The sequence below is a fragment of the Pteropus medius genome, unplaced genomic scaffold (assembly GCF_902729225.1).
Source record: "Pteropus medius unplaced genomic scaffold, Ma_sr-lr_union100, whole genome shotgun sequence".
Taxonomy (NCBI): domain Eukaryota; kingdom Metazoa; phylum Chordata; class Mammalia; order Chiroptera; family Pteropodidae; genus Pteropus; species Pteropus medius.
The window spans coordinates 2,609,607-2,680,842 of record NW_024351546.1 but is presented as its reverse complement, the minus strand read 5'-3'; the positions used below and the strand labels follow the sequence as shown (position 1 = coordinate 2,680,842).

Here is a 71,236-nt window from a genome sequence, read left to right as displayed (position 1 = left end):
CTCATCCCACCAGCAATGAGCACATGGAAGGTTCCTGAACTCTCTGAAGAAAAGTCCCCTCAGTCAGTCTGAGGCTGCTGTCCTTGGAAAGGTCTGCTTGCAAAGCTGGCTTTGGCTGGAGTCAGTTTCCCTACACTGATATAAAACCCCTTAAATAATAAAAGGGCTTCACTGTATCTACATTGTACAATGTGATCTGTGCTGAACATCTGCTTTCTCTGTGGGAGTCTGAAATTTGGATGCATGTTAGGCAAAGGCTTTCTATGTGACCAGTTCCAGTGAAAGCCCATGGCACTGAGTTTCTAAAGAGCTTCCCTAGTAGACAATATTTCGCATGTGTGGCCATAAGCAAGTCCTGCGTAACTACTCTGGGAGAGGATTCTGGAAGCTTGTGTCTGGTTTGCTGGGACTTTTTCTCATTTGCCTTTTCCCTTTGCTGATTTTGTTCTGTGTCCTTGCACTGTAAGGAATCATAGCTGTGAATGTGACTCTATGCTGAGTTCTGAGAGTCCTTCTAGTGAATCAATTGATCCTAGGGTTTGGTCTTGGGGATATCTAACACACACACAAGACATGTGTCAGTCACAGAGTTATATGTGCATAGGGAAGAAACAGCTCCTGCAAGCTTGGGCCAGAAGTCAGGATGTGCCCAAATAATGAAATGCCTCAGATATATGGGCTGAGATTCCTGTAAAGTGTTAACAACCTTCTGCTCAAGTCGCACCAGTGCCCTAAAGACCACTGAATATGTACATAAGTGAGTGTGAGAATATGTGTGTGAATGCATATTTGCATTTATGTGAGTGTGGATGTATGTGTGCTGTGTGTATGTGTGACTGTACTATGTGAAGGTGCAAGAGTGTGAGTTAGTTCGTGTGTGTGTGTGTGAGTGGATGTGTTTACTGTGAATGTGTGTGTGATAGTGTAAATGCGAGTGTATGTGAGTGCAAGTGGGTATGTAGCAAGACCCTCCTGAGGGCAATGAGGTCTGTCCAGAAGTCTGTAACAGAAAGTGCACAGTGCAAACATCTAAGTTTTCATCAAGAATCTTTGCACAAACTCATTTAGGCCTCCAGACAGGAGTTGTTCCAAAGCTGGTAATAGTTCATCCAGGGCACAGTGTACATCAAAAAATTGCAAATGAAACTCTGTGAAAGGAGAAAGACCACAATCAGCTTTCAGGGAAATATTTTTTGAAGACAAACAAAAAGCTCCTGCCTCTCAGGCCCTCACCGGGGAGTCTGAACCCATCATTGAGGCTGTGCACCAACCACATAAGTGGGCAGGTTCTGCTCACAGTCATGAGGTAGGGGAAGTGGGGTGCCAGGCTCAGAACAGAAATGTTGCCTGGGGCTCTCCATGCCCAGTCATGTGAGACCTGGAGCGACATGCCTCGAGATCCCTCCTCCCAACCCCAGTCCTACATCTGCACCCAGGTACAGGGAGACCCTCATATCTGTCAGTAGGTGGAGCCATCAGGAAGGACCAGAAAAAGGCGGGGCACAGGCTAGAAGACAAGGAGACAACTTGACAAACCTCAGGGACCTAGAGAGTGCGAGCTGACCCCAGAACAAGATCCCCAAGGAAAAAATATGCTGTTTCCATTGAGGGCCTAGAGTGGGCCAGGTGATCTGGAGGCCTGGGGCCAGGCCTATGCCAGCCCTGAGGTGGGGGACTGCCCAACGAGAGAGCCTTCCTCCCACCCTAAGCGGCTCTAAGCCTGTGGCCCCACTCTGCCCCAATCTGCACAGCTGAAAAAGCTGTCAATGTCCAACTCATGTTAACTTTTAAATTTTTTACTTTCTCATTCTTAATCAAGAGTCCCTTCTCAGATGACTGCCACCACACACCTTTTTTAAATTCTTCTTGCCTTGAATGGGGCACGAGTGACTTTTTGTGCTGTTCCTTTTGCACTTGGTCCGACTAATCTTCACAGTAACCAGATACTCCACTCCCGACGTCAGCTATCGAGAAACAATGTCACTGTTAGTTTTGACTCAAAGCATCCAGTTGCTGATTCTCTCCAGAAAAGGCTCAATGGAGAGTGAAGCCCCAGGAGCCACAGTCCTTGTGTGTGGCTCATCCACCAAATCATGGTTTCCTCCTCCCCTCAGGCTGGTACCATGGTCCTTCATCAGCACCCACTGTATGTGCAGCCCATTCCTTTGCTCCACACTGGCTTCACTGTTGCAGTCACAGATGGGTCTCACCTGTTTCCTTTGAGGGAGATAACACACCGAGCTTGGCTTCCTGGCAGCCCAGAGCTCCCCCAGGTCTGTGCACATGGCCCTCAGAATGCATAGAGCTGGCTACACCTTATTCTTCAACTCTCCCAGTCCCTTCAGCCATGTCCTTCCTCCCTACTCTCTTTCCCAACCAACCCAATGAGAGACAGTCCAGCAACAGAGCTGAAAACACAGGCTTAGGAATCAAGCAGATTTGGAGCATTTGTTTCCCACCCACTAACACTGTGACCTTGAGCAAGTGCCTAGAAGCATTGGTTTCCTCATTTACAGAGTACAGATAATAACTATGCCTGCTCAAGGAGTTATTACATGGGCTAAAGAGAAGCATGCATTTCACTGAATGCATAAAACATTTTAAAGTAACTTAATAATTACAAATAATTAAATGTTTTAGCAAGTGTTGGGAACATTACTCTGAAGCAGCCATGGAATTGGGAGAATGTCAGAAGAGAATTGTGCTTGAGTTCTGGATTTACCCCTGCCAAGTCTAACATCCTGGCCAAAGTCCTTCCACCTCCCTGAGTCTCAGTTTTCTCATCTAGAAAATGGGGAGAACAGTGCCAATTTCTTCCTGTGGTGTATCTGAATGGTGAATACATAGACCATGGAGAACGCACACCATGGCTACTTCCTGTTGTTGAGATATATCTTCGTGTACTCATGTTCAAGTGCGAGGTCTGAAGACATGAGGGCAAAAGACTGGGAAAGCCTTTGGGGGCAGGTAAGCCTCATGTCCAGAAGTGAAACTAACAAATGGTTTATATTGGAAACTGGGCTGGATTCCCCAATAACTGTGTGAACTAGAGTTCTACCTGGTGAGGGGAAAAGCTCCTGAAACTTTCTGCTTCCTTGTCCAAATGCAGTGGCCAAACCAAATAAGAAGGCTTGCACTTCCTGGAGTGGCCATAGAAGGAGAGAGTGATCACACTGGCCTTGGGAGGAAAGCACCCCTAGAAAACCACAAGAAGTACACTGTGGCAGGGGAGGGGGCCTGAGGGCAGTACCACCATCCTGGTCCCTGCATCCAATGAGAGGACCTCAAGATAGGGCTCCTGAGCTCTTCATCAGAGGACAGTTCCATCCAGGCATTGGTATCTTTCAGGGCTTGTACCAAGCACTATCACACTGGCCTTCAGCATCCTCTGTACATATGAAGAAACTGAAACACTGGCCATTCTAACATTCTAGTACAAAGTGTTTTCTTATTATTAGACTTGACTTTTAAATAACAATAGAAATAATCATAATGATACAAATATTTTTACAAGTGCTGCTTCAGTCTTATTCAGCCCACTTTGCAGTGAGGAAAATGAGGCCTGCAGAGTATGGGTGGCACTTGACCAAGATCCCACAATTAGGAAGATATGGTTGTTAAACCCAGAAGGTGCCCACCTCCTACATCCCTTTGTGAGATATTAGGATGAACACAATCCTGTGGTAACATATGTAGGGATACCCAGGGATCCTTGCCCCAGGTCACCCAGCTACCAAAGGGGCACACTCACTCTTGTCAATTCATCCATTTGAATGACATCAAAAGTTTGCTCACAATTCTTTCAGAATTAACTGTTAATGGCAATGGATTGATTCCACAAGACAAGACTCCTCAGATTCTCGGGTTTATCTTTGAGAGGACTGATGGGGAAAACACAAACTTCTGCAAGAACTTTGGTCGAGGGCCGCCACCTTGTGGCTAAGTTACTCAATGTTCTTGGCCCTGACTAGCACCGGCAAATGTGTGTTACTGAGATAGGAATACGCTGCCAAGTGAGACCCATTTGTGTCACATTAACACTACCTGCCCCTCTCTGCCCCATGCCCTGCCTGGTTTCTCCTGTTCCCGCTGACCCTCTCCGATCAGAGCCCTTTTCTCCTAGTCGATTATTTTTTTTAATACAGTTAATTGAAGTAAGATGTAGTATTGCCTCTGCCTTACCTTACATAGTTTACTGACAAGGAAAAAATTAAAGAGAGAAAGAGATAGTGAGAGAAAGAAAGTGAGAAAAAGAGATAGAACTGTTAGTCTGTTAATGGTTATGGGCCAACTAACAAGACTGCTCACATTCCTTCTATATCTGTTGGAATTTCGGATTAATTTCTAGGTGGCTATTTTCGCAGATTATTCTAGCCAGGCCCCATTGGACTCTAGGAGCCTCTGCTTCTTGTTTACATGAGGATTTTAGGGACTGCTGCCGACGGCCAATCCACAGGAGCAGACATTTCTTTTTGCAGACTCTGTGCCTATCCCAGAGCTGGCCTTGATTCATTTTCTACCACCCCTTTATCTATAGCTAATGTAAATTCTTTAAGACAGCTTACATCTTTCTTTTCCCTACCCGCTACTTGATACATAAAAATGCTTGTAAACTCCAAGACAATGGACATATATGTCTTTAACACCTAGCCATCTGCTAGTGATTTGCACTTCATGTCCCAAGACTGGTTTTCTGACAGGCATTTTTTGACTTGGTAAAACCTTTCTTAAAGATTTTCTGCTATGGAGGTTAAATTTTTTGTTTAATTTTACTATCTGAACTTAAGAGGAGGTTATACCAACATAAGGGGTTTTCAAAAAACTTTTCTTTCATTTATCACCCTTCAACTGATATCAGAAAACTTTATACATAAAACTATATCTGCTCGAAGCATAGTCCTCATTCTCCCTGCTCTCCTGGCAAAAAACAAACAAACAAAAAACCCTCTGTGTAATTCCAGGTTTCTGCAGAACACAGCTAGAAAGTCCAGACTTAGATTTTATAACCCTGGACATTGAAATGTTAATGTTGAGGGGAACCTGCAGAGAACATTTATATTTTGCCAAATGAGGCCATCAAAGAAAGCAAAGTTATCCTCATTTGCTTTTACTCCTGTAGGACCTCATTTCAGAATGAAAGATACTTCTTCCCAAGGGATAATAGTTGAGAACCTCAGGGGACATTTGTGCTTCAGACTAAGACTGACAGTGAGGGATTCATTCCAGTCCATTTTGGAAGTGTGGCTAATGCTAGGTTCTGAACCACTCTAGACCTTGCCCATTCCAAGTGAAGCCATTTCCAACTTGATGAAAAGATTGTTTGGTACTCTGTGGAAGCCCCACCATATATCTGCATGTCTGGATAGGCAAGAATGCCAACATCCGGAGAAACTGAGGCACAAACCTGCATATGACTTTGAAGTAGCTTGTCTACTCGAAATAAGTAGGTGTCATTGCTCACGTTATTGTAGTTTTCAATGAAGAATTCGAGTGTTGAATTCATGTTTTTCTTGCTCGTTGACTTCTCCTGGAAGCCTCCCCACCTATGAAAGTGACCCAATTTGGCCACCAAGACCAGGACAGCTAGCAGCAGCAGATGGTTTCTCCAGAATCCAACTCTCATCTCTGCAGCCTCAGAAACCTCTTATCCACTGCACCTTCCAGGGTGCCAGGCTCAGGATCACTCGCTGCCCCTCAGGAGCCTTCACCAACACAAGCTTTCCCAGGAAATGACTGCCTGTATTTAAACAGAGACTGAGATCTGAACCTTTTTCTTCCAAGGCCCTGCCCACAATTTGACCAAAGGACCAGCCAAGAAAATATCTCTGTATGGCTGCCCAATCCACTCCCAGGTCAGGTCATTTTCTACTCCCATTTAGTTCTTTGGTGATTCAGACAAGCATAATTTCTAAATACCCACCTTCACACCTAGCAAGGAAGAAATCCCCCAGAACAGATCTTTACAATACTATGCAATAAGAGCTGGTGTGTTGGACAGAGGAGTGCCGTTTGTGGGAATGGGGAAAGGCTTATGAAGAACATAATATCTGAACTGGAATATAAGGAATCAGGGGCATGGAACAGGGTGTGGTACATTCTGCTTACTTACCTTGGGTTCCAACTATCTAACCTGCCATCAACTATTCTTCGTGCTTCTCTATAGGTTCTCTTTATTCACCTGCTACCTACTCACCACAGATTTCTGCCTCCTGGATCCCACTGTGCCTGCAGGCCCTGGCACCAGTTCTTGCTATCTTGGTATGACCCTAGCAGAGCTTTGTGAGGTAATTCCAGCCACCCTGTGAGGGAGGAATACACTATGAACCTTATTCAGAAGTTAATCATGTGGTTTTGATGGTTGCCAAATGGGAAGAAGGTTAGAAAATGGGTGAAAAGGGGAAGGGATTAATTAGTACAAATTGTCAGTTATAAAAACAGTCACTGAGATGTAAGTACAGCATAGGGAATATAGTCAGTAATATTAGAATAACTATGTATAGCGTCAGATGGAAATAGACTTATTAGGGTGATCACTTTGCACATTATATAAATGTCTAACTATGTTATATATTTGAAACTAACATAATATTGTATGTCAACTGTAATTTAAAACTTTTTTTTATTATTTTAAAAGGAAGTTTATCATCCAGACCCCTGGAGGCTGCATGTTGCCTTGTGTAAAGAAGGAAATCTTCTTCTCCCTTCTTGGGGTCTCTGGCTTGGCCTAAGAATTAAACTGACATAAGGCATAGTAACAGAAGAAAAGCACATAAATTTTATGGAATTGTTACATGTACATAGGAGCCCTCACAAGAGAATGGCCACCCAAAGAAATGATCAGAGTAGAAAGCTGTTATATTTTGTAGACAAACAATAAATTTGTGAAGCATTGACAAGACAAAGGGGTTAGGGTTATGGGTAGTAAATGGTGAAGAAGTAGCAAAGTCTGTTTATACAGGCTTCTTGACCCTAAATTCCCCATCTCTGGAGATAAGAATGTCTCCCTTTCTCTTTTCACAGAGAGATTTATCTCCTATTTTCAAGGGACAAGGGTTGAGGAGGTCAGAGTGTCCTTTCTGCTTCTGCCATTTTCTCAAACTCCTTCTGCTTAAGGTGTCTTAAGGTGTCATATCTTGGGGTAGCTGATCCTGAGCCAAGGTGTCATATTTTGAGGTAGCTGATCCTAAACCCTATCATCTATACCCAGAAGCCCAAAAGAGCTCCCTATTTTTAAAACAGTCATTAAGGTAGGATCTTGAACAGGGTCCTGCTCCAGAAAAAGAACGCTAGTGAGACAATTGATGAAATGTGAATAAAGTCTGCAGATTAGTTAATTGTGTTGTACAAATTTTAATTTCCTAGTTTTCACCATTGTACTATAATTATGTAAGATGTTAACATTTGGGGAAGTAGGGTAAAGGGTATATAAAAACATTTATGCTATTTCTGTAACCTTTTTGTAGGTCTAAAATTATTTCAGGATAAAGGTAAAAAATGTTCAAAAATAAATAAGACATTGGTCTGTGAGAAATAGCATGAAACAGTGGGGGAAGAGTGGGCCTTGCAGTCTAACTGTCCCACATTAAAATCCTTTATTGGGTGACTCTGGGAGAGTTAATCTTCCTGAGAGTCTCGGTTTCTTCATCTATAATATAAGAATAGAAAAAACTACTAATCTTGGATTGTCGTGGAGACTAGATGAATGTAAGCAAAGAACCTATTCCCAGTCAGGCATCAGCAGGCACCCAAGAATATCCTCTGCATAACTCTGCTTCCACTCTGAGCCCATACACTGAAGCCTGTGGTCCTTCAGGCCCCAAATTTCCTGGGACCCGGACCACCCCCAATGTGCAAATCCTGTTAGGACCAGTCACAACATCCTTCTTGGCCCTCCAAGCCTGCCTTGAAGGACTTCTCCAGCCAATGGAAATGGCAGCTTTGGAATTCCCTGAACCTGAGTTGCAGGAGTGACACTGTAAAGTAGATATATAAAGATTCTGAGTCATACGTGAGAGTGCTCATACCTGCACAAGGTCAGCCCACCCTGGAGATCTGAGATATGCTTTCACACTGTGGACCTGAAGAAGGAAAAGTAACATTCAGTGGGCCACATTAGAAAATCCATGTACATACATAAAAGTACATTTAAAAAAATAAATCTTCTCAAGAAATATGAGCCTTGGCTATGTCCATAAAGTAAGAGAAAAATGGGTCCCTGGTAATTTTTATAAAATAAGAAGAAAATATAGATCTTTACAGTAAAACCAGAAATGGGGCCTTATCGTGTCACTCCTGGAATTCTTTGGCTTGTGGCAATATTAACTCTAATCTGCCTCTGTCTTCACATGGCCTTCCCTCCCTACACCTATGTCTATTTGTCTCAAATCTCTCTCTATCCTGTTAAGAACATGAGTCATTGGATTTAGGACCTACTCTAAAATCAGTAGGAGCTCATCCTAAGATTCTTAACCTAACTAGATCTATAAAGACTTTATATTCCAATAAATTCACATTCATAAGTACCAAGAGTTAGGACTTGAATATATATTTTTGTGAAATACAACTCAACTCACTAAATGTTCATGGAATAAGAAGAAAATAGGCAGCATGATATGTCTGTGTGTATTAGTTTCCAATGGTTACTATAACAAATTACCAAAAACTCCAGTCAAAGGACCTGGTTATGTTCACAGGATAGGATGAAAATGGGACATGGTAATAACCGTGGGTTAAGGGAAGATAGGGAAACTCATTATTGTCATGGAATAAAGAGATAACGAAGGCTCTGGCCATGTCTCTGGAAAAAGGAAAAGGGAAGTAGAAACAACCAGGAAAATGGGGGCAATAGGTGGTCCCATCATTTCTATGCTTAAGGAAAAAAAAAGGTGTCCTGGTCATATTCATGGAATAAGGCAAAAATAGGGCTCTGGTTATGTCTAGGAATAAGAATAAAATGGGAGCACGTTTGTAGGCTAAGGAGAAAATAAAAGTCCTGGTCATGTTCATGGAATAAGGGGAAATGTGGGGTCTAGTTATGTCCATAGAATAACAGAAAAATAGGGAGCAGTATATCCACGAGTCAAAGGAAAAATATAGGAGGACAGATTATTTCCGTAGACTAAGGAAAAAAGGGGGGTTTTGGTCATGTCCATATAAGTGGAAAATAGGGCGTTGGTCATGTCCATGGACTGAGGAGGAAATAGGATTCTAGTAATGTCCATGGTATAAGGAAGAACAAGGAGCTTGATTAAGATCATTGGATGAAGCGGAAATAACTGGCCTGGTTATACCCATAAAATAAACTGAGTGAAAATCCAGCAATTTAATGTCCATAAAATAAGAGGAACTAGGCAGCCCTTCATGTCCATAGAATATGGTAAAAATAAGGGGCCTGGCCAAGCCCATGAATTAAGAGAAAAATATGAAGCCTAATAAAATCCATGGAAAGGGAAAATATTAGGCCTGATTATTTTAATGCAATGAAAAGAAAAGAGTGTGCTGGCGTCTAGGTACAAGGGAAAACTAGGAGACCTGGTTATGTCCATAGAATAAAAGGAAAATAGGAGCCCTTGGTATGTCTATGAAAGAGGAGAAATACAGAGATTGTGGCTATATTCATGCAATAAGGGGAAACAGGCACCCTGGCCATGCCCATGGAACATGAGAAAAGCCCTGGCCGTGCACATGAAAGAGGGAAAATAGAAACTGGCTGTGTCCATGCACAAAGAGAAAAATACTGAGCCTAATAACGTCCATGGAAAAAGGAAAAGTATGAGGTCTGATGGATTTCATGGAATAAAAGAGAAATAGAAGCCTAGATGTCCAGGAATAAGAAGAAAATTAGAAGCATGAACATGTCCATGGAATAAAAGGAAAATATATGGCCTGGTTAAATCATATGGCCTGGTTGAAAGAAGAAAGACATAGGGGGCCTAATCACATTCATTTAATAGGAAAAACAGTGAGCCTGGTCATGTCCATGGAATTAGGGTAAATAGGGTCTCTGGACATGTCCATGGAAAAGAGGAAAATCAGACATTTGGTTATGTCCATGATATAACAGGGAACTAGAGGCCCTGGCTCTATCTATGGCCTGGTAATGTCCACACAAGAAGGGAAAATAGAAGACCTATTTATTTCCATGGAATGATAGAAAAATATGTTGCCCCGTTACAGCCATGGGCTAAGAGGAAAACAGGGAACCTAATTTTTTCCATGGAATAAGAGTAAATTAGGAATGTTGGTTATGTTCATGGGAAAAGTGAAAAATAGGAGCCCTGTTCTTGTCAGTAAAAGAATAGGGGAATAGGGGCCCTGGTTATAGCATAAAATTGTAAGAAATATGGGGCCTGCATAGACCATGGAATAAGGAGCAATGGGAGGAAAGGAATGCAAAAGGACAGAGGAAACTAGGTGATAGATGTGTTCATTATACAGATTGTAGTGATGATTTCACAATGACACATTTGTCAAAACTCATCAAATTGTTCACTTTAAACATGTGCAATTATACCTTAATAAAGCAGTTTGGGTAGGTGGGTGGGTGGGTAGGTGGATGGATGGATGGATAGATGGATGGATGGATGGTTGAGTGGGTGGGTGGACTGGTGGATGGATAGACAGGTAGACAGATGGACAGATGAAGGGTTTGCAGGAATAAGCACAGTGCTTCCTGTGGAACAAACATTTGGCCTAGTGTCCCCTTCTTGCTGCCACTGTGTATTTTCATGATTGGTTCCTGGGGCACTGAGTAAGAAAGGACTGCCTTGGCTAGAGCCCCACAGGGGTAAGTCTGAGGAGCATGAGGCCTATGCTATGGCCTGGGCCACCTTCTCACCTGCAGCAATACCACCCAGAGGAAGAATCAGTCTTGCTGGTAGTTTGTTTCTTAAGAAAGAGGAAGCATCTTTCCCAAGAGCCCACCAAACCTGGCCTGACTCATAGGTTCAACCTGGTAGCAAGGCCACTGCTGAACCAGTCATGGTGGCAAGTAGATGGGATCTGTCTTAGGCCAGCCCATGACTTTGTGGTATGTGAGTGAGGTGGTGGGTGCCCAAGAAGCTGGACACCTTCCTGGTTTTGCTCGTTGCTAACCAGCCAGACTGCTCCCAGAGGAAAATAAGCAGGAAACAAAAGGAGGATGTGTCTTATCACTGTAGACAGTAAGGTTCTGCTTGTGTGGGCTGAGGGGTCTGGAGACCAGGAATTTCTTGGCTGTGGTTTTTAATCCACTTTGTCATTGCTTCCCATTCCCCACCCCAGATAAATTTCTCAGGCTCCTCCTTGACTCCAGCTTTCTCTGGTTTGTACAGATCACCCATCAATCTGGTCAAAACCATTGTTCATCGTGTTATACTTCTGATTGGAAACCTGAAGTGGGGTGTCCTTGCTCTTCAAAGCAGAAAAAGACCCGAAAGTCACCCAGCAGGTGGGACTCCATGCCATAGGATGCCAGGCAAGTATCAGGATAGGTAGCTAGTTAGAGCATCCCCTGCCCAGACAGACTGAGCCCAGACATCTAGTCTGGTCAATCCTGGTCTTGCTGTGGAACCTAGAGCTGCCATGAGGGTGGGAGGACTAAAGAGCGGGGCCAGACGTAAAGTAGTCTCTCCACTGTTGCTTGGCAGTTGCTTCACCTTCTGAGTCTCAATTTCCTCATCTGTAAAATCAATATAATAGTAAAGACCTCAGAGGATTGTGAGGATTAAATTATAAAAAGTACAGAAGATCCCAACAGAGTATCTGGTGTACAGGGCTCAATGGTGTCAGCTATTTCAATAAGAAGGGAAACCTCCCCCAGTTGCCATGGAGGTGAAGCAGGTGCAACTGTTCTGGGGTTTGAGACTACTTCCTGTAAACTGCTCCCTCCTGCCCTCTCTCCACTCCCATTACCACTGACAGTATCACACAGGAGCTGAGATAAGAGTTAGTGTGTGACCCTCTTTTCATGAGCCTACATATGCTATTGTGCATTTCTCTTCATTCTAGGAGAAAAAATAAGTCCTTGCAAACAACAGACCTGATCTCAGTTGGGTTATTCTCTGCGCATTCTTTTTTTTTTTTTTAGTAGCACTATTTGATAAGCTCTTTTTTATCCCCTAAATAGTTCTGCTCTGAACTAGCTGCTGACCAGGCAGAAAGCAAATTTACCTGAGACCCAGCCTGCTTCCAGAAACCCTTCAAAGCTGGCCCAGCAAGGAGCAATCTGCAGTCTGGGAACCTGCCTGAGTGCTCTCCCAAGGGAGGTACAGGTGTGCATTGCCCAAGCCACTAACAGCTGCCCTCACTACAACCCTGGGCTCCCATCCCCGGGGCTGCAGCAGAAAAGTATGGCTGATCTTAGCTGGAAATGCCTGCTGGTCCCAGGCGGCAGGCCAGAAGCAGGCACAGAATGTCAACAATGACAAGGTAGTGCTACAGATGGTTTGGACTGGCTTAGCCCCAAAAGGCCAGTATACATTTTTTCTTTCCAGACTAAGGAACCTGAGAAATCATGAAGCTCAGAAAGTCAGAGATGTCAAAGAGTCCAAACATTTTCACTGTCTGTGTAAGACTCCCAGCTGGAGATTGGTGATGGATAAGGACACTGAAAGCGGAGGGGTTTTGGCAGGCCATCGCCCTCATGCAGCCTTTGGTCTCCTTTCTGCAGATGTTTTCCATAATACAATACAGGTTTCATCTGGCTATCTGAAATTAGTGTTCCCATGAAACCTTTCATAAGCTGAAATGGCCTAAAGCAAAGAAGCAATTACCATTAACTTATATGGAAAAATTTGGAAGCATTCCCAGACCACAAAATAACCTAGTCATACCAAGCAATACATAAAATCTAAAATAACACTAACATGTGATAAAAGCAGGAATGATATAATAAATACACAACATGCTTTTGCACCCACCAATCCACTCAAGCAATAGACTTTCCACTTTATCCTTTCCTAGATACCATCTAAAAGAGATCACTTTGAACTAGCATAACCAATAGTAAGCGGCAGCTTTCAAGATTCTTTCTGTGAGTAAATAGTATGAATGATGGATATAGTCAAGTTCAACGTACAAACAATGTCCTTATTTCATCCACCACAATTGAAATGTTTAATGATGTAGTTTTATACTAAGCGTAACACCCTAAAGAGCTCTTAGGCTTCTGATACTTTAGAACACATCTTGCTAACAGATGCACAAAATAAATCTAGATGAAGCACAGATGCTCACAGACAGTTCAAACGCTTGATGTTGAGATGCTGAGTGTAGTTCTTGGGGAAGGAACTTCGTGAGGCCACTCTCACTGCTCACTGTGCACATTGCCTCTATAATAATGGCTCACGCAAAACAAAAGCTAAAGCTTTTCGCTTTTTTTCATAAAAACTAAAATTCTCTTTGGATTTCTTTCTGCTAGTGAAAATGGGTATGAAAGTAGGTCTTTCTAAAAAGTAAAGTGGCTGTAATAAAACCTTTGGGAAAGCAAGGATACCTGATTGGTTTGCCAGCTCCTAAACAGGCTACTTCCTTTAAAAAACCCTCAGGTCTCATTTTGAAAGCAAATAAAAAGCAAAGGGGTTATGCAGGCTGCTGCTTTCCTACATTTATTTTACCTTGCCATCCTTCTTCTTTTTTTTTTTTTTTTTTTTCCTGTGAGTGGACACTCTCCAGAAGCATCAAGAGTAAAAGCTGAAGAGGGCCAAGACTTTGTAGTGAACTTCAAGTTCTCAAGTCTTTTGCTCTTTTTTCTATTTGGTTGTCTTCCACTGAATTGTAGGATATCTTTATCCTTAATCATAACTATTATGGGGTATATGTGCTGCAAATATATTTTTCTGGGTTGTGATTTTGTCTTTTCATTTGAGTTATGCTATGTTGGTGGAAAATTCTTAATTTTAACAGAGTTGATGTATCTTTTTAATTTTTTTCTTATAATTTACAGTTTTGGTATCTAATTTAGTAAATCAAGGTCATAAAACTAATTTCCTATGTTTTCATTTAAACCTTCTAAAAGTTTTTAAGTTTAGCATTTCACATTTATATCCATAACCATCTAAATTTTTGTTCATGGTGTATTTGCTAAAGTTTTGTTCAGAATTTTTGTACCCATGTTCATGAATGAGACAGGCCCAAAATTGTGCTTTATCATACCAGCCTTTCTGGTTTGGGTTTCAAGGTTATACCAGTCTCATACAATGAGATAGAGAACATTTCAGTCAGGGTCCTCCCAGTAAACAAAGGCACACTTGCAATAGGAGGGTTTATTTACAGGGGATATTTACAGTGCTGTAAGTGCAAAGGAACCCCTGGCACAGGACCATCCTCCGCAGCTAGAAGCCCTCATGCTAGCACACTCCGGGGCCAGAAGTTATGAGAGGAGTCATCTAGGAGTAGGGAGCCTCGGCCAGCCCCCTTGTAGAGGGTCTGGGGAACAAATACCGTGATTACAGTATTTGTCTGCCCTCCACCTCACTCTGGGAAACATGTTGGCGAAATGCAGAAAGAACTCAGAGGGCATGGGAGATCCACAGATGGAGTTCACACAGGCCCGTGTTCTGGGGCAGCACAGAGAAGGGTATGAGTGTGATGCAGTACAGGGCAAACTTCCCTGAGTTGGTGGGGGAGACCAAGCCCTGCTCCAAGAGAAGAGGGTCCTTTGGCGGAGAGTGTAGAAAGAATTCAACACCCATGCCAAAGTGAGAGTCAAAAGGAGAGTTTATTATAAAAGAGGTAACACTCCACAGACAGAGTGTCATCTTCTCTCAGAAGCAGAGAGTGAGAGGGACCAAGAGAGACATGGAAAGACAGTGAGTAGGGGGCCAAGTGTTCAGGAAATTCAGTTTATATATCATTCTTTAGTTCCTGTTAGTTATTGTTTAAAAGACTTTGTTAACCCATTTCCTTTGATATGGACATACAGTGAGGAAGGGAAGAGTAAGTAGCATGAAAAGGTAAGGATATGCAGAATGAAAGGCCTGCTGGCAGTTCCCAGGCTTTAATCCACAGGTTCTCCATGGTTTTAGCCATAGGGAATGACTCTTGGTTCCTGTTTTCCCTTCACAGGTATAGAGAATGGGTTGTTAGTAATCCAGCAGAAATCTTCCTTTGTTCTGAAGGTGTCCTGGCCTGGCTGCAAGGCTGATCAGCTTATTGCAGTCTCTGATTGTGGTTTGATTAACATTTTAATTCTCTTGCCTCCTCCCTACATTAAGTGGAGCTGGGGGGGAAAGGGTGGGGGGCTGAATGAGTGATTGATCCAGCACAGGGAGATTTCCCTCTGTCTTAATTCTCTGAAAAGAGTTGCTAGTTTTTCACTTTTTTGTCCATTTATTTTAGGGATTGAGAAAGGGAGATTCTATGATCTGGCTTCATTTCATTTTCATTTCCTTATTCAGAAATCCTGAGCAAGTCTCTTCCTTCATGGATTGCTCATCTGTTCCTCTAGTCAGTTCTCACTCTGAAAGGTCTGTGCCTCTGCCCTGCCACCTCCACTCACCTAGCCTCTAGGAGAAGGAAACACTCATTCTAGACAACAATTAAGGTTTGGAGCTTTTCTCCCACTTGGATGTGGATTAGGGGAAGGGTAGGAATGCCTATAGGTGCTCTGTGAGAAAAAAGAGAATGGGTGTAATACCCAGAAACATTAAACTCCTACAACTGTTGTGTAAAACTCTCAAAACCAGTCCAGCAAAAAAACAAGCAGTAACTCAGAGAGATAGGAGAACTCAGATTTACTACATGGGCTCCCAGAGGATCTAGTGTTCTGAAGATCTGGGTAGTGTGCTCAGTGGCAACATTCCTTATATACAAGGATTTTACATAAGCTGATTAGTCAGTTTGAACTCAAACCATTACAAATGGTGGGAGTTGCTATGCAAATTGCAAGTAGTAACATTGGAGAAGGGTGGGAGTTGTTATAGGTAAACAGCGAATACAAATTGTTACAGGAAGCGGGACCTGCCAAGGTACAAGGTGCTACAAAAGGCAGGGGCAGTTACATTTACAAGTCTACAAGTTGAGTAAAGTGCAAGTGAGCTCTTGCATGAGCTCTGCATACAGCAAGCATATTTACAGAAGCAGAACAAAGGGCTGATTAGCTTTTTGATGTAAATTACTCAAATTTCCTCTTCACAACTTTTAATTGCAAGTACTAGTTTAGAGGAGGCAGTCCATTCTACCTCCTGTACAGCTGACTACAGATTTGAGAATCGAGAATTGTAAGCTTTAGAATAGTTGTGGAGAATCTTTTTAAAATGTACACTTCCCAACTCTAGGAGATACTGATACAAAAAGCTAGTGGCTTAGGAATCAGTATTTCTTGAACATCCTTTAGTTTTGGCATTGAGCCAGGTTTGGGAACTGCTTTAATTAACTGATGCTGCACTTCAGAGTTTGAGTTGGCTCTTTTCATTATATCCCCATATACTGCTCTGCTTTTCAAATGCTTATGTCCACTTTTCAGTTTTCCTCTTTACTCCTGCATTTACAACCACCTCCAATTCCTGCTCCTCTTCCCCCATCTTGCTCCAAAAGCAATTAAGTTAGAATAATGCATATAGTAATACTAAATAAACTCTGCCTGGAAAGCTGAGATTTCCTTCTATCTCTAGAGTGTCCTGCAATGCATGAACACTGACGTTTGCTTTAGTTATCTTTCCTTCTAGGAGTTTGGCCCTTCTTGCCTTGTTCTGTAAAGGCAGACTACATTTTCTAAGATACATTTTGTGTGCCAGTACCCACAGTGTACTTATTAATAGTTTAAAATTGTCACAAGTTCTCATTTGGCAGTAATTTTTATATGTGCTTCACCACCTCTGCTTTAGCATTGCCAAATGTGAATGGTCTGAACTTTATATTAAAAAATAACTCCCTCTGGGCAGTCCTGGAAATCTTTGGCACAGGGTAGCATCTGTCTATGGATACTTCTAGGAAATTAGATTTCCTGGCAGGTGGGAATTGTGTCCCAGGAGACCGACCCCCTATGGCCAGTATCATGTAAAGGATAAGAGAGCTCAATGGCTAACATTCATTGAAAAGAATTCTGTCAATAAAAAGTGGATTATACATATCGCTTATAACCAAGGAAGAGAGGACCAACAGAAGGTTGCAAAATGAGGAAACTAAAAAATAACTGAATTATATTTGGGAAAATTATACATTCTTAAACTTCTTGCTCTGGAGATAAAAATGGCTCTCTCAGGTGTTGCTGGTGGGTGGGCGCATGGATGGGTATTACACAGTTCATGAAGTTGTTTTCTGTGGTTGCATTAGATTCCCTCTTGCGGAACTCGCCGGTAGGTTGAGCATTCCATTCTGTTAGCCCGTTTCCTCATCCATCCTATTGCCATGTGTCAGTCATGCTGAGCAGGAATTCCTGAACCAACGTGATGCTGAGTGTTTGAAGTTATCTTTACCAGAAGCCACGGACCATTTTCCGTTTCCTGCACACTTAAACGATTAAAGTTCACCTTGGCCTAGGGCGCCCACCCTGAAACCCCGGGTTCTGGCAGTCGACCAGTTGGGTCCCCATCCCGCCCGGCTCTGAGCCCTGCTGGGAACTGTAGTTGACGCGCTGTGCATTACCGCCGCCCAGTCGGAGCCCGGCACTACCACTCCCGGCAAGCCGCGCGCGCCGCTCCTGCGCTCCCCGCCTTGCGAGGGGAGAGCGAAGGCGCAGAAGGCGCGCGTCCACTGCTGAGGAGACTGTGGCGGTGGCTGCTGGCGACATGGACAACGCGGGGAAGGAGCGTGAGGCAGTCCAGCTGATGGCGGAGGCCGAGAAGCGAGTCAAGGCCTCCCACTCCTTCCTCCGAGGGCTGTTTGGGTAAGCGTCAGACCGCGTGTGTCCTGAGGGAGTCTCCGTCCCGGGTACCCTTCCCGGCCAGCCGTCCCCACTCTTCCCTCGGGGCCTTCCAAAGCTCACCAGAGATCCCCTAGGGACCCCAGACCTTCCCACAGTGCGATCTCTAAAACCCCAGAGCGCCCCAAGGGTCCTTATTTCCCACGCACTCTCCAGGGCCCCCAGACCGTCCCCGCCACACATACTGCCCTCTCCATGCCTACCCCCTCGGGCACGGCGCTGTCCTCGCGTTGGTACGGGGGTCCCTTGGCCTCCCCGGTCGACTGCCACCCGGGGCGTGCGTAGGCCCTCACAGCATTGGCGAGACTGATTTGCTCATTTCACCATGGTTGAACCCACGGAGCTCGAGAGGTCTGTGTCGGGTCGGCGTGAGGCGGCGGGGCAGTAGCGGAAGGACCGGGGAGGCGGGTCCTGGGACCGCTGGCTCGCGCGTCTGGGGCGAGTCCAGCTGGGCGTTGGGCCCCGCGGAAGAGCAGAGGGCTGCAGCGCCGGAATTCCAGCGTTCATATGTCCACTTGCCTTGCGCCAAGTGGACGTTTAATAAATATTCGTTGGATAAACGAATACTTTTTCTCAGCATAATATTTTTCCTTCACTAGAGATTGATGTAGTAATAGCAAGGCCTCCTGTTTGATTACGGATAAGTCAGCGTCTTTGGGGAATCCCTTTAATTTCCTGTAATTCTTTCATTCTCTCCTAGGGAAGGTCTTAAATTTGGACTTCCCAAAAAGCAGACTCTGCACTGACAGTTTTTGGAATAATTATGGGCGGTCGAATATGAATGATTCAGCTGTTTAGGATGAGAGAAGCAGAAATTTCGTGGTGGTGGTTTTTCCTTTTGAAAATGAAAGATCCTCTACCGACACCAAGAGCATATTTTTATTCTTGAGAAAGACAAGTAGCCCATACTTAACCATTGCATTATTAGACGTGGTTTTATTTCTGTACAAATTCAGTTTGGTATCTGCTTGTTTTGTCACTTTCATTTTTTTGGTTATAATGTTTTCTCGTTGTTGACACATTTCCAGGAAGTGCTTAAATGCTGGTTTTAATGCAATGCCCTGTAATAGTATGGGATGCAAAGATATATGAAGATATGGGTTCCTGTCTTCAAGAACCTCTCAGAGGGCATTTATCCCAGCTGGGTTTTAAATTTCTCATGTGATATGTAGTTTGAAATATAGCAATGAATTTGTACATTTGTTCCCCTTTAAAAGTTACTACAGTACATAAGGAGCATTGCCTAATACTTGATGCTAACACTAAATAATACCTCCTTTCTCTGATTCAGAAAGTGTTTAAAATTTATTCAGATAAAATTTAATGCCATAGCATCTCATACCAGGAGATGATTTCATGTCAGCATATTTCAAGTCAGGCAGGATGTCCTTCCCTGGAAAAGAATTTGTAATAGGCAGAAGATAAAAGCATTATAGCATTTGAGGCTTGTTTCAGGGGAACACACTGCTTTTTGTGAAGAGGTGCTGCACTATTGTTTTTGTGAAATTGGGCCAAATCTTGAGCCAGTAAGCCTAAAAAGATTTTGAAAAGCCTTTTTGTTTTTAAGGAAATATCTTTTCTCACCTTGACAGTTGATCACCTATTTCATTGACAGGTCACATAGGAAAATACCATTTGTAAAACATTTAGGTCTTCCTCAGTTTCAGTACATACTAAAACGCAGATTGAACTTTAAAAAAAATTAAGCTCGGATTTAGAGACGGGTAGTATAGTATTATAGTATAAGAAATATATATGTGGTCTACAGCCTGATCCTGTCTGATCTCAGAAGCTAAGCAAAGTCGGGCCTGGTTAGTACTTGGATGGGAGAACACCCAGGAAGACCAGGTGCTGTAGGCATTAAAAAAATAAATAAATAAATAATAAGAGATCGTAAGCTGACAAGGTCCTTGCAGTGTGTGTGGTCAACCAAAGGTTGCCTCTGCTTAAAAAAAAATACATGTATATATGTATGTGTGTGTGTGTATTTCTTGTATATTTCTTATGTACTGATATAAGAAATAGAATAACATATATTGGATAGTTATTTTGTACATTATGTAACATTACATATGACCTGTGATAATAAATATAGCTCTAGTTCTCTCATTTACTAATATGGTGACTGGCCAAGTAAATCATACTTGGAGCTTGTTTTTTCAGCTTTCAAATGAACAAAGGGAAAGAATCTACTTTTCAGAATTGTAAGAATTGAATGAGGTGTTGGAATGCTTACTAGGCTGCACAGAGCTACATTACTCTTAATTATAATCATTTGTTTTCAAATTGCAGTGTCACGTTACAGTATGTATATCAAATAATAAACTATTACCAGCTTGAGTTTTTCCATTTTCATTTTTGCAGTGTTCACCATACATTCTCTTATTCTTGTGAGCCCTGTGAGGTGCAAACTTTTTTATAAGAGGTAGGGAGGACCCAGTGGTGGTATGTGACTCTAGAATGTAAGCTCCTGGGGAGTCTGTCTTATATTATGAAACAGTACCTCATCCAGCATGTGGCATGCAGGAGACACTTAGTGAATATTGGTAGATAGAATTAATGTATGAATGCTAATACTGATTTTTTTTTTTTTGCTCTTGTCTAGTTTTGTAGAGCAAAGGCAGCAACATGAAGGGGAGTTCATATCATTTTCTTCTTTATTTTACTTAAATATCTGTTTATTATAAATGTAGTAGCTACATATGGTAGAAAAATGCAGAGTACAGAGGGTTTCAGTTGAAAAGCAGAATTTTCCCTGAGTTTTTCCTCTTCTAAATATTACTCCCTAGAAATAACTGTTTTTAACTTTCTTTTTAATTCTTCTAATGGTTACCACTATAATTCTGAATGATTTTAGAATACTTTTGTGTCCTGACTTACTAATTTTAGACAGTATCTATAGATTCTGCTAAAAATGAATAATTTAACATAGCTTACATGACCTTGCATTTTTTTCTTACTGATTTTACTTGGTTAATTCCCAATTTCTAAATATTGACCTTTATATGTAAATAACATTTAAACCTGTAACTCTACCTTTAAATTTTTTTCAAAAATTTCCCTATTTCTGTGGGTTATAGAGTGGCTATGGATATATTGTTCAAACTGGGATATTTTTGAGATGCCAAGAAAATGAATATAAACCAGGAGTGCCCGTGCAACCAAGATGCAGGGTCATCCTAGTTATAGGATACTTTATAATATGTTCTTATGCTTTCAACTTTGTATTCATTTGATTAGATGATAAAATCAATAAAGCTTTTGTACCTTCACAGAATTTTCAGTGACTGATACTTAGAGTTCACAATAAGGAAACTTGGTAAGAATTTGAAAACATTAGCCATATCCATATTTAAATACAGCTTATTACAAGTAATAGTAATTTAATTAAAAGCTAACAAATTAATAGACCAGTACTTTCTTGGATTCAAGTTTATATTTTTTCATGGTCAGGAGGTATCTGTCAATTCCTGTTTTAATTAGGGGTTGAATGAAGAGTTGTATTTTGAAGGCCTTGTCAATATCTATGGAGTTAAACCCGGTTTTTCTCCTTGGTTATTAATATGTTAATTAATAGATATCCTCATACTGAACTGTCCTTGCATTCATTGAATAAACGCTCTGGATTATAATGTATTTCTTTTAATGGGCTATTGATTTTGTTTTTAAATATTTTATTTCTGATTCTTCTGTTTACAATTCTTTTGTGTATAGACTTTATCATATTGAACTATTAATGTTACAGGTGCTTCATAAAAAGAATACAGACGTTTTTCTTTTTCCCTGTGCTTTGGTTTTTGAAGGTTTAAGTATGTAAACCAAAATTAATTTTTAGAGTGTACTAAAGAATAGAAAGCATTTATTCGAGCAAAAGGAGCTGCAGTCCTGGAGACACAGATTCAGGTAGCAACCTAAATTGTGCTCCAACGAGACATAGGGGAGGCCAGTCTTTTGTAGGAAAAGTTCCCACCCAAGTTCCCAATTTTATGCAAACGAGGTTTCCAAATAGTGCAGTTTTGATTGGTCTAAATGTTGCAGTTCTGATTGGTCAGTATACAGTTTAAGTCTTTCTGTTTGGGGTTGTGGGGGGTATGTGGTAGTCCATTGGTTGAAAGACCAAACCAGAGTTTCCCTGCAGTGGTTGACTCTGGTGGTGTAAACAGGCAGGGAGATAGTACTGGAGGTTGAAAGCTCAATCTGTGGCTTTTCCCAAAAGGCAGAGTGTGTGAGAGGTCTCTGTCAGCAATAGCTACTAGACTCTGGTTATGAATTTGGGCCCCGTTAACCATGAGGAGTCCATTTTGGCAAATGTGTTTCTCTTGGGGATTCACAAGTAGAATACTTTCACAGTAAAACTATCTTGGGCTTTTGGCTGGGTGTTTCCTTGGTAATTTATTTTTTCCCCCTCTGGAATTTGTAATATTTAAACTTTCTATCTTTACCGAGGTCAGTTTTAGATAATTGTATTTTCCTAGGAAATTATCATTTCATCCAGGTTTAAAATTTATTTGCAGAAATGTAAAGTGGTCTTTTATGACTTTTAAAAATGTTCATTATTTCAGTAATTATTTCCCTCTTGTCACTTCTTTCTCTTGTGTTTGTGCCTTTTCTCTTTTTTCTTGATGCTTTTGATGTTAAGGATCCATGTGCCCTTGAGAAGAAAGTGGATTTTCTTATATCAGAGTGTATGACTTGATAGGGATCCTTAAGATCTAGTTATTGATTATGTTGTCTAGGTCTTTCACATCTGTTTATTTTTTGTCCACTAACTTGCTTTGAACTAAAAGAATATATAGATATCTCCTTTTATAAGTATATTTGTCTGCTTGCATCTCTTGTAGTTTTTGCTTTATAAAGGTGGCCACTGTTTTGGTATATAGATAGTCACAATATAATTTCATTACGCATTGCGTCTTTAGCAGTATGAAGTGAATTTCTTTATCTCATTTGATACTTTTGAGCCCAAATTCTACCTTGACTGATACTAGGGTAGCAATCCCTGCTTTCTTGTTTGCCTGCTTTAGGACTGTATTTCCTAAGTGGATTATACATTCTACCTGTTACCATGTGACCTGTGCTGCCTAGTTCTAGGGGCGAGGCGGGGGGCGGTGTATTTCCCCTCCGTATTGAATCTTTCTTGGCCAATGACTGACTAAAGGAATGAGAGTGGAAGGGATGCTCAGTCTATCTGAGCATAAGCTGCAGTGGCCATCCCAAACTTCTGCCATGGGTTTTTTTCCCTCAGTCATAAGAAGAGTGCATTCCAGATAGGGGCTACATTCCAGGACAGAGAAAGATGACCCATAGAGAAAGAACCATCAGAGTCATAGCCAGACAACAATAATAGGTAAAGTGAGCAAGAGAGAAAGAAGCCTTTAAGAGATTTGGCAGTGATTGTTGCAGTAGATCTAACAAAGGCTGGTTGATATATTTGGTATACTTTTGACCATCTCTTTATCTTTGGCCTTTCATAATAGCATTATTTTAGTTGTATCTCTCCTATTGAGCACAGAGTTGGGTTTTGTTTTGTGAACAAATCTAAAAATCTTCAGTCCATTTACATTATTGATATGACAGATACATGATTGTTTATTCTGACATCCTGCTTTGTTATACATATTATGTATTTATATTTATTATGTATTATGTTTTATTTGTAATTTTTCTTCATGTGATCTCTTCTTTGCTTTTTATTTAGGAAATTTTATAGTTTTGTTTTACTGGTTACCTTTATACTATGAATCTCTTTCAATACCCTTAGCTTCATTTCCTTACTTAGGCATCTAGTACTTGTTTGTCTGCTCTGAGAAACACCCATTACCATTACCCATGTGCCAGTCAGTGAGGGTGTTCTACTTTCCCTTTCTCCAGGGGGTGTGTGTAGGGGAGGGGGAGTTCATTTATTTAGACTTCATCAGAACAAATGTTTCCATATTTTTCTACCCATGTTTGTACTTTTTTTAGTCTTAGATCTATAATAAAATATATTCAGTACTGCTACCACTGTTTTTTTAAACTGATGTTTCCTAGTGCAGTATTCCTTAAGCTGTTGCTTCTATCAGTGGTACCTAATGGATGGCGTGGCTGGCTATATAACCTTTGGCTCACACTTTTTTTTTCCTTTGAATTTCTTGGAATATGTTGTTCCTCTGTTGTCTTGTTTTATATGATGCTGTTGTAGTCTACTGCTAATGTTCTTACTAATGTTCTTTCTTTTGTAAGTGACTTTGCCTTTTTGCCTGTAAACCCAGAGATTTCCTTTCTTTATGAAATCGAAGGTCTTTACTAGGCAGTGTTTCCCAGTAGACCATTCTGGGTCAGTTTTCTCAGTACATGGTAAGCTCTTTCAGTATTTAGATTCAGGTCTTCTTTTGCTTCCATAAATTTTTCTGAGATTGCAGTTTTAAATATTGTTTCATTTTTTCCCCCTGACTCCAATTACATGGATATCAGCTCTTTGCCTATCCTTTATATCACTTTTTCTCTGACCCTTTTCCCTCCTTTAGTTAATTTTAATTCTCTTGGCTGTTTTCATTTTTTCTCCTCAGTGTCAGTAGAATCTGTTCTCCCCTCAGGTATGTTATAACTAAAATTTCATTTCTAAGATGATTTCGTCTTCTAGAATTTGAAACAAGTTCATCGTCTTTTTTTTTTTTTTTTTTTGGTCCACGTAGGAGGTGAAAAACTTAACCTTTTCCTCTGTTCCCCTAGGTTCTTCACCTGGGGCCCTGCAAATTAGACCAACAAAATACATATTAACAAGAAAAAAGTTTGTTAAACATATACGGGGGGGTTAGAACTGAGGCTTATATAGCATCTTAACAAATAACAAATTTGTAGAGCAGTGTAAAGTCAAAAGGTTTTTGGCTTCCAAGGACAGCACACTGAGAAACAAATGAATAAAGTTTGTTTGTGCAGGTCCATCTTGGTGGCACTGGCACCAAGTTTCCATTTTCTTCACGGCTGTAAATCTTCACCAGAAGAGGGGATTTATGTCAGTCCTCATTTCTCAGAAGTTTTTGCTTTTAGTCAGATAGGCGAGGCTCTGAGAAGGTGTCTTTCTGCATCTGTTGATTCTCATTTGCCTTCAGCTCAAAATAATCCTTATATCAAAGTGGCATATTTTGGGGTGGCATACTCTGGTCCCTTGCATGCTCTTCCATTCTGAGTTTTGAATTTCAGACTTATGATATAGTTTCACATAAGTAAATGTTTGTTTAATAATAGTTAAATAATATGGAATTGTTTTCCTCTGCCTCTGGTTGTTTTGGGGAACATAGTTTTGTTAGTGGCAAAGTTTTTATCCTTATGCTGGGTGGTAACATTGAACTTAAAAATAAAACAACCAGTTATTTTACCAGCAAAATCGGTTTATTCAGAAATATCAGAGAATTGCAATTTAGGACAAGCAAGCTATGGCAAAACTATAGACCAATCTGGAGAAAAAAGGAGAAGGGCTTGCTTTGATTAAATTTTAGGAGGAAATTGTGGGGGGTCGTTCCAAACAGAAATTCATTGGAGTAAAATAAGATTGAGCTTTTTGGTGGTTTTTCATTGACTGCAGGTAGTGGTTAGTATTTTGTTCCTGGGCTAGGAGGGAACTTCTTCTTTATTAAAAAAGTAGGAGATAAATTCCCATGTGATTAATGTCCTTCCTTGTGAAAATAATTATTCTTTCTTTCTGCTGGTTATTCAGGCTATAAAGAGTGGTAGATGGGTGACATGTTCCCCCTTTAGGGCTTCCTGACTCCATTTTAAATGAGCTTTTCTATATTTTCACAAGGAAAAACCAAGATTTTAGATTATTTGAGGATTAATTGGTTTTTAAAAGAAAAATGACTTGTCTGTATGTAGATGTCATCTGAGCTCTTTGAAATAATAGGCTATACTCTTCCCAGGCTGATACCCGCCCCCAGCCCCCAAACACCTAAATAGAAATAAACAGGATGAAATAGTGAATACAGGCAAGGACTTGCGGGCTGGACACAAGACGCAGCTCCACTATTCACTGGTGTCTGGTGGAACGTGTGGCTCTGGCCCAGCTTCCTCAGTAGAACATGAGGTGGGGGTGGAGGATCAGACACTCAGATTTTTTCTAGACCTGAAGTTTAATAGTTTTCCCTCAGCATTCTGATATCCTCATGGGCAGGAACTTTCTTTTCTTAATGTTTTCTGGCACACACTAATCTTAATGAGCAATTCTTGAATAAACATAGTCAAGAAGAGGAGGGAATCAACTTTGCTCCTGGAATAGTTGGATAAGGGAAGGGTCAGCTGGGGCTGCGTGGTGATGGGGCTGGTGCTGGTAGTTCTTATGTAGGCTGGTCAGTTTTCTTTCATGTTGGAAAAGGTGTTTTCTTCTTCAAGGAGACCGTAATACCAAAAAATAGTCAATTTGGCTCAACTTAGTTTTCTTAATGTTAGGTTAGTGTCGTGCATGTACATGTATCACTTTATAATGTAGATTTCCTCACAGAAACTTGTTTCTGTTTTCCAGGATCTTCTACCTCACTATGGGATCTCTGGATAGCAATCAACTGAATTATTTGAATGTGAATTCTGAATATTAGTCCTTAACCCATTTCCTTTTTAGAAAAAGAAAAGTGCAGCTCGCTGCCAGCATTAATTTAACATCATGTGTAGTGATTCTGTATTTTCTAGGATTTGACATTTTCAGTGATGAAAGATTACTATATTTTATAAATAGAAATACCACTACTAAAAACAGTGCTATAACTAGAATGATGTCATTTGTTTTCAAAGACTATGATATACTAGAGTGATGCGAAAATAATAATAAAAGAGATAATTCATGCAAACTTTGTGGGTAGGATTAGGACTGTAATCCGTGGGTTATCTCACAGTAAATGCTGCAACCGCAAGCGCTGCCTTGCAAGTATTCTTGAGGCCAACGGGAAATGGCTTAAAACATAAAAATTAACTTTCATTCATATAAAACATAGTAGGCATTTGGAATAATTGCAAAAGTAAATTTTTTCATAAGTTTTAAATTATGTTCTGTTTATGACAAGTGAGTTTCTCTAGTACTTTTGAAATAAGAATACTTCTGTTTTAGGAGAAGTGAGAATCTTGAGTCTAGCATGATTCATTTAATATTTTTATAAAGATCACTAAACTTGAAGTCAGGTGTCTGCTCCACCACTGACCTTGGCTGGATGACTTTGGGCAAACCATTGACCTCCAGATACAGATTTCTCTTCTGTATAGTGGATACAGTGTCTTTCATGGTTGTTGTAATAATGAAAATGACATAACATCTGGAAATACCCAGCATAAAACCTGGCATAATGTAGGCGTTCTATCATTCCTAGCTAAATCTGTCTCTGAAAATAATAGGATAAAGTACATTTTAATTAAGCTAGTTTTATTTAGAAACTCTTAATAAGAATGATTGCACTATAATTTCCGTTAAAGCTTCCTGTTACACTTTTGAAAAACAAGACACAAAGTGGTAAGCCTTTGTTAGCTCCAAGGAGCTATGACTAAGATTGAAGACTTTCTCATGTTAGGAATTTTTCATTGTAGAAATTAGCTAATTTCTTTTAATATGTTGATTTGAAGTGGAAGAAAAGGAACATGAAGTTGTGAGAGAAGGCTTTGCTTATTCTTATATTTCGTTTTTGATGTGCCTTGTTGCCATTCTGTCATTTGCTGTGTGACATAGCCCCCAAAGGTTATTTTGTTTATTTGTTTTTTATATGTGTGTATATAATATATACTCACTCACATATATAAACAATTTCACATACCATAAAATTTACCCATTTAAAGTGTAGAATTCATTCACTTTTATCATAGTCACAGAACTGTGCAGCCATTACAACAATCAATTTTAGAACGTAATATCCCCCCCAAAAATTCTATGCTCTTACATTCCTATTTGTTTGTTTGTTCGTTCCCCAACAATCCCACTCTAGGCAACCACTAATCTGTTTTCTGTCTCTATGGATTTGCCTATTCTATACTTATATGTAAATGGAATCATACATTATATGCTCTCTTGTGATTGGCTTCTTTCACTTAATGTTTTCAAGGCTCATCCATGTTGTATCATGTATCAAGACTTCATTCCTTTTTATTGTCTAATAATATTTTATTGAGTGTATATACCACATTTTATTTGTCAGTTTATCAGTTGATGGACATTTGGGTTGTTTCTACTTTTAGGCTATTAATGAATAATGCTACTTGTGAACATTTGTATACAAATTTTTTTTTTGTGGACGTTATGTCTCATTTCTCTTGTGTGTATACCTAGGAGTGGAATTGCTGGGTCACATTGTAAGTCTGAGTTTAACCTTTTGAGTAACAGCAGAACTGTTTTCCAAAGTGGCTACACTATTTTATATTCATACTAGTGATAAATGAGGTTTGTAATTTCTCCTTGTCCTTGTTAACACTTGTTCTTATCTGTTTTTGATTCTGGTCATCCCAGTGGGAATGAAGTAGTGTCTCATATGTGGTTTTGATTTGTATTTTTCTGATGGCTAATGATGTTGAGCATTTTCTCATGTGCTTATTGTCTATTCGTATATATTCTTTGGAGAAATGTCTACTTAGATCTTTTACTTATTTTTCATTGGGTTATTAGTCTTTTTATTATTGAGCTGTACAAGTTCGTTATATATTCTGGATACAGATCCCTTATTAGGCATGATGTGCAAATACCGCTAAAGCATTTTATTCCTTCAATACATGAAGGTAATTATAATGATCATCTTGCTTAAGTACATACTCTGTATCAAGCCCCACTATGGCAACTATATATGGATTATTTCCTTTTTATTTTCTTTTTTTGTAAATTTAAGTGCCTTTTATTTTTTCTCCTTTATTATTAAGTTTATTTGGGTAATATTGGTTAATAGAATTATATAATTTCCAGGTGTACATTATAATTTGACATCTGTATATTCTATTGTGTGTTTACCACCCAAAATCCAGTTTCCTTCAGTTATCATATATTTGATCCTCTTTACCCTCTTCCCCCATCCTACCCTCTTATAGTCCATATGTCTCTGTTCATATGTTGCTTTTAGGTGAATATCCCATATATAAGTGATATCATGTGATTTTCAACTTTTTTAGTCTGACTTATTTCGCTTAGCTTGATTATCTTGAGGTCCATCCGGGTTGTTGCAAATGGCAGTATTTCCTTTCTTCTGATGTGTCAGTAATATTCCATTGTATATCTGTACCACCGTTTCTTTATTCAATCATCTATCGTAAGACACTTTGGTTGCTTCCATGTCCTAGCCACTGTGAATAATGCTGCTGTGAACATCAGTGTGCAAATATCTTTTCGAATATGGGTTTTTGAATCTTTGTGGTAAATACCCAGTAGAGAGATTACTGGATCATATGGTACATCAAGTCTTAGTTTTTTGAGGAACCTCCATACTGTTTTCCATAGTGGCTGTAGCAATTTGCAGTCCCACCAGTAGTGTGTGAGGGTTCCTTTCTCTCTGCATCCTCTCCAACATTTGTTATTACTTGTCCTCTTGATTATAGCTATTCTAACAGATGTGAGATGGTATCTCGTTGTGGCATTGATTTGCATTTCCCTAATAGCTAGCAATATTGAGCATCTTTTCATATGTTTGTAGGCCATTTGTATGTTCTCTAGGGAGAAGTGTCTGTTCAGGTCCACTGCCTATTTTTTGATTGGATTGTTTCTTTTTTTGTTATTGAGTTGAAGGAGTTCTTTGTATATTTTGGATATTAGGCCCTTATTGGAGATGTTGCTTGCAAATATATTTTCCCATTTGGATGGTTGTCTCTTTACCTTGTGACGATTTCTTTTGCTGAGCCAGAAGCTTTTTAGTTTGATATGGTCACGTCCATTTATTTTAGCATTTACTTCCCTTGCCTTTGAAGTCAAATTCGTAAAATCCCCTTTAAGTCCAAAGTCCTTGAGTTTCGTTCCTATGTTTTCTTGTTTCAGGTCTTATATTCAGGTCTTTTAATCTATTTCGTGTTAATTTTGGTGTGTGGTGATAGACAACAGTCTCGATTCATTCGTTTGCATGTAGCTTTTTTAGTTTTCCCGGCACCATTTATTGAAGAGGCTTTCCTTTCTCCACTGTATGTTTTTAGCTTTTTTGTCAAAAATTATTTGCCCATATAAATATAGGTTTACTTCTGGCCTCTCGATTCTGTTCCACTGGCCCATGTGTCTGTTTTGCTGCCAGTACCATGCCATTTAGATAACTGTCACTTTGTAGAATAATTTGAAGTTGGGCAGAGGGATGCCTCCAGCCTCGTTCTTTTTTCTCAGGAAGGCTTTGGCATTTCGGAGTCTTTTGTGCTTCCATACAAATCTAATGATTTTTTTGTTCTATTTCTTTAAAAAATGCTGATGGGATTTTGATGGGGATTGCATTAAATCTGTATAATGCTTTAGGTAATATAGTCATTTTAAATATGTTGATTCTTCCAATCCAAGAACAGGAATATATTTCCATTTCTTTGTAACTTCTTCGATTTCTTTTAATAGGGTCTTGTAGTTTTCATTATAAAGCTCCTTCACAAGGTTTCATTAAATTTATTCCTAGGTATTTTATTCTTTTGTTGCAATTGCAAAAGGAATTATTTTTTCCACTTCTTTTTCTGACACTTCATTATTAGAGTATAGAAACGCTATGGCTTTTTGAACGTTGATTTTGGATCCAGAGACTTTACTGTATTTGCTTATTGTTTCTAGTAGTGTTTTTGTGGAATCTTTAGCATTTTCTGTATAGAGAATCATGTCATTCACAAATAGTTACAGTTTGACTTCTTCGTTTCTTATATCTTTTATATCTTTCTCTTGTCTGATTGCACTCGCTAGGACCTCCAATGTTATATTGATTAAGAGTGGCGATAGTGGACAGCCTTGCCTTGTTCCTGAATTTAGAGGGAAGGTTTTTAGTTTTTCACCATTTAAGTATAATGTTGGCTGAGGGTTTGTCATATATGGCCTTTATTTGTTAAGGTACTTTCCTTCTATACCGATTTTATTAAGATTTTGATCATAAATGGATGCTGTATCTTGTCGAAGGCTTTTCCTGCATCTATTGATATGATCATATGATTAATTTTTTTTAAATGTTTTTATGTGGTGTATCACATGAATCAATTTGCGTATGTTGAACAATCCCTGTGCCTCTGGGATGAAGCTGACTTGATCGTGGTGTATAATCTTTTTAATATGTTGCTGTATTCGGTTCGCTAGTATCTTATTTAGGATTTTAGCATCTGTGTTCATGAGAGATATCTGTCTATAGTTTTCTTTTATTGTGTTATCTTTACCAGATTTTGGTATCAGAGTAATATTGGCCTCATAAAATAAGTTGGGAAGTATTGCCTCCTCTTCGATTTTTTGGAAGAGTTTGAGGAGGATAAGTATTAAATCTTCTTTGAATGTTTGGTAGAATTCACTAGTGAAGCCATCTGGTCCTGGACTTTTACTTTTTGGTAGTTTTTTTTAACAGTTGTTCCCATTTCCATACTGCTGATTGGTCTATTTAGATTTTCCAGATCTTCTTGATTCAGTCTAGGAAGGTTGTATTTTTCTAAGTACTGGTCAATTTTTAGGTTATTAAATTTGTTATTATATACTCTTTCATAGTATTCTTGCATGATCCTTTTTTATTTATGCAATGTCAGTCATAACTCCCCCCCCACCCCACCCCCCGCTTCATCCTTGATTTTGTTTGTGTCCTTTCTCTTTTTTCTTTAGTGAGTCTAGCCAGGGGGTTGTCAATTTTATTAACCTTCTCAAAGAACCAGCTCTTTGTTGCATTTATTTTTTATTTATTTTGTTGTTGTTTGTTTGTTTGTTTGTTTGTTTTCACTATCATTTATTTTGGCTATAATTTTGATTATTTCTTTCCGTTGCTAACTTTAGGCTTCATTTGTTCTTCTTTTTCTAATTTTTTAAGATGAAGCGTTAGGTTGTTTATTTGAGCTCGTTTTTGTTTTTGGAGATAGGCCTGTAATGATATGAACTTTCCTCTTATGACTGTTTTTGTCATGTCCCAAAAGTTTTGGTACATTATACTATCATTATCCTTCATTTCTATGTATCTCTTGATCTTTTTTTTTTTCTTCTTTGAGCCAATTATTCTTCAATAGCATGTTGTTAATCTTCATATATTTGTGGTTCTTCCTGCTTTCTTTTTGCAATTGATCTCTAGTTTCAAAGCATTATGAGGAGAGAATATGGTTGGTATGATTTCAACTCTCATATTTGTTGAGGCTATCTCTGTGTCCCAGTATGTGGTCGATTCTTAAGAATGTTCCATGCGCACTAGAGAAGAATGTTAAAGCAACTGTATGGGAATGGAAGGCTCTGTAAATGTCAGTTATGTCCAGTTGGTCTAATGTGTCATTTAAAGATGTTATTTCCTTATTGATTTTCTGTTTGGATGAACTGTCCAAATCCAACAGTGGGGTGTTTAGGTCCCCTACTATGATAGTGTTTTGATCTGTTTCTCCCTTTAGTTTTGTTAGTAATTGCTTTACATATTTCAGGGCTCCCTGATTGGGAGCATAGATATTAATAAGTGTTATGTCTTCTTGGTGCATGATTCCCTTTATCATTATGAAATGTCCCTCAGTATCTTTCTTTACTTTTTTTATTTGATGTCTATTTTGTCTTATATTAGTACCACTATTCCCGCTTTTCTCCGAATGCCATTTTCTTGAAATATCATTTTCTACCCTTTCACTTTGAGTCTATATTTGTCTTTGGAGCTGAGATGTGTCTCCTGGAGGCAGCATATGGTTGAGTTTTGTTTTTGGATCCATTCTGCGACTCTGTGCCTTTTTATTGGTGAGTTCAGTCCATTTAACTTTAGGTTGATTATTGAAATATGAGGTCTTCTTATAACCATTTTATCTTTTGCTTTCTGTTAGCTCGGTGTTTCCATTGCTTTCTTGTCCTTCTGTTTCTATTTTCTTGATTCTGGTTGGCTTTTATGGATTTTCCCTCTGGTTTTTCTTGTTTTATGTTATATGCTTCAGTTCTGAATCTTTGGTGTGTGGTTACCATTATGGATATGTAAAGGATAATTATATATATATATATATACAGCTGTCCATTTTCTTCTGCGCGTGCCTTATCTCCATTCCTCTTTGCAAATTTGAATCTTTGAATCCTCTTTTCAGTCATTTTTATCTCAATTTGTCCCTATGTATGCTGAACATTCATTGCTATCTTGTAATGGCAATTCTTTTCTTATTATTTAAGCTTATAAGGCCCTGTTCTTAGTAGGAGTTGCACTCCTTTGCTTTTATTTGCTTGATAGTCAGTTTACTCCTAATTATGGTTTTTGTTTTTGTTTTTTCTGTCATTTTGTTTTAGGTAAGCTGACCTCTTTCAGTATTTCCTGTAGTGCAGGCCTTGTAGAGGAGAATTTCCTCAATTTTTGTATGTCTTTTGTCTTTCTCGTTGATTTTTGATCATTTGAATGCAGTGTGTCTTGGTGAAGGCCTTTTGGGGTTGAGATAATTGGGTGTTCTGTTGGCTTCTTGAATTCCAAGCTCCAGCTCATTCCTTAGATTTGGGAAATTCTCATCAGCTATTTGTCTGAAAATGCTTTCTAGTCCCTGCTCCTTTTCCTTGCCTTCAATAATGCCCATTTTTCTTAAGCTTTCTCTCCTGATGGTATCAGCTAGTTCTTGAATTTCTCTTTCATTATTTTTCAGTTTTCAGTTTTTCTCTTTTTCATTCTGGTGTATTTCTAGATTTCTGTCTTGATATCACCGATCCTTTCCTCTATTTGGTCGACTCAATTTCCCAAGCTTGCTATTTCATTTTTCAATTCTTGCTGTGTGTTCTTCTTCTCCAGAAGTTCTCATTGGTCCCTTTTGAGGGTTTCAGTCTCCTTGCTCTGCTCATCTAGTTGTTTTTTCAATTTCTGAAATTGTTGATATGACTCATTTCAGAACTCTCTGAGTTTTTCAGAAGTACCATCCTGAATTCTCTGTCATTTAAATTGCATATTTCTGTGTGTGGAAGCTTATTTCCTGGAGATTTTTCTCTTTCTTTCTGAGCTGCCTTGTCACCTTGGTTGTTCGTGGTGTTTAATGGACTATTTCTGTGCCTGAGCATTAATGGAAATGTATTCTACTTTTTTCCAAGAAAGAAGATTTATTATATAAATGTCTTTAACCTATTGCAAAGAAGTCGCTCTTCTTTTGGTTTCTAGTAGATGGTGTCTAAGCCTCTTGGATCCCTACTTTATATAAAGCCTTAATAATGCCTTTTTTTCCCCCTTGTAGATGTTTTATCATGCTCGTTACTCTCAGTTTCAGTCCCTGTCAGTGTTAGTAACAGTTTGGGTAGTGTTTGCTCAGAATCCCCTGGGGATCTGCAGTGTTCAGTCTCGGAGGATATGAGGGTTTGGGTTGCAGCTCAACCTCAGTTTTGCCACCGGGCCAGTAAAAATCAACTGTTTTTTCTCTGCCCCTTCCACACTAGGGAAGGGCTTGTTCCTTGCCAGAGCTGACAGATAATATAGCCATGGAACGGCGTAGTGCTTTTTTATATGCTCTTTCTTCAGGTTTTGTTCTTATTTTTAAGTCTAAATAAACATAGTGCTAAACTCTTGGATATTAACAGGGTAAAGATGTCTTTATCCTTCCAGTTTTAATCTTTGAAAAATGTACTTCTGATTTCTCAGACCGATATAAACTTAGTTTTCATGCATGGGAAGGACTCTGGTTAAGAGTGAAGCTTCTGAGGTCAACCACATCTGTATTTGAGTTTCAGTTCTGTGGCATCCTTGCTGTGTGACCTTGGGCTAGTTACTTTTGTATGCCTTAGTTTCCTCATCTGGAAAACGAGAATAAGAGTATCCTCTTTGAGCAGCTGTTTAGATTCTGTACTGCTTATCTAGCACATAGTGTATGTGCTCGTTAAATATTTATTATTTGAGGGAAGGAGGCTTAGGGACGTGGATGGTTGTTATAGTTAAATTTAATCTTATTTTTTAAATTTTTCTCAGAGGAAATACAAGAATAGAAGAGGCTTGTGAAATGTATACTAGAGCTGCAAATATGTTCAAGATGGCTAAAAATTGGAGTGGTATGTATACAGTTTTTGTTTGCTTTTCAGGCAGATAACTTTAAAATTATTTTGAAGGAGGAAATGACTGTCTGTTGTCCCCTTAGAGAATAAGACTATTGGCCCTGAGACAGATGTAAGCACTGAATAAATAGTGGCTACTGTGGACTGAGAATAAAAGACCTTGATTTAGTAAATGAAGTGGAAATCATTACATAAAATTTAAACAGAGACTGGATTTGTTCTAGTTTCTATAAACCGCCTCATACAGTAGGCACAAAGTAATTAAAAAGAGTTAAAATTACTTGCAATTAAGAAGAGTCATTTTTGCTTCTTCCTAATGTGCTCAAGTAAATTCATTGCCATAAAAAATGAAAGTTGTAGTAAAACACAATGAAAACAAGTAGGATAAATAGAAATGCCTGCTTTTCTTTTCCTAAAATTGGTTGAGAACTTCTACCCATTCCTTACACAGAACAATTCTGAAAAATTTTTTTAATACCAAAGGTTTTGTGATATTCTTAATTGTGCTTTTTCTAGTAGAACAAATTCTTCCCCTCCTTTCCTGTTAGTATTGACTTCCCTATTCCAGATCTTCCTGAACTGTGTTTGCAGAGGCCTTTGTGCTCTCCAGTCTATGGTGCTCAGTTTTTGAGGCATGGCCACGGTACTCTCTCTGAACTGAGTAACCCATGATGTAGATTCCTCCTCGTCCAGGTTCCTCATGTTAACATTTAAAGCCTTCCTGAACTGGCCTGACAGCATCTTCAGTCTTGATGTCTCCTGCACCTGCACTTTCATTCCTCCTCCTGGGCAGCATAGGCTTGTCATTGACCTAGTTCCAGCCCTTCAAGCATTTGTTCCTTTGCCATGCTAGGAACTCCTCTGCTAGGGATTCCTTCCCTCATTCTTTTTTGCTACTCTGTAATTCATGGTCCCTACTCCAAAACCTTTTCTGAAAAAATTTTCTGCAAAAATCTTTCATGTTGTGCTGTGTCCCAATGGAGACTTGGGCAGCACCCCGTAACCAAACCCATCTGTGATTCTGCAGGGAAGTGTATGAGTTCGGCTAAGTGGGATACAGACAAATTAAACCTCATGTAAATTTCAGTCAGATTTTGTCATAAACTTAAGAAAAAACTTTGAATTTCGAAATTATAGGCCTAATTTTCACTCTTTGAGAAACTTATTTTGTCCACAAAGCATTCATTAGCAATTTCTTCAACAGTCACAGCTAAGTCCAATGAACACTGTAAAACAGATGGGCCTCAGTGTTTTACTTTTCTTGAAACATTAGTAGCTTGAATCTGCCAGCTAATGTTTAGTATACTCTAGGGAACAGAACTGAACAGCCTGGGACTAGGCTGTTGCTATTGAATGAGGCTTATTGCTCAGTGGCCACTTGGGAGGTCTCCTGTGATTGAGAGAAGCTTTTATCACTGTTTGACTTGATTCTGGATATTTTTATGTACACCTAAGATGCACTTGATCACATTTACATGTGCTTCCGTCTGGAATGCTTTTCATTAGGATGGGGATTTCTAGGAGCAGGTCTAGCACTTAGGGCATGGGCCGTTCTTTGTGGATACTTGTTCCTCTGTGTTTAATTGTAGTAATTTATCTTCCTCAGCTGCAGGAAATGCATTTTGTCAGGCAGCCAAGCTCCATATGCAGCTTCAGAGCAAACACGATTCTGCTACCAGCTTTGTGGATGCTGGGAATGCTTACAAAAAGGCAGACCCTCAAGGTAAGACGCACCTCTGTTTAGGCATACCTTTTTCACAAGTTTCACTGCTGGACTTTTTGAGTCCTGGTAAAAATAATTTTTCATAATTTGAGATAATAGAAATTTCGATAACTTTAGGAATTTTTCTTTAATCATTTGGAGCTTTAATGAGGAGAAGATATATTAAATTTATCCTTACTGTTTAGTTGGTCAACACAATTTTCTTAAACTCCATTTATATTGCAATTATTGTATTTTGGAGAATTTTTGGAAATTAGCTTTAATTTTATCTAAGACTTCTTATGTCCTAGTTTTATGAATATGTATGTTGCTTATTAAAGGCAACGCTGCTGTTCCCTCATTCCTAAATATTTTAAGACCTAATTTGTGGGAGATTGTAATATCTGCTAATTAAAAACAACTTATTCACACAGTATTCATCTGATTTTTTAAAGTGTTTTTCAAAGTTTGTTATGAGGAAAGAATGAACTTGGGTATTTTGCAGATATTATTTCTTTTTTAGTTAGAAAAGTGCACATTTAGTGATTAAAAGCATTAATTTCTTCCTTCTCATATATGCACTGGTAGCAATGGAGTCTTTTTTTCTTTCAGCAGTTCATTTTAACATAGAAATCCCAGATCTTATGACTATATCATACAGAGATAAGATATTTCAAAGGCTTTTGTATAGAGATTAATCACAGTTTATTTCCAAAAGTAAAAGACTTAACACGGCCTAAATGAGCAGTAAGATGAGAATAGTAAAGTTGTAAATACATCGATATTTTAGACTATGATAGAGACATTGCATTTTTTCCTGGTTTTAGAGACTCTTCAGTGACCTGGTAAATGTTCACTTGGTAAGTAAAGAAACACATGAGAATTGAGATCTCAAATTCATTTTAAAAAAATATCTGCACATAGGAATGCATCTAGAAATACTGGAATGAAAAGCGTATCAAATACTAAGAGTGGGTTTGAGTCAGATTATAGGCAGCACTTTTAAAACTGTAACAGTGAATCCACATTTCTTATGTAGCTTAGGAAGAAATCGCTTTTAAATAATTTTTGTTATCTACTTTATAATTCTTTAGTCAGGCCTTTTTACTCTGCTGCCTCTTTTAAACCAAAAGCAATAAACATGGAGCTGTTACACATATGCTGGAATTATAAACACCACCATTTTGTGATAAGAAATGTATTGGCTCACTGTTTTAGAAAATTAATATATTTTATTAGCATTGTCACTTATTAGATTTTTTTCTTCCTTTTGTATATATGTTAGTATACCTAAAGTTAGCATCTTTAACATTTTACAGAATGTTGACTTTGCTTAGGAGTTGTCTGAACAGGAATTTCAAGTGCTTTTAATTTTGGCTACATGAGTCTCTTGAAATCATCTTTCTTGTGAAGTACTGTCTTCCAAAATGAATATCTATATCTATATATCTAGATGTATAGATATAGATATAGATCTATATATAGGTATATATCTGTAGATCTATAGATATAGATATAGATATATACACCCACACACACATAATATCACTGAAGAATACATTTACATTTGTGTTTTAGCAAATGTAGTTGATCAGTGTTGATGTCAACCCCCGTTTGTTGTCTTTACAATTCAGTCTTTTTCCTGGATGAAGTCCTCACTGTCAAGTTAACAGTAACTGAGCCAATACCACTCCAGCTCCAATTCCTTAAGTTGCACTACTACTGCTATGGACAGAGCACACTGAGGGATCTGGACTTGGGTGTGATTTGTGTTTGATCCTCATTAACTAACCCACCCACCCTTTGCCCCAAATGGGACCTCCTTAACATTTTGGTAGCAGCCAGGAAGATCAGCTCACCTGAACTCTCTTTGACTGAATGGATTTTTCATTGTTTTTCTTAAATGCCTGCGCTTCAGAGGCTATCAACTGCTTAAATGCAGCCATCGACATTTACACAGACATGGTAAGACATTGCCTTGCTTGAGTGGCTGTGGGGTGGACTCCTTAACATGGCTTAGAGTTGTATTCTTTTTTTTTTTTAATCCTGTTTCCAAACTCATTGATGTTAAAATAGGTAAAACAGGAATGTGACTCTATTTTTTGTTTTCCCTCAGGGAAGGTTTACAATCGCAGCCAAGCACCACATTACCATTGCTGAGATTTATGAAACTGAACTTGTAGACATTGAGAAGGTAAGCAGTGGATTCAGTTTTTCATAAACTTAGTGTGAAGCAGGTAGTTGAAGAGAAGGAGCCCTTTCTTCTTCCAGCGGAGTTGAGTTGAGTGTAGTATAGTGATTATACATAGCTTCACATGGAGGTTTTAGGGGCCTGACAGCTAAGGAGTAAGATGGGCTGTTTTCCTATAGTTGAGTGTCTGAGACAAGAGCTAGTTAAGATTTACTCGCTGTTTCCACTCTGTGTGATTCATGTCAGGAGAATCTTCATCTCTTTTGCTGAGGCCTCTGCGGCCCTGTGATGGAAGCTTAAGTACTGTGGGCATTTGCACACCTTTATCTTCAGGCCTTGACCCTGGGGAAGAAGGTAGGTGAACACCAACATGCCACACATCTGATTCACTCAAGTCTGGCTTTCTAAACTGGTTTATAAGACATACCTCAGATATATTGCAGTTTTAGTTCTAGACCACCACAATAAGATGAATATTGCAAAAAAGTGAGTCACAAATTTTTTAGTTTCCCAGAGCATATAAAAGCTATGTTTATTTATACAGCACATCCTAGAATAACATCATTCATTCAAAGTCATTTCATTATAACATTGATGAGGTAATAACGTGTTGATGAGGTAACGTCAGAACAACTCTTGTGTATATTAGTCGGGCTATGGTAAAATTGGTTTTATTGTGTCATTTCACTTAAGGTGGCAGAACCTATTGACAACGTTAAGTGAGGACTTACTGTAGTCTATTAAATGTAATAAAATGTCTATAAAATAAATGTACATACCTTAATTAAACATTTTATTACTAAAAAATGCTAACCATCATCTGAGCCTTCAGTGAGTCATTATCTTTGCTGGTGAAGGGTGTTGCTTCAATGTTGATGAAATGCAGTATCAATGAAATGCAATAAAAGAGGAATGCCTCTAGTAGCAAAAGAAAAGTGGAAAGAAGAAACACTTATTGAGCATGTACTGTTTTCCAGGTTTTGTCTTTGGTGGCATGCCATGAAGTTTAGCACGTTTCAGCTTTATAATACTGAGGCCCCTTTATGGGTATGGCAACTAGGACTCAAAACAGTTACCACTACCTAGGATTACTCAGTGGAGCTGATGCAAAGCTGGCTCCAGCACTGAGATTTCTCCTGTCTCCTGCTGTCTTCTCAGTCAGGGAATCACCAGTAAGGCTGGAGTGTATCTTGGTGAGAGGAAAACACATTTGCCAGACTTCGGAGGCTCAATTCGGACAGGAGACAAATGTAATATAAAACTGCCCTGAGTACTGTGGAAGATAACAGGTGTGAATCAGAAAGAGAAACATTAGTGAAGGAGGAGATCATTGCTAATTATTGTCAGACTAATGACCACTAAGCATGCTTTGAGAGATTACAGTTGCATCTTATCTGAATGGCTGTGAGCAGTTTCTGTGCTTGTTGCAGCATTGAACAGTTGTCACTCTTCCTCTCCTTTGTTTTACTTCTTCCCTTGGCTTCTAGAACACAGTGTCCACCTGGTTCTCTGGCCACCTACTGCGTAATCTCTTCCTAACTCCTTAATTGGTTCCTTCTCTTCTCACCCTCCAGTGTAGGGTGCACTGGAGTTGGGTCCTTGTCTTCTCTCAGCCTGTACTCACTCTCTTGGTACCTCTTTTTGCACTCGCTCAGTATCTGTATCCCAGTGACTTGCAAATCTGCCTGCAGCCCAGACCTCTTTCTAAGCTACAGATTCCTGTATCTCCATGTCTGCCAACCTCTCTAGTTATACCCAGTATCATCTCAAATCCAGCATGTTTGAAACTGACTTCTGATCTTGCCCTCCCTCCCACCCTGATGTTCCCCTACGAACTACAGGCATCCTTGCCTTTTTTCTTTCTCCACATCCAACCTGTGAGCAATTTCTATTAGCATTGTCCACAGAGCTCTTGAGTCTCAGCACTTCTCACTGTCATTATTGAGGTGGACTCAGTCTTGGGAGGATGAGCATTTGTGTGCAGAGCATCTTTCCAGCCGATGCTACTACATCAGCCCCTTATCCATAGTGGTCAGAAGAGTATCCTCTGCTGTGCCATCTCTGCTGCCAGGACATGGCCTCAGGCGATCACTTTATCACATGAGTCTCCTTAAAATAGAGGGTGGATAAAATGATCTATGGCATACTCTTGTTTTCCTTTTTTAAAAAATCGATGATGGGAATCAGAGGGGGCCGGGCTTGCCCAGGCCCCAGCACCCAGGCCCCAGCCCTTAGCGACCATGCTGTCCCACCTGCTAAAGGAATACCAGGCCCAGCAGAATGAACGCAAGGAGCTACAGGAAAAAAGAAGGCAAGAGGCTATCACTGCAGCGACCTGCCTGGCCAAAGCTTTGGTGAATCACCTCAATGTGGGTGTGGCCCAGGCCTACATGAACCAGAGAAAGCTGGACCATGAAGTGAAGACCTTGCAGTTTCAGGCTGCCCAGTTTTCCGCCACAGATAGGCCAATGAATAGTGGAGAACTCAACCAGGCACCTGGTTAGAAATAGGGATGTGGAGTGGCTCCTCGGAGGAAATATGCCACCACTGCTGCCCTTGGAATCTACAGTATCATTGCACAGCCCCATTCCAGCCTCCCCCTGGCTCCCCATTTTCAAAGGCCCCACTCCTCCTCCATGAGGTGAGGGAAGCTGGGACAGGCCACGAAAGTAAAAAAACACAAGCTCCCAAAAAAAAAAAAAAAAAAATCAATTTGTCATGGCAGCTTCTAAAATCACCCCCAATACTCTCTACTGCTGGTGTTCCTGCCATTCTGAGAGTTGGCCAGTAGGTAGCATCTTTTTTCATTTGTGTGATGTGTTCTTTCAAAAGCAGTTTAAGAATATTACTCAACACACACAGGGTTAGCTTGTCATGTTCACTGATGTTTGGCTTCCTATGTTAGAAAAATCATTTTCTATTAGAAACATCACTGCCTTCACATTCCTGGTTGTACTCAGGAGATTTTGATTGGTAGTGTATGAAGTTTAAATTTGAAAAAATGAGTTACACCAAAGTACTTTATATCCGATTTATTACAAGTGAATTTCTTTTTAATGCTAGCCACTGTATGTTCTCTGATTCATTTACAGATTTTAGCTAGCGAAAAATAAAATGTGAAGCTTAATAAACTTACTTACTTCTTTGATTTCATGGGGAAAAAAACACTGAGCCAAATAATAGAGTCCTTTTTAAACGACCCGGAGGAACTATGACTCATTTCTGTTTTCAGTCCCTGGAGAACATAGTTTAATACTATTTGTTACAATGTAGGATAGGTGTCTATGGCAGTTTCCTGTTAGGTCCTGTCTCCAGGTATATGTTCTAAAAGAATTGATCCCACCTTAAGGCTATTTAAGGATATTTTACCTACAAAGTGGACTCTTTAAGTTTGAACCCTGGAAATTGTATTTGCTTTAATGATGGATGCAGTCCTAGGGAGCCTTGTCTTTTTTCAGGATCCATCTATTCTCTGGCATTGTGCCACTTACCCAGGCTTCCCAAGAAGGAATATTGTGACCCACCTCTTAAATAATAGGATAATCAGCTGGTTTTCCTGTCTGGATTTATTATTAAGTGTGCTTTTGTAATTGGTTGCTGTGTTCTACTTCTCATATTTATTATTGTCCTGGGAACTATAAGATAACAGCAGGCTGATTTCTATATGTAAGGGTCTTCCCTGATAAATTTCACTACACGTTAAAATTCCAACGTAGGTGTGAACATCAAAGATAACCTGTGGCCAACCTCTTTTCTCTGAAACTCTAAACCAGTAGATAAGCTTTCCTTTCAACTTCAGTCTCTGTCAAAACTTGGGAAAACTGTGATTTTCGATTATTGGTTTAATTAGCATTATTCAAACTAGATTTAAATTTTTTCTTTTACTGTGGTAAATCTAGCTGCAGTTTATAGTTATAATATTTTGATCAACCAGTACCATTATTTAATAAGTATTAGGTTAAACCAAGTTGTCAATATTCAGCCATTTTTTTTTTTAGCCTCCAAAATAGCAGTTACATGTGGTTCAACCCAACCTTATTCATTGAATTCTGGTGCTGTAAAAACTAGGAAGAAAGTAGCTAGCTGCATTTTCTCCCTGGAAAGAGGTTATATAATCTGATATTCTTTACAAAAAGATTTGGTTATGTTTCTTATACATTATCTATTTATTGTGATGAAAACTAGTGCTAAAAACTTGAGAGAATGAGGACAGTTTAAAGAAGGTTATTTTTAATCATAAATTCAGTGAAAAACTTTTCTTTCCTGGCTATTCCAAACTAATCAAGATATGGGCAGTAGTTTAATAGGGGACCTTCATTTGCAATGCAGTTTGCATTCATTCGCTTAGCATCTATTTATTGAGTACCTACTGTATGATAGGTATTATATTAGGCCCAGGGACATAACGGTGAGCAAAGTCATCATGAGACCTGCCTTCACAGGGCGTACATTTTAGTGGGAGAAGATGTGCATTCATTACATAATCCCACATGTGTGTAGGTGATAGCTCTGAGATGTGCTCCAGAGAAATATATTCCAGCAGATGTTTTCTGGGTGTGTCTATATATTTGTAAAAAAAAAGGACTATAGTGTATTTGTTCTTTAATGGCTTTAGTATTTCATGAAGAATTTTGCATATTGAACTTTCTATTCATTACTTTTAATCATAGCACAGTAGCCCATTTTTAACCACTTAATTTTTTTTACTATTATAAATAAGACTGAGAAAATTTATTGGAGCAGGGTGCATATTAGTTGGGTAGGCTAAGTAGCTGAAATAAATAGATCCAAAACATAATTATTCAAACACAGAAGTATCTTATTTTCCATGAACCATCCATTTTTGTCACAGAACTGCAGTCCATACAAGGCTAATGTTGACTCTGTCCCCTTTAGTCTATGGCTTCAGAGATGGCTCTGCTTTCTTGGTCATCACCCTTATCACCTTCAGGAAGGGGGACCAAAGGCTTTATGGGCCAGGTCTGTTTGCTTCCAGTCAGCACCTTGTACCCATAACCACACCAAAGTGGTTTCCTAACACCAGTTCCTAAGCTGTTATATTTTATTTGTTGTCCCTGGGCCTCTCCCTTAACTCATTAGGGCTGCCTTGAACCCACTGAACTTACGGGCAGCACTTGTAATCTGATTTTTGCATAATGCTAGCTCCCTCTTTTAGGTTTACTGGAAAAACCTTGAAATATAAAGCAGGAGTCTGCAAATCCACCAGCTGTTTATTAATGCCTGCAAACTAAGAATATTTTTCACATTTTTTAATCATTAGAGGGGAAAACACTCATGACACATAAAAATTGCATGAAGTTGAAATTTCATTGTCCATAAATAAAGTTTATTTGTGTACAGCCACTTATTCACTCATTCACTTATGCATCATCCGTGGCTGCTTTTGTGCTACCACAGGAAAACTTAGTAGTGATAGCAGATTATATAGCTCACAAAGCCTGAAGTACTTATTATCTAGCCTATTAGAGAAAAGTTTGCCAGATCCATAATTTAAAATGTTCAGACTTACCTCTTGCCATTAGGGTACAGAAACCATTGGCCTTAACAATCTTATGAGGCCATATCTCTGGACTTTGTTTCCTTTCATAATTACATACAAATTGATTAATTCTTTCCAGAGTTCTTTTTTCTTAGAAAACCTTGCTGAAAACAACAGTACACACTATCATCTTGTTCTTTCCATAGACCTTTCCATGGAGTTTCCAGCAAAACACCATCTGTTTTGCCTTCTAAGTTGTCACGTACTTGATTTCTCTAAATCTTAATGCCACAGCAGGACAAGGGCTTATGGCTTTCCAGCCTGTACCCTCTGTTTTCTCTCCATTTGATTGTTAATTCAGCACTACATTTTAGATGACGCTTATGATATTAGTGAGGATAGTCTGTCCTGATGTAGCAAACCATTAATCTAAAATGTAATAAGGCTTCATATTTCTGTAAAATAACAATCGAGTGTAGTTGCCCTGGGTTTGGCAGTGGTGGGGGCATGGGGGTTGGGGTGCGTTCTGCCCTTTGTAATTATTTAGGAACCAAGCTGGCAAAAGTTCTGCCATCTTCCACTTGTGGTTTCCAGTGTCATTCTAGACTTGGCCATTGCCATTCTAGCTCATGAGAAAGGGAAAGGAAAGCCTGGAGAAGGATGCAAAGTCAATGTATAGACCAACCCTGGAAGTAATTCACAGCATGTCTTTATATTTCATTGGAAAGAACAGGTCTCATGGCTACCCTATTGCGGCGTAGGCTGGGGAAATGGTGTCATAGGGGAGGGGAAGAACTAAGTTTTGATGTATAGGGAGCATTCTGCCACCAGGCTTCCAGAGGCGCATGTATTTTTGTGTTCCCTAAAGAAAGTAGGCCAAGTTGTGAAAGATTTTGACATTGGGATAGGTTTATTTAGAAGAAAATACCTATACAAATGTAATATTTAAATGCAGTTCTCCAAACAAGTAGTTTGAATGAAATATGTGTATTTTCAGGCTATTGCACATTATGAACAATCAGCTGATTATTACAAAGGAGAAGAATCCAACAGGCAAGTATTATTTTCCTTTTTATAATTAAATGAGTTTTGTTAAGTGTCATAAAAGACACTTTAGAGCTTCACTATACTCTATGAGTGTATTGGACTGTACCAAATGAAAGTATCTATTATTTTTCTGTCAGTTTGTTACTTAACTTTGCTCTGGTTCTTCATTTCAGTTCAGCTAACAAGTGTCTGCTGAAGGTGGCAGCATATGCCGCCCAGCTTGAGCAGTACCAGAAAGCCATTGAGATCTATGAGCAGGTGAGGCCAATGTTGTCTCTGGTAGAAGTTACTCTTAAAAACTTTTTATTTAAATTTTCTTTTTATCGAGATGTAGTTCACACCTTATGTAATTCTTCCTTTTAAGGAGTACCATGTCAATGGTATTTAGTACATTCACAAAGTTGTGTAATTGTCACCATTACCTAATTCCAAAACATTTTTATCATCCCAAAAAGAGGCCCCATTCTCCTCTCCTCCCAGTCCCTAGAAACCACCATCTATTGTCTGTCTGAAAGGATTTCCTTATTCTAGGCCTTTAATATATATGGAGTCATACAATATGTGGCCTTTTGTGACTGGCTTCTTTCACACAGCATAATTTTTTCAAGGTCCATTTATATCGTAGCATGTATTGATACCTCATTTTCATAGCTGAGTAATATTCCAGTTTATTCAAAAAATATTATCAATTGATGAACATTTAGGTTGTTTTCACTTTGGGGCTATCATGATTGTTGTGTTCAAGTTTTTGTGGGGGTATGTTTGCAGTTCTCTTGGTTATGTACATAGGATTTGGATTGCCAGTTCATGTGGCAAGTCCATTTTTTAAATGCCAAATTGTTTTCTACAGTGGCCACACCATTATACCATCTCACCAGCAGTGTACAAGGGTTCCAGTTCTTCCACATCCTCACCAATATTTATTCTTTTCTTTTTTTTTTTTTAATAATAATAACCACCTTAATGAGTGTGAAATAGTTTTTGATTTTCATTTCCTTAACGATTAGTGATGTTGAGTATCTTTTTATGTGCTCGTTGGCCATTCATATATCCTCCTTGGAGAAATGTCTATTCAGTTTCTTTACTCAGTTTTGAATTAGGTTGTTTGTTGTTTGGTATTGAGTTTCAGGAGTTCTTTATATATTCTGAATATTAATCCCTTATCAGATAAGTGATTTGCAAATATTTGCTCTCATTCTGTGGGTTGCCTTTTTACTATTATTAGTGTCCTTCGAGTTTTAAACCTCGATTAAGTCCAATTTTTCTGTTTCTTTTTTCTTTTCTTGCCAATGTTTTTCATGTGATATCTAAGAAATTGCCAAACCCAAGGTCATGAAGCTTTTCCCCTAAGAGTTTTATAGTTTTAGCTCTTAGGTTTAGGTCTTTGATCTATTTTGAGTTAATTTTTGTATATGGTGGTAGTTAAGGGTTCCTCTGCATTCTTTTAGCCTGTGGATTTCCAGTGTTCCCACCACTGTTTGTTGAGTATACTGTTCTTTGCCATTGAATGGTCTTGGCACCCTGTTGAAAACTATTTGACCGATACGCAAAGATTTATTTCTCTCTTTCATTTTTCATTGACCTATATGTCTGTGTTTATGCCAGTATCACACAGTTTTATTACTTTAGCTTTGTAGTAAATTTTGAAATTGAAAAGTGTGAGTACTCCAACTTTGTTCTTTTTCCAGACTGTTTTGGCTATTTGTGGTTCCTCGCATTTCCATATGAATTTTAAGATGAGTTTGTCAGTCTCTGCTAAGAAACCAGCTGGGATTTTGATGGGAATTGCACTGAATCTGTAGACCAATTTGGAAATCATTACCATCTTAACATTAAGTCTGATAGTCTGAACACAGGGTGCCTTTCCATTTATTTAGATTTTAATTTTGTCCAGCAATGTTTCATAGTTTTCAGCATGCAAGTTTTATACTTCTTTGGTTAAATACACTCCTAAGTATTTTATTCTCTTTGCTATTGTAAACAGAATTGTTTTCTTAATTTCTTTTTCAGATTGTTAACTGCTAGTTTTATATACTGTAGCCTTGCTGAACTTGGTTTCTGGATTCCTTAGTATTTTCTATGTACAAAATTAATCCTTTACTGTATAGTCATGGTATGTAATCCTTTTTGTAAGTTGCCAGAATTAGTTTACTCATATTTTGTTAAATATTTTGCATTTCTATTCATAAGGTATATTGACCTTTAATTTTCTTTTCTTGTGATGTTTTTGTCTGGTTTTGGTAGCAAGATAATACTGGCCTCATAGAAAGAGTTGGGATGTCTCCAACTATAATTTTACATTTGTCTATCTCTCTTTTCACATCTCTCAGTCTTTGTTTCACATATTTTGCAGTTCTGTTGTTTGCTACATACATATTTAGGATTGTTTTGTCTTCTTGGTGGGTTGACCCTTTTATCATTATATAATGTCACTCTCTAGTAATTTTCTTTGCTCCGAAGTCCATTTTATTTTATATTAATATAGCCTCTCCTGCTTTCATTTGATTAATGTTTATATATCGTTGTGCATCTTTTTTCTTTCAACCTGCCTGTATGTATCATAATTGAAGTGAGTTTCTTATGGCATATAGTTAGGTCATGCTTTTTAATTCACTTTTGCCAATCCATCTTTTAATGGCATATTTAGAGCACATTTATTGTAATTATTGATGTTTTAGGGCTTACGTTTGCCATTTTTTTGTTTTATGTTTATGCTATTTTTCATTGTTCTTTTTCCTGCCTTCTGGTGGCTGACTTTTATCAGTTCTAGTGAACTATAGAAATCTTACCTTACTGTCTTATCTCCTTAACCCTCCCTATTCAATATGTAATTATCTTAAATATTTTCTTTACATACTTTTAGAACCACATCAGTCAGTATTATAATTTTTGTTTCAACCATCAAACATAATTTAGAAAACTCAAAAAAAGAGCTCATTGTATTCACTCATATATTCTTGGCTGTGTTCTTCCTTCCTGATGTCCTTCTTTATTGTTTCCTTTCTATTTAGTGAATGTCCTTTTGCCATTCTTTTAGAAGTTTATGTAGATTGGCATGGATATCTTTGCCTTTATCCTGTTTGAGTTTCACTAAACTTGACTTTGTAGGTTTATGTTTCTTGCCAAATTTGGGGGGATTTTAGCCATTATTTATTCAAGTACATATTCAGCCCCTCTCTTTTTCTTCTCCCCTTCCAGAACTCTGAGGACCCCAGTGTTAGGTTTTATTTCATAGTCACATAGGTCCCTGATTTTTCAATCATATTTTTTCTTTTTTTCTCCAGCTTTATTGAAATATAATAGACAGTTGCTTATATTTACATTGTACAATTCAATGAGGTTTTTTCAATTATAGTTGAAATTCAATAATATATTAGTTTCAGTTGTACAGCATTGTGATTAAAGATCTATATAATTCACCAAGTGATCACTCCATGAAATCTAGTACCCCTCTTCCCCTTACATATTTATTACAACATTGTTGACTGTTTTCCATATCTCCATGACTATTTTATAACTATAAATTTGTGTTTCTTAATCTCTTCACCCTTTTTCACCATTCCCCAACCCCCTTCCTTTCTAGTAGCCCTCAAAATATTCTCTGTATCTATGAGTGTTTCCATTTTTGTTATTATTTTATTCTTTAGATTCTGCATGTACGTGAAATCATGTGGTATTTGTCTTTCTCTATCTGATTTACTTCATTTAGTGCAATACTCTCTAGGTCCATCAAGGCAATATCTTTTTCCATCCCCTTCCTTTTAGTCTCTGTGTGTTTTTTTAATTTGAAGTGAGTCTCTTGTAGACAGCATATGTAGGGATCTTGTTTTCTTATCCAGTCAGTTACCTATCCTTTGGTTGGAGTACTTATTCTTTTCTATTTGGCGTAGTCATTGATAGATATGTAGTTATTATCATTTTTATTCATGATTTTGATACATGGTTTTTTCTTCTTAAAGACGTCCCTCCAACATTTTCTGTAATAGTGGCTTGGTGTTGATAAATTCCTTTAGCTTATTTTTGTCTGGGAAGCTCTTTATCTGTCCTTCGACTCTAAATATAGCTTTGCTGGGTTTCACTTTTTTTTTTTTCCAGTTTCTCTTCTCTCTGTTGTTCAGACTGAATAATTTCTAATGTTCTATGTTCTAGCATCAGTTCGTTGATTCTTTCCTCCATCCATCCATTCTGTTGTTGAGTCCATCCACTTTTTATGTGGATTTTTGTATATTTCAGTTCTTAAATTTTCATTTGGCTCTTTTTTATGTCTTCTGGGATTTTTTGCTGTGAATTCCTTTTTCTTTGTTGATAATTTCAGTTTTTACTTTCAAGTGTTTTTATATTGCTAATTGAAGCATTTTTATGAGGGCTCCTTCAAAATCTTTGTTAGATAATTCTAACATTTCTGCCATCTCAGAGCTGCCATCTGTTAGTTGTCTTTTTTCATTTAGCTTGAGATCTTCCCCATTTTGGGTATGGCAAGTAAGTTTCGATTGAAATTGAACATTTTCACATTACGTTATGACATTGGATCTTACTTAAACCTTCTCTGTCATCTAATTTTGTAACAGTGCTCTGGCCGAGTAAAGGGTATGTTGCCTCATTAATTCCAGGTGGAGGTAGAAGTTCAGACTCCCCACTTGGCCTTCATTGATGTCTGTGGGGAGGCCTTTATTCCATTCCAGCTCCTGCTCACTCTCCACCAATGCTGTGCCAGAGTTACCACCAGATGATGGTGAAAGTCTAAACCCCCCACTAGGCCTCTTCTGAAACCATACCTGCTGGGAGATGAGAACTGGTTACTGCTTCAAAGAGGTGGAACCCCTGTGGTCTCCACTGCCTCAGTGGCAGGGGTAGAGGGTGGGTCCATTACTAACTGGCAGAGATGAAGGCTTAGCCCCCTCCTTGGCCTTCTCTGAAGCAAGCCACCTTGGCAGAAATGTTGAGTTCCTCTTTGCATACTTGAGAGAATGGATGTCTTGGTTTCCTCTTTGGCCTTTGATGATCTGAGTCAGGGTAGGGCCACAGTTTTCCAGTGGTGTTTGGCTAGAGTAGAACAGTTATTACTTGAACATTTTCTGTCTTGCTAGGCTGCCCTTCTGCTATTCCTTTGGCTAGAGACAGCCAGCTTTTGTATTCTGATTTTTTTTGATTTGCTGCATCCACTAGCTTCTATAGGTTGCTGGCATTTTGTATTCCAAGTCAGGGAGGTAGGAAAGAAAAAGACTAGGTTGCCTAATATAAAAAGGCAAACCTTTTAAACCTGATTCATTTTCTGTGCTTAGGTTGGGGCAAACACCATGGATAATCCTCTGTTGAAGTACAGCGCAAAGGATTACTTCTTTAAAGCAGCTCTCTGTCACTTCATAGTCGATGAATTAAATGCCAAGGTAAGGAGTCCTTCAGCACTAGTTTTCTGATATATATTACCCATGAGAGCAGGCCTCACTCAGGCACCCTGTTGTTCTTGCTGTCACTTCGTTTGGGTGATATACTTTAATAGCAAGACTAAACTGAGTACATTGAAAATAATAATACTATGATGTGTGTTCCAGCTAGCTATAATTGTGTAACAACTGCCAAAGCTGTTCTCTTAAAGTTCCCTGGTAGCCATGTTTCCTGAAGTAGTTTTGCCTTAAATTAGGGGGCCAAGAGTGGGGACAGTAAAAGTAGAATAGCTTCCCTTTTTAAAAAAACTCAAATGGAATTGGAAAGAGGATCGGGGAGAAAGTGAAAAGTGAAGTGAAAGTGGTAAGACAAGAGACAGATACTTGGGTTGCCTTGTTGATGTCAATGTCTGGAGTTGGAAGAGCATAATTAAAGCCACTAAGAGGAAGAGCATTCTTCCCTCCATCCTTGAGCAATGGTCTAACCGGAATCTGGACAGTGTTAAGGAATATATTTAATGGATGAAAACAGATACCTGGTCTTTGAATTTTTAAGAATTTGATTTGGTTCATGATGTCTTCTCTACAGCAATCTAATTAAGAAAAATTATTTTAGAGATTTATTCTTAACTGAAATTTAAAATCAAAATAAATAAGATTCCTGTGTTGATTTTGATGTTCCATTTAATGACATATTTTATAGATGAATCTTACTGAACTTAATAGAATGTTTGACATTTTGTTTCCTGGTTTAATGAGTCAGACATTAACAAGTGTTTTTTTCTCTTTCAGCTTGCTCTTGAGAAATATGAGGAAATGTTTCCAGCATTTACTGATTCAAGAGAATGTAAATTGTTGAAAGTAAGTAATATTAGAAATTTGAAGATAAAAGCCTTTGTTGTCAGGTAGGATTAGATATAAAGTGAAGTTTTAATTCTTTGAGGTCTACTGAAGAACTTTAGTACTTTCCTGCTTTTGTGTAATAGGCCTCAAATGCCACTAAGAGTCAGAGCATAGCATTGTGTTCTGAAGCAGGCAATTCAGAAATGTTAGTACAAAACTGGATCCATGACGGGATAATTTTTTACTTGTATTTGAATATTTCTCCAATTTTGTAAAGTATTTAGCAATATCAGTTAATTTGATACTAAGGATATTTCTGTATTTAAAGTGTCTTTATTCATAGATGGAACTTTTTAGCCTACCAGACTAATTTTTTTATGTTATTAGAAACTTCTAGAAGCTCATGAAGAACAGAACAGTGAAGCTTACACTGAAGCAGTAAGTTATGTCTTTGTGATGTAGTATATTCGTTGAAGGCTTACATTACAGGAACTTATTTTTCTTTTCATTGTGGAAATGCTGAACATTTATTTGAACATTCTTCCAGTATATCGAAGTTATATTTTCCAAAGGTCATGTTTTATATATCTTACAAACCTATACAATTAGACAGTTCTATCAGCCATGGTGAATTTAGCTGTCAGGCAAATTCAAGAGAGAAAATCACATACTGTTACAATTTGCTATTTGAATGTTTTCTTTTGAAAATAATCTGCTTCGTATATAAGTGTAAAGTGAAATCAGTTAAATGCAATTTAAAATATAAAAACAAAGCAGTGGAAGATTTTTTTTCTTTATATTCATCATTCTTCTGTTTTCCCATCCTTTCCCATCTTATGCTTAGAATCAAGCAAATTTCTCAGTATCCTCTGTTAATATATTCATCATGGCTTTGAAGCAATAGTGGTATGGAATGTTTTCCTGTTTCACTTTTGCTACAAAACCCATTTTCATCCTAACGAAATGTCGTTCTTTGGTAATATGTTAGAATGAGTTAAAGGAATTCTGCTTCCACACACCCTGCCTCTGCAACTACTTTTTTCATGTTCAATGAATATTGGAATAGTATTAATTTTTCATGTTCCCTTCTAATTTTTATACAAGGCTTACTTTCCTTTGCCACATTAAATGTGGTCTTCTTCCAATTATAAAGTTATTAGGAGTTTTTGTCATCACATGAACATACAGAACAATATAAAAGGCATAGAGACTTGTCAGTAGCTCCATCAAAATAGGTACAGGATAATGAAAAATGAAACAATTTTTAATGAAGAAAGTTATGAACTGGAATGAATAGTTTTAAATTAAGAAAGTTGATGGATTGTCACTGTATATATTTAAACAACTTGGGGTACCATTGTTTTATGTTTCAATTGTCTTTACATGGACTAATTCCTCTTCCTCTTCCCTTAAACTAGGTGAAGGAATTTGACTCAATATCTCGCCTGGATCAGTGGCTTACTACCATGTTGCTGCGTATCAAAAAGTCCATCCAAGGGGATGGAGAGGGAGACGGAGACCTAAAATGAAACATTTATAAGTCTTTGTGGCATGCAGCTAATTCCTCTTTAGTTTTGTCTTAAGGCCAAGTGATCTTTATGGGATGCCTATTTAATGGCTTAATTTTGTTGCACATGAGCAAAATGATGTGTGTGTTGTTTAGGCTTGCTGTGTTTGTGTCACTGTTAAGCAGGTGGATGAGAAGCTCCTGTGCATATTTTGGATGTGACGGGCAATTTTCATGCTTGTCAGAGTCCCCAGAGTTTTTTGAAAACTACTTCAGAGTTTTATTCCATTTATTTGATATTTGCAGAGCCCATGTTTAATTTTGCCACATATTTTTATGTTCTTTTTCTTAGATTTGAATGCCCATCCTAATTGTTCTAATCAGTGTTTTGCATATTCTCTGGAAATATGTATCTGAAAGTATTCTCTAAATATATGTGTTTAGTTTAGGGTGGTATCATTAGGAATGAGTTTATGACTTATTGAAAAATTTTTGTTATCTTGTGATTCTTTTGATGGTTCTGGTGACCAGTTTTTTTTTTTTGCTTTGATATTGTCCTATGCTAACAGGCATGTGAAAACTTCATTGTGAAAAAAGGGAGCTTCCTGGCAGTGCTTGCTTATGTATATAGATGAACGTAAAAGTGGGTTTGACTGCTTTGTACTTACTTACACATGTAAGATCTATAAGAAACAGATTTTTTTTTCTTGGACATAGTTTTCACTTTTAGTTGGGGTGAAAATTCCTTTCTTTATATTCACAGTTTTAACTGGTACATCCCTTTTTTTTACTTTCATGTTTATGCACCTTCCCACATTGAGATGGTACCCTCTATGCTCCAATCATGTAAATCCTCATCAGGGCTGAAAGATCTAAATTATTTATTGAACATAATAGGTCAGGTAGGGTAAATATGGTAGAGGTTTTTACTGTATGCCTCCGACTAGCAAAGAGTTCCAACTAGCTTCCGAGAGAGGGGCCTTTCCTCTTAGCTGATGGAATTGTTTTAGCTTGTGTGTTTGAATTCTATTCTTTTATTTTGGTTTACATAACATGTGCTCTATTGATTTATGAACTTGACCTTTATCCATTATATTATATGCTGACATTGTACTTTAGACATGGTCTTATTTCTTGAATCTCCTGTATGCATATTTTTAGGCTTAAATGATTTCTGTTTGATTTGCATTTGTTGCCAGACATAGCTTGTGTTTCATTCTAAATTGTGCTGCTGTCATTAATGACAAGTGATGAATTTTCCCATGTTATGTATGATAGTAACTTAAATTGAAAAGGTGTTTTCATTTTTGGATGCCCTTCACCTGGGTTCGGTGACTTTGGTTGGGCAGAAGTAGAGTGTGCATGCCCAGACCAAGGGCTCAGCAAGGAGGAAGGTTTGGGGATGGTGACTAGGTCAGTCTGAGAAAGTAGCAAGAAAGGAAGCTGAAAAAGGCCAGCTGAGGCCTCATTGTGCTTTCTCAGGTGGCTGTGAGGATTCCCTGGCTGTAGTTTGGCGTAATGTGTGGAAAGTGGACTGATGGAGAGGAAGGTTAGTGGTGTCACAGTGTTGGTTGAGGGTAGAAGGAATGGACCAGAAGACATGGACACTCTAGTGTTGGGCCTTGGAATCTGATGAGGATTTCTTTCTTCTTTGAAAGGTCAGAGGTTCTTAAAAGAAAGCTGGCTATCACTTACAGTACAATTTGGGATGGAGCCCATTTGATACTTTTATTTCCTGTTGGAGTCTCTTATGCAAATATTACAGAAAGAAAAGTGGGTTTTTGTTGCTTTACCTAATCTATTCCACAACCAGCCAAATGCACTTTCATGAAAAGTTTTTCCCAAATGCACTTTTGTGAAAGTGAGGCATAGGAAGTGATTTTGTAGCCAGTGTCCTCTAGCCATAAGTCTGTCCCTTCTGGAGAGCATTTAAATACTAGCCAGTCTGCATGCTTCTTTCATCACTAGGCTAGAAAGTTTGTTTCTTCTGGTTAAAAGAATCTGTTGGTCTGACCACTTAAAAACCAAATGATTTCTTTTAAGGCAATTCCGTTTAGCTTTTCTCATTATCCCCTAAGAAACCCATCTGAAAAAGAGTTATGATTTTTAAAAATAGTATTGACAATATTTTATGTCCATCAGAGACTTACTTGTTTATATTGAAATAACACTGTGTTAAGAATGTTATTATTTCACACAAAAGAGTAAAAATAACTGTAATGGCTAGAACAGATCTACTAGAATATAAAAAGAAAATGAGAGGGAAAATGTTCCATTAGCAGGATCCAAACTTACTTCCTTGAAATGTCCCATCAGCAAACATAGGGTAGAACCATGACTCGGAAGGCTAAGCTAGGTTCTCAGGATTTATAGAATGTTATTTATGAACAAAATTTAATGACTGTTTATGTTAATTATTGTATTTTAACAAATCTGAGGTTAGTTCATAGTCAAAGTCAGTTAAAATTTCTTACAGGAAAGCTTTGCTTTTTGTGGCAACATTTTTATAGCTTGTGTGAGTTCCTTTTTTATTTGAAAATGGTATTTTTGCAGTCATGATCATGTGTGATGGTGTCACTGTAACCAAAGTGTGTGCATTTATTGTTTCCTCTGATACTGTGTATTTAGAATATCCAAATGCAAACCTTTATGGCTTTGGAGGGTTTGGCACAACAGCATGTTACCCACCACCTATGGTGCGTGCACAGGTTCCTGCCTGTGAAGTTCTGAGTCAGTCACTATGGTGTTCTCCTTTCTAACGCTCTCAGGCAGAGGATTGTATTATGAAAACTAACCATGTGATGATAAATCTACCTTAGCAGAAAAGAGTATGTTTTATGTGAGCCTGTTCAGTAAATAAAGTGGAAATTATGAGTAATATTTTGATGGGTCTTCCCAGCTAAATTTACACAGATCAAGAGTAGCTTCCTTTTCTTGAAGTTGTTCCTATTAAGGCAATGGGCATTAATATTCTCTAGGCTCTTTGAACATCCATCCAAGCATGAGTTTGACTGTTAAAATCACTATTACTTGGTGGAAATTCAGGGCACTATAATGGTTTTGCAAGCTGAGGGTTTATGAAAGAACCCTGGTTGTACTCTGTTGATGCAGTCCACTAAGTTTGCACCATGATTCTGCAAGCCTCACATTTTCATCACTTCGTTCTGCCTTGTTAAGGAATGTTGCTTGCATCCTTTAGGCTACAGTCACTTGCAAAGTTGAGGAAGGATTGGTTCCGAGAAGACTGTTAGGTATTTGGTGGGTGGGGTAGGGTGAGAAACCCTGAAGCCACTCAACTCTCTTGGCAGTGTGAGCATTTAACTTTGCAGATGTCTGTACAGGGTTGGCATGTGCCCCTGGTGAGGGTCAAGCCCAATGCCCACTGAGGCTACAAGTTCTATGGAGGAAGAAGGTGTCATGTATGGTAGTGCAGGCTGGCTCATCCTGTCAGAGAACAGTGTTCAGGTCTGTGAGCACATTCACAACTTAAAGATAACTCGAAGCAAAATTTTGAAAAATGAACGGTAGAACAGACCATCCCAACCTAGGAATTCTGGAAAGTTCTTGATCATTCAAGGTTAATTACCTCAGAATGATCATTTCCTAACAGAAAGAAGCCACTATGGTGTCTTAAAAACTTGGTTTTGCCAGCCTTGGTTCAGAGTCCCTGTACAGATTGGCAAAGGTAAGTGGGTGGTTTCTGGGGCTTGGCCTGAGTGACGTGCTAGGTGGCCCTCTGACCCGTATTTGTAGCCTTAGTCACATCTGCCCTCATTCTAGGTACATATGAACAAATGGCCCTTCACATGAGTATTCTCACCCCCATTGAAATAATACTCACTCCAGATTTCACACTGTCAAGTTTAAAGGGACAAGTACTCATTTGGTCTCAAAAAATCCCTGTGTGACACTGACAAGGTATAAAATTTAATAGGTTAGAATTAAGTTATAACTCATACTCAAATTTGTTGGTTTGGATTATCATCTATAGCAAAACCCCATTTCTGTTAAAATCACTTTTATTAGTCTTTCCACACATGGCCTATTTTTTTTTTTTCTTCAAACTATGAAACAAAGGTTTTAGTAAAACCAAAGACAGCGCTCCTTGGTGTTCAGGTTGAGACTATTTCCCACAAAATGATTGGAAGGCACTAAATTACCTCCTCAATCACCTTTGTTGATGCTCTAGAAGAAGCAGTGCCAGCAACAAAAGGTACTTCTAATCATGGATTTAGGACTGTCATAGTGAGAGGGTAGCCTTGATTTCACTCTGGGAGTACTGGGATTGAGATAGGGGGAGATATCCCACAAAACCCTTCTATAGGGTTTTCAAATTTCTGTTCTCAGGGACAGCCTTACTTCTCAGGAAGCAGAGAAATAGATATATTAGAGAAGTCTGTGTGATGCAAATTTTAACATGACATTGAAGAAACCAGTCCACTTACTCCACAGCACCAGCTACACAGGTTACTTCTACATAAGCAGAGGTCCCTTACGTATCACCAGGCCTTTCACACTTCTGAAGAATACATGTGCATTCCATACAGTTATATCAAAATAGAATAATCCTAGCACTGTAGACCTTGATTTTAAACTTCATTATCCATGAAATTAAGGAAATTATACTTGTTTCAATGTAAATTTTAATAGATATAAACTTAGACTTGTAAAACTTTTACAAAGCAAACATTTATTAACAGATTAAACGATTTTTTGTAGAATTTCTAAAGAAACAAATTCAAGACAAAAATTCTTCCAGTAACAAAATAATCTATTTAAATTCCTTCTCATTAAGATGACTTTACTCCATGACACAGTAAATCAGCTGTCAAGTTCATTCTCTAACCAAGAATAAAATGGTGTGTGACAGTCACTATTTTTTTTTTGTCCTGTAAACACAACTAGGATATGTTTTAACTGAATTTGAAGTAGTTCAATATTGCTGTCTTCAAGAGCAGGTGTGAAACATGTTATCAGCACCTAAAACATCTTATAGTGGCTTTAGTATGTAACATGTTAAAAACTAAAATAAGCACTTACAAAGAAAGTCTTTCCCTCTTTAGTTTCTGATATAATGTAGCTACGTCTTCATCTTGGAACTTACGGATAAAGTACCTTTTTCTTAGAAAATGAAAGTGTTCACAGTAAGTTCAATAAATTAAGATGTAGGAAAAACTGGTGAACAAAATAATTCTTCAAGGTTCTTTTTAAATTAATATGTTAAGGGTTACATGTGAGTCAAAGCATTCCATAAGCACACAACATACAAAAGCCACTGAAACCAAGAATCAGGCTTAGCAAATACAGCAGAATTATCTTTTCATTCATTGCAAATTCATTCTGAGTACTATTTCCAGCATGAGACAGCCAAAGGTGCATTTAAGACAAAAGTTACTGGTTCTTCACAATCTACTTTTAAGGCATAATCAACAATGAGTGTGCCAAGGTTTTTGGTCCCTTCCATATTCTCAAATGCTCCCAAGAAAACAAATATGCAGCAATTACCTGTTTCTAGCTCTTGATGTAAAAATGAGAAAGTTTGGGTTTCTAAGTTACAGAAATTAAGTTAGAAAAACCAGGCAAAAATACTAATACTGTGCTCTAAGATATGTCACGATCACCTCATTGCTACTTGTGAATGACTACACAATGTTTGAAGTGTTCTTAAGCCTCTTGCTTAATTTTTCACACTTTTGCAAAAAAATACTGTACTGTTTGCTGCTAAAATCTTTGGTAGGACAGCTTTTACCTTATCAGATTTTTAGGAATGAAAACTAAACAGTCACATTTCATTTAGAAAGCTATTTTATGACAAATTTCATAGCTGCATATGTGCTTGTGAGTAGATGTTATACTAAGCTATTATGCAAGTGTTTGTCAATGTTTTTTTAGTTGGGGGGTGGGGCAGTGGAGGGTGATGCAGTAATTCATTTCTTCAGTCCCATTCAAGGGTCCCTGGAGCAAATCTGATTTGCTTCAATTGACAGGGAAGAAACAGCTGAAAATACACGGCCCCAGTTTTATTTCAGCTCAGCAGAAAAATACCTTAAAGGTACCAGAGAAATAAACCCACATGGAAGTATAAGGCAAGCTAAAAGACCTGGGAGACCATTGACAGCAATTTCACAAGCTGGATCAATGCTGTATACTCTACTATCAAAGTAAACAGTTGTCCAAACTTCATAAACATCAAGATAATCAAGCATTAGAATGATTAATGCATAAGGCAGCCTACACCAGAATTAAGTGAGGTTATGTTAATTGCCTTGTTTTGTTGATAAAGTGTAGCTAAGGTCATGCAGATCAGGAGTTTTAAGGGAAAGCTTTAAAAATGCTTTTGATAAAAACGTGCAAGTTATCAGAAATTTAGAAAAATCTGCAGAAGCCATTCTTGCCCACCTCTTTGCTTGCATTATCTTGCATACAGCTAACAAAAGACACAGGATGGGACCTGCTTGGCAAATGACTTGAAGCTCTTATTCCATGCTGGCCAAAGAATGAAGTTGTGTGGGCATCGAGTCTGTCTGTGGAGTCAGCTCGCTAAGCTCACTGATGGTGGTAGCCAGCAAAGCATCCTGGGACACTATAGAATTATCCGACTTGCAGGCTGTGTCTGCGGAACTGTTCTCATGAACAGTAGGTACGCTGCCTTGGACTGTGGCCAGGTTGTGAAAATGGCCATTTTCTGCAAAAGACAGCAATTTTTCTGAAAGTTTAGATGGTGCATATTCTTCATCAGGCTGTTCAGTCTTGTGTCCTTCATCATTCTTGGGTGAGCCATCTACAATAACAAGGAAAGACTTCCATGGAGTATTCTTATCATGTATCTACAAATCAAACACAAAACAAAAGTAACTGAATGTGTCTTTGAACAAATATCTGTAAATTTTCCAATTTTTGCTACTTATTAATAAGTACATCTTTTAAAACAATAGTCTCTCTTCAACTTAAGTTTCTACTGTAGCAACTCCTTTCACTAATTGTCAAGCATCTATTACCACTGTTGCTATGAATGTTTATCAGAGATTGGTTCTTCACTTCCTTCACACTGAATGTGCTCACTGCATAGAAAACCCAAAGAAATACCTGTTATTTGTCTTCTATAACCACCTTATGGAATGACAGGCATTTCTGACTGTCTAGGGTTATGCATACGTAGGGACCAGCAATTTGTCATTCTTAAGCCATACTGTTGCTTACTGAGGTATGCCGCCGGAGAGTGGACTTGTCAGTAAATGTCCGTCCACACGCATTACACATGAACGGCTTCTCTCCCGTGTGGATCCGATGGTGGCGCTGGAGAGCGTTCAGCTGGGTGAACTGCTTGCCACACTGGTCACAACAATAGGGGCGTTCTCCTGAGACAAGAGAAGAAAACTGGTTGATCTCTTTAGCCTGCTGTATTTAATTCTGAATACAGTCTGGAATGATGCTATTTGTAAACCACTGGAAAGTGTCAGCATTCCACCATAAGGAGGTTTTTGCTGGGAATGAGTCAAGGGTCAACTGATAGGTACAAATCTACTACCTCTATACAGGTTTTCCTGATCTAAGTGTTCCCATGAAACCCTTTATAAGCCAAAATGGCATGAAGTGAAGAGTGTCCCCACTACTTTCTGAAAGTTCATGTTATGCTTTTTTCAGGTAGTGAAGACAGGTACTCATGTAGGTAACTCGTAAAAGTGAACTGGCTTAACAAGAATTTTTGGAAAGCAGGAATACATTAATACCAAGAGCTTATGGCTTACACCAGAAAAAAAGGCCAAAATCTATACCTGCAGCTGGCATTATATCTATAGAAATTTCACCTATTTTCCACAGTAATGGAATATAAAATTCCAAGTACAACTGAATTTGCATCAATGTGTATATATATTAATATGTATAGATAATCCCTAATGCTAATCTGAAAATGATAAAATGTTCACACATCCATACCTATTTAGAAAGTTTCTCAGAGCCAGAAACTAGAAACTCAAAATTTTTTTTAATGCTATTAAGACATACAAAGTTTGGCTAACGGTTTTTCTTAAAGCTAAAATCCAAATTTTCTAATAAGTCAAAAACCTTTGGGATTTTTTTCTTGCCACACTGAACTCTTTTCTCTGGTAACATGCCAGCCATACCTGTATGGACTTTAATATGCTGGTAAAGTGAATTCCGCTGGGCAAAAGTCCTAAAACAAACTTCACATTTAAAGGGTTTGGATCCAGTATGGATTCTATTGTGATGTTTTAAATACTCCTTAGAAGCAAAACTCTTGCCACATGTTTCACACATAAAAGGTCTTTCACCTACATAAAAAGATGAAACAAAAAGTTAGAAATGATACAGGCACTAGAACACACAAAGAGTGGGTCCACACTCTAAAACTCATCCATACGAACTCAAAAGCAACTTGGCGAGTAGCATATTACATTTTCTAGTTAAAACTATCATAAAACATCTATTCATGTAAGATGCTTGCTACTTGCTGAAAGTTGGTGTTAAATATGCTTGGAAATCCCAAGAAAGGTTCCGCTAGACTAGAATAAAGAGATCATTCAGCCAGTTCACATTTTGGAAATTCCTGTCATTCCAAACAAAGTAATTGTACAACTTGTTTGGAGAAATTGTTATTTTTTTCTTTCTAAGAAGCACTCTGTGGATCTTTAGCAGGAAAAAAGTCCCTTTTGAAAGGAGTTTACATTGGCTATATGTGCATAACTATTCTAAAGTGGCAGCTCCCGCAATATGGATTGGATTACAGGACAAGAAAAAAATGTTTAAATAACACCATCACATTGTGTAGTTTGAACCTTTTAATTTCACAAATCAAGACTCATCTGATTATTAGCTGTACCTCTGATTTCACAAATACCAAAATTAAAATACTAGCTTTAACAAAATCTGAATAGATTAATATTTCATCAAATGACTGATTCTAACTTACTCCTTTAGTATGACCTGATTTCACTTAAACCCCCTAGCATCCATTAGACACCAATTCTGTTCATTTTACAGTCTAGTAATTCACATCATTAAATGTGAACTTGAGGATCATATGACTGTACTTAGAAGCAAAAATTTAAAAGTACAAGCAAATAAGAAGGAACTGGCTTAGCATAACTACAGTATACAAATTCTGTATACCTGTGATAAATAACAGGGTTTTCTGTCACTGTTGTATCAGAATAAAGCTAACTTAAATTTTCTTTCTCATATAATATCACAACAATTTTGGAAAATAGAAATGAGATAATTCTACCACCTTAATACATCATATGACAATTTATTTTCTAGTCTTCTGTGCAGGTGTTCAGTATAGTTGGGATTATCTGTAAGTTTAATTGTGCATTTTCAAGTCAACATCCAAGAACAGGTGTTTCTCATAACGTTCAAGAGCCCTCATCCCAAATGGCCAGGGAGTAAGCCAAGAGAGGGTGTTTACCGAATGACTATTGTTAGACAATCAGGTTTTCTTGTGGGTTGTTAGAAATAGCAAGAAGAAGGAAAATAGCACATAGCTTTTCCCATATTCTGAATAATTTCTTTAGGACAGATTCCTGAAAATGGAATTTGGGGATAAAACAATAGGAACTGTTTCATACCTTTTCATACATAAGGCCCACATGCCGGTTCCTACTCTCTAGCGTGTAAGAGGTTATCACCCCAAGCACATCGGTACTAGAAGCAGTGGGAAGATTTTATTCATTTCTGCTCACCTTCTACATGGGAAAGGTAAATCATGGCTTAACCTGCACCACTTTGGTAGATATCAACTTCTAAACTAATAAATTGCAGTTTCCTTTCATAGCTAGGAAAGACATTGAATCACAACAGCAGGAGTATTTACCTGTGTGACACCTTTTATGATAAATCAGCATGTGGTTCTGAGTGAATCTTGCACCACATTCATCACAGACAAAAGGTTTTTCCCCTGTATGAATTCTGAAAGTACAACATTCAGATGATAACTTAGGATGTATTTCAAACCTCGCTTTGCAATACAATTTCCACTCTAGGCTACAAAGATAATTTATTCCATGAGACTTAATGAGAATGACTGGAGGTGAAGAGATCCATAATCTCCATCCTCAAATCTGTGTCTGCACAAGGTCAACAGACTAATACATTTCCCCATTAAGACTCAATGTCCACCCACACTTGCCACAGGGTTTATGCTGTATGGCCTGTGTAGCCAGAGACCACACTTACATATTTTTTAAAACACTAAACAGCACTGTGTAATATCTGTAAAGTTTCCTTATTCAGACTAATCAACCACAAACACCTTAGGAACTATTATTGATTAAGAGCCACATGAAAAATTTTACTATCATTTCCTAATATGTATGACATAACCAGTCTAGAAAGAACTGCTCTCAAAATGCTGAAGAAACCTGGTTTCTGAAAATGCATAAAAGGCATAAGCATTTTAATTTCACAACTAGTATGAAGTAGATACCAACAGTGATTTACTGAGCACTTTCTAAGCCAAGTTTTCAAACTTGTTATATAGGGTAAAAAGATGAATATCATGCTACCACCCCAAAGACTGGTCCAAGTTTGAGTGCAGATGTAGAATATGGTAGAAAACTGCTTGTCTGGATTTGAAGTATAAATACTGAGCACCGTAAGGAAACATTTAAAAACAATGTCACTCATCTACAGAAAACACTGTCCATGCTAATGCTAGAGTACAGACTAACCAATGGCACAATTTCCAAGCCCAGAAAATGAAAAGATGACCAGAGAAGTGTCCTAAAGCCCTAAATGACATCTCACTGAGGTCTTTAATGAGACTGTGGGACTTAGATGGTAACAGGCCCAAGTTCTAAACAAAGTCAGGAAAGGAAAAATAAAGGTAATAAGCTTCAGTTGTGGCAGGAAGTTTATGCCCAAAAGCTGCTCTGGAAGTAGGAGAGAGACCTGACCTGCAGTACACCTCAGATGAGACCTGCGGGGCCTGGCATGTTCAGCAGCCCTCTGCCGCCCTGGTTCTGTATCCAGGCTTCCGTGCTGCAACTGTGGACAGCAGGAGCTGGGAGGTCCTCATTGGACTGAGGCCTGTAGGAACACTAAAGGATTTGTGTAGTGTAGAATAAGACCATCTCATAGCATCTCTACCCAGAAAGAATTCAAGATGTCTCAAAATAGCTCCCCAACTTTTAGAACAAGTTATGAAGTGAAATATCTAGAGAGGTAGCTACACTAGTCCAAATCCTAGAACTACCTAGAATTTCTGATATGCATTTCAAGAAAATTAATAAGCTACATCCTTGAAAAAATATTTTCAGAGGGTCTCTGCTGTTTCCCACACCAGTAAGCTGGAGACAAGTGCACATACCTCATGTGGGTCTTCAGTGCCGAAGGCTGTGAGAACTTGGCTTCACACTCGGTACAGCCGTAGGGCTTATGGCCTGTGTGTGTCCGCTCGTGGAGCCGCAGGGCTGTCTTGGAGCTCAGGCCCTTGCCGCACTGCTGGCACTGGTGCCGCTCACCACCCCCTTCATGGACCTGTACCACATGCCGCTTGACATCCTTCTTCCTCTTGAATTTCTTCCCACAAAGCTCACATGGGAAGTGGCGCTCGCTGCTGTGCACGTGGCGCTGGTGGCTCTTCAAGTTGCAACGGTTGGCGAAGGTCTGTCCACAGGTGTCACAGCGGTGAACCACCTCAGTGGCCACTCCGTGGTGGTGCCTGATGTGCTTTAGGAAGCTCTTCTCGTACAGAAAGGCCTTTTCACAGGTAGTGCACTTAAAGTTGCTCTTCCTCTTCTCCCCTTCCTCGTCCTCTTCATCCTCGTCCTCTCCCAGCCCTGACTTCTGCAGCACCTCCTCCACCAACACCTCAGCACTGCAATCCTCATTTTTTGTCACTGGCTCCATCTCTGTTCCCACAGTGTCCCGGCTGGGATCCTGGAGACACCTGTAGTCTCCCGCATCATCCTCAGCACTTTTCTGCTGCTCTCGGAGTCTTCTTGTGTATTTCTTTTTAGGAATTTCCACAAATACCTTTCTGCCAGCCAGCCTTCCACTAGCTCTTCTGATTTTAGGGTAGGGAGCCTTAACTACATCTTTCTTTTTATCTGATTTCTCCTTGGACTTCCTTGGGGGCATACTTGGCAATGTGCCATTGTTGATTCTCTGTACTGGGGGCTCTGAGGAGCCCCTAAGGCCTTTAGTGAGAGGACTATCCACAGCTGTACTTGCCCTAGCATCATGAGCAACACCTACTGGAGAATCATTGCTCCCTTCTGCCTCCTGAGACTCAGAGAAATTTTGCAACTCCAAAAGTACTGACTCTAACATCTGTTTCTTTAATTGAAAACAAGTTTCCGATAAGTCCAAACATTTTAGCTTTTCAGCCATTTCCAGCATTCGCTGTACCCGATCTTCTTCCACCTGTACCTTTGCAGTATAGACAAACTCAAGAAATGAAGCAAAGTCAACAACTTGCACTTCATTTAAGTAGACATTAGTCCTAGTACCATCCATAGTCTTCTCATTAAGGAACATTTCCTTAAAAAACTTGCTGGTGGCTGCCAGCACTGCCTTATGGGCCATAAATTCTTCACGAACACCCTGGTATTCCACACTGACAGTCACATCACACAAGTGACCCAGAAGGCGTAGTTGATGCATTTCATGCAAAAGGTTAACTGGTGAGGATTTAGATTCCAGCAGAACTGCACCACTTTCCATGTTTCTTCTTTCCAAAAGCTTTGAAAACAAAAGAATTATTTTGTGCATGAGCAACTAATGAAGTGAAAGACTTAAAAAGTATGAGGATTATTGATTAACAACCTAAACCTAACTTTTCTCACGTAAAGATTCAAATCACACCTCACTTATTAGCCGTTTTCTGAAGTCCTGATGTACCTTAATTAGAAAATATTTGCATGAAAAATAGCATTACTAAGATTTTCCCCAAGGATAAACATAAATGATTAAAATTATGATTAATGAAATACATTAAAGCAGTAATTTATTTATCTAGGTCATTTTCTAATTCGCTTATAGATACAGAGCCAAAACTATAATAATTTATGGCCGTTAATGTCTAGTTTTTGATCCAGAAACAAAACAATTAAAACACATGGCTACCACTATCTGGAAGCAAACCTTAGAGAATCATGTCTGCCTTTGAAAACCAAATAATAAATGACTACTTACCATAGAAAAAACTTCATGGAAAAGTAGCTCAAAATACATGGCCATTTCCAACACCCCTAAATACCTCATAATTTGAATTACTGTTAATCTACTGAAGTAATGCAAGTTCAACGCTTTTAAAACCTGTGTTACCCTGAGCAAGTAACTTCTATGAACCTTAGTTTGCTCCTTTGTAGAAGGCTGGAAGGCGGTTGTGAGGCTTCAGTGACTACAAATATGACAAAGGCTTACAGCCATACCTGAGACTTGTTAGCTAGTTGTTATCAGCTTCTCATTAACTGGGTGCTGTTATTAACTCATTTCACAGATGAGAAAGGAACAAACAAGGTAACTGTAAGTGGTTGAGTTAGGACTTGAACCTGGGCACGATGGGCTCTGGACTGACTCACAATCGAAAATGCTCAGCACCTCTTATTTCAGCCTTGCCAAAGGCAAAGAGTTGCCTTTGCTCCCTAGATCTGCCCATAGCTGTGGCCACTGCAGATTTCACCCTCACCCCACCTTGAGGTCTCCTCTCCTTGTTTTCCATGGTACCCCGTACCAACTTGGGTCATTTCTTCTGCTTTGCTGGTTCTCCTCTCACCTCAGACTCCCTGAATATGTACTTTCTCCTAAGATTCGACTCGGAGCTTCTACTCTTGAATCTCCTTCCTCTTCCTAAATCTCCACCCATCCATCCAAAGTGCCCACCTTCCTTACAACATCCTTTAGCCAGATCTTAGATGTCACCTCAGACTCAACTGTCTAGAGAACTTTCTTCATCTTCCTTGAAAACTAGTCTCACCTCTCCCCACTTCTCCAGTCCCCATCCATGATACCCAAGGCTAGAACTGGCTCGCTACAACCACCACCCCCCAACGTGAGAAACGACTGCCCTTTGAGAATTAACTGTAAAAATGACATCTACAAGGCCTGAGCAGTGTCACCCGAAGGAGACTCCACAGTAAACTGAAAATACTGACCAAACCTAAGTCAAGGCTATGGGGGTGTGGAGGAGCACCGGAACACTAGTCCATGGACTGTCACTGATTCCAGCCCCAGCCTTGGGAGAAATGGCTGAAGATGGCTCTCTTAGCCTGATTCCATACTCGCAAGCGGCCCTGCACTTCCCCAAACTTCTGCTGACCTGGCCGTTGGGCAGGCGTTAGTGACTTTGGAGTCAATAATGTGGTTTCTGAACACGATTTCCCATTTTTCCGAGCACGGTAGGGAAAGGAGTGATCACGGCAACTGGAATATTCCGGCCTGGGTGACAGTGGCATCCCCACTGTAAATGGCTAGCACCTTGGCAGGACCTCGGTCTCTGATCATCGCCCTACCTTCAGCCTCTCTCCGCGGTCTCTCCACAGTGGAGAGGCTGCGGCGCTTCTGCCGAGTCTGAGCCTAAGTATGCATCGCGCCCGACGGCAACAGCCCCCGCCCCTGAACCCCCAATGCGAGCTCACCGCCCGGGGCAACAGCCCTCGGCCCTTCTAGCCCGCACAATCACCAAGGACACACGGCCCCCGCTGCAGGCGGAGCCGGGTACTCGCCTTGCCGCGAGGATCCACGGCGCCCACGTTATCGGGCCTGGCTCTCCGGCCTGGCCGCGCCCGACCCCCGGCTCCTGCACCTCTGAGGCCAGTCGCTCCTCTGGGACCGGCCCGCGCGAACGGCCGGGAGGCAGCGCCTGGGGAAAGGGGCCGGGCCGTGAGCCGAACACTCACCTCCCAGCCGCAGCCGCAGCCGCCGCCGCTGCCGCCGAGCGTCCACTGGACCAGGCCCGTGGGGTTGGCCGGCCCGCTGGGCGAGGCGCGGCACCGGCGCGGGCACTGCCGATTGGCCGCCGGCGGCCCCGCCCTGCCCCCATCCGGCCCCGCCCCCTCGCTGGGGTGCGGAAGGAACTACGCGCGCACGTCCGGCTGGGGAGACCGTTCGGCCAGAGTTACGTGATCTCACGTAAACTGGGTCCACGCGTCTGGTCGGCCGTGCAAGATTGCGTCACTGGCCGCGAGCCAAAGTCTGCGCATGCGCAGGAGGCTGCGACGGCAGCACTGCGACTATCCGTGGCGCGGCGCAGGTGGGGCCTCAGGTCACGTGAGCGGAGGCGCTCGTGAACACGTTCTCGTCTATCGCAGCTTCTCTCCTTCGGCGCCGGCAACCTGCGTGCTGCCCACGTTCTAAGCTGGGGTCCGCCACTAGAGGTGGAGTTGGTCTGCGATGCAGGTCGCGGCCCCGGTATGCGGAAATCCAATTGCCGCAACGGTAACACCTGAGCAAGGTACCGGGAAGAGATTAGAGCCCCGCGGACGTCCTCTGGCTGGCGGGCGGCGGACAAAGCGTTTCCAGGTGCTGCAGGACGCTAGCCGGCTAGATTGGGTATTCGGGCAGGTGCCTACCTGGGGCAGTGGGCATCCTCTTACCCTCCACTGCATGGTGATTGTTTCGGGAATCCCCAGCCATGCAAATGGCTTAATGGGTCATTATGGAACCTCTCCCCCAGAGACCCATCAGCTCCTCAGTGGAAAACAACCTATGTCCTAGGAGTCTTTGAATTCGTCTGCTAATAACCATGCCGCTTCCACCATCCTTATGCAGTTCTAGTCAAAACCTCGCTTTACAAGACTCAGCTGGAATCAAACTATTAAGTTAATTCTGACCTTGGCGTCCCACGCCCAGTCATTGCTAAAGCTTTGCCAGGTCATGTTCTCCCTTACTGCTGCTAGCCTTGCACTTAGCTTTATTTTATCTACGGGTTGTGTTGTTAATGGTTTGGAGTGTTAAGGCAAACATTAAAACTAAGAGGCTTAATGCTCCCTTATTTCCTTATTGAAAATAAGGAAAGACATTTTCCTCTTTGAGGTCATTGTAAATACAGTCATGCTGAATAATGACGGTTGGATGGACCATACATAGGACAGTGATATACCATATAGCCTAGATGTGTAGCAGACTCTACCATCTAAGTTTGTATAAGTTCACTCTATGATGTTGGAAGAATCACACAAAAAAATGACGGAAATTACGTAACTAGCATTTCGCAGACTGTATCCTGGTGGGTAAGTGGTGTACGACTGTAGTTTATCCTCTCTGAAGGGAATTAGAGAGGGTGTGATTAAATAACATCCCAATAGTTCCATTTCCCTGGTTTGCATGAATCCAAAAGTGAACACTGAGAAGTGTGGTTTGTAAGATACTGAGGTTGGGGTCAATGGCAGCTTCTTGCAAAAGCTCAAGGACCCAGCCCTTACCTGCTTAACTACATTACCTCCATCTCTCACACCCACACTCTCCTAGCCACACAGGCCTTGGCACAGGTCTGGCAGTGACTACAAGCCCCTCAACACAAGCCATTTGCACATATTGTTCTGCTCTTTTCTCTTCCCCCAGTTTATTCCTACACAGCACCTCAGTTCCCATTCTATTGTCTCCTTCCCCCAAAAAGCAAACCCCAGCTCCCTGACCAGGACAGAGCTCAATAGCATAAGCTCACAGATATTTCCAGTTTTGCCTTCAAAAACTGCATGACTTCCAGGTAACTAGAAGCATTTAGGAAATAGGTGACAAGAGCTCTAAGCACTAAAGATGAGAGAGTTGGGAAAAGGTCATATGCCTTTTAAAAAGTGTTTTAAAACTAGAGACACTTTCTAAAAGATTTTCTTAAATCTTCTGACAATATTTCTGGACTGAATCTTTTTTATTGGGATAAAATATAAATAATAAAACTTACTAGTTTATCTTTTTAAGTGTATAATTCAGTGGCATTAAGTACATTCACAGTGTTCTACAACCTTCACCACTATCCATCTCCATAACTTTTTCATTCCTTCACCACTATCCATCTCCATAACTTTTTCATTCTAAACAGAAACTCTGTACCCATTAAACAATAATTTTCATTCCCTCTTCCACTCAGCCCTTCGCAGCCACCATTATATTTTCTGTATCTATGAATCTGACTACTCTGGGTACATTACATAAGTGGAATTATACAAACTTTGGCCTTTTGTGTCTAACTGACTTCAGTCAGCATGCTTTCATGGTTCATTCATGTTTCATTAAGTAACAATTTCATTCCCTTTTAAGTCTGATATTCCACTGTATGTGTATACCACATCTTGTTTATTCATTTATCTGTTGAACATTTGGGTGTTTCATCTTTTTGCTATTGATCCTGCTGTGAATACTGGTGTACAAGTATCTGAGTCCCTGCTCTCACTTCTTTTGAGTATATATCTAGAAGTAGAATTGCTGGATCATACAGTAATTCTATGCTTAACATTTTGAGGAACCACCAAACTTTTCTATAGTGGCCGCACCATTTTACATTCCTATTGCACAAGGGTTCCAGTTTCTCCACATCCTCATCAATAGACTGAGTAATATTTAAGCAAGAGATTTTTACACATACACAGTGTCTTCAGCATATTTATCCAAACTCTCAGTTTCAAAAAGTCCTTAGTCTTCAGGATTTGAGCCCAAATAAAATGTCTCTAAGAAAAGCCCATATGACAATTCATGACAGGAAATAGGAAACACAAACAAATGATACCTTATTTAGGAAATAGTTCAGATTCCATTAAAACTTAAAAATACACATATCTTCCCATCATGAGCATTGAAGTTGGATAAATTTAATCCAGCCACAAGTGCTTTTAAGTCAATTTTGCTTTAATACAGCATGTCAAAATAGCTGATGCAACTATAGAACAACTTCATATAAAGTTTTTTGCAACACTGCTGCAATCTTTTTCAGTATCAAGGATTGTATCTAAATGTTTAAAAGAGCACATAAAGTATTTAGAATGTGTTAGAAGTCTAATTAGATATAAAAGCAAGATAAACGGAAAAAAGCTATACTTCTGTGTTCTAAGTATTCAGTGTTGAAAGGACTTTTTTAGTTTGGTGTCATAATAGCTTTAGTGCCTGACCAAGTGAAGAAACCAGATGTGATTATTATAAATTTTATATTCAGTTTCCTTTAGAAATGT

At 39.1% G+C, this 71,236-nt stretch overlaps 3 protein-coding genes and 1 long non-coding RNA gene across 6 annotated transcripts in view; 1 reads left to right on the top strand and 3 right to left on the bottom strand.

The window, feature by feature from the left end:
* CSTL1 (cystatin like 1) overlaps window positions 1-5,623 on the bottom strand; it is a 6,194-nt gene extending 571 nt beyond the window's left edge. Inside the window, exons 1-3 of the mRNA XM_039843628.1 lie at window positions 5,405-5,623; window positions 1,851-1,964; window positions 1-1,148 (exon numbers count right to left, since the gene is read on the bottom strand). The exon at window positions 1-1,148 is cut by the window's left edge and continues 571 nt beyond it. Coding sequence (XP_039699562.1) covers window positions 1,065-1,148; window positions 1,851-1,964; window positions 5,405-5,623 — 417 coding nt within the window. The 3' untranslated portion in view covers window positions 1-1,064. The remainder of the gene's footprint in view (window positions 1,149-1,850; window positions 1,965-5,404) is intronic.
* A 10,075-nt stretch (window positions 5,624-15,698) lies between these two features.
* On the bottom strand, window positions 15,699-18,498 carry LOC120587004 (uncharacterized). The gene is made up of 2 exons (XR_005648851.1): window positions 18,046-18,498; window positions 15,699-17,798 (listed from the first exon to the last, which is right to left on the bottom strand). It is a non-coding gene; the product is annotated as an uncharacterized LOC120587004 (long non-coding RNA).
* Window positions 17,653-56,016, top strand: NAPB (NSF attachment protein beta). Of its 2 annotated transcripts, XM_039843625.1 has the most exons (11): window positions 17,673-17,806; window positions 34,852-34,931; window positions 36,541-36,657; window positions 38,555-38,601; window positions 38,753-38,830; window positions 45,325-45,380; window positions 45,548-45,632; window positions 50,657-50,761; window positions 51,551-51,619; window positions 51,989-52,039; window positions 53,020-56,016. In XM_039843625.1, exons 1-11 carry the CDS (start codon window positions 17,709-17,711, stop codon window positions 53,128-53,130), a joined length of 897 nt encoding a protein of 298 aa, XP_039699559.1. In that variant the 5' UTR covers window positions 17,673-17,708; the 3' UTR covers window positions 53,131-56,016. The 2 variants fall into 2 exon arrangements, with proteins under 2 accessions (XP_039699560.1, XP_039699559.1); XM_039843626.1 differs by lacking the exon at window positions 38,555-38,601 and having other exon boundaries at window positions 17,653-17,806.
* Window positions 56,017-57,777: 1,761 nt separating this feature from the next.
* On the bottom strand, window positions 57,778-68,087 carry GZF1 (GDNF inducible zinc finger protein 1). Of its 2 annotated transcripts, none has more exons than XM_039843623.1 (6): window positions 67,973-68,087; window positions 64,438-65,813; window positions 62,944-63,038; window positions 61,235-61,402; window positions 60,309-60,466; window positions 57,778-59,935 (listed from the first exon to the last, which is right to left on the bottom strand). In XM_039843623.1, exons 2-6 carry the CDS (start codon window positions 65,793-65,795, stop codon window positions 59,585-59,587), a joined length of 2,130 nt encoding a protein of 709 aa, XP_039699557.1. In that variant the 5' UTR covers window positions 65,796-65,813; window positions 67,973-68,087; the 3' UTR covers window positions 57,778-59,584. The 2 variants fall into 2 exon arrangements, with proteins under 2 accessions (XP_039699557.1, XP_039699558.1); XM_039843624.1 differs by lacking the exon at window positions 67,973-68,087 and adding an exon at window positions 67,586-67,742.
* Window positions 68,088-71,236: the final 3,149 nt, after the last annotated feature.

Bases quoted from the DNA above. Each gene is read 5' to 3' on its own strand.
- GZF1 (XM_039843623.1), bottom strand. From the start codon at position 65,795: ATGGAAAGTGGTGCAGTTCTGCTGGAATCTAAATCCTCACCAGTTAAC. The intron at 63,039-64,437 runs GTATGTGCACTT...TTGTACTTTCAG, and splicing joins GCACTGAAGACCCACATGAG to AATTCATACAGGGGAAAAAC. The intron at 59,936-60,308 runs GTAAGCAACAGT...TTTGATTTGTAG, and splicing joins CTCTCCGGCGGCATACCTCA to ATACATGATAAGAATACTCC.
- NAPB (XM_039843625.1), top strand. From the start codon at position 17,709: ATGGACAACGCGGGGAAGGAGCGTGAGGCAGTCCAGCTGATGGCGGAG. The intron at 50,762-51,550 runs GTAAGGAGTCCT...TTTCTCTTTCAG, and splicing joins TCGATGAATTAAATGCCAAG to CTTGCTCTTGAGAAATATGA. The intron at 52,040-53,019 runs GTAAGTTATGTC...CCCTTAAACTAG, and splicing joins GTGAAGCTTACACTGAAGCA to GTGAAGGAATTTGACTCAAT.